General features: G+C 38.0%; 2 protein-coding genes across 2 annotated transcripts; both read right to left on the bottom strand.

Moving 5' to 3' along the window:
• Positions 1-27,584: 27,584 nt before the first annotated feature.
• On the bottom strand, positions 27,585-31,612 carry LOC134791865 (uncharacterized). Its single transcript, XM_063762991.1, has 2 exons — positions 30,277-31,612; positions 27,585-28,019 (listed from the first exon to the last, which is right to left on the bottom strand). Exons 1-2 carry the CDS (start codon positions 31,471-31,473, stop codon positions 27,981-27,983), a joined length of 1,236 nt encoding a protein of 411 aa, XP_063619061.1. The 5' UTR covers positions 31,474-31,612; the 3' UTR covers positions 27,585-27,980.
• A 36,569-nt stretch (positions 31,613-68,181) lies between these two features.
• LOC134791612 (uncharacterized) lies at positions 68,182-71,172 on the bottom strand. Its single transcript, XM_063762661.1, has one exon. The coding sequence runs from the start codon at positions 71,170-71,172 to the stop codon at positions 68,182-68,184; it is 2,991 nt and encodes a 996-aa protein (XP_063618731.1).
• Positions 71,173-72,089: the final 917 nt, after the last annotated feature.

Here is a 72,089-nt window from a genome sequence, read left to right as displayed (position 1 = left end):
TTATTTTAATGTACAACCAGAAACGTCACTTTTGACACTGATAGATAATTTCTATAACAAATATAGATCAAATTCATATCCTGTTATTACAATCAGAATACGCCTCTAGATTACCTTCTCTAATAGATGAGAGTACCGTTAGATTAGATATATGTCAGACGATGAACAAGTTTCTCCCTGGTTTGGCATCGTTATTGTACTTGTGGCCTCGTAAAGGCATATCGGCTAACGCTTTGCCTGTTATTGCGAGCGCTTTCGGACCGCAGGAAACTGTTCTCGCAAAAATCTGCTGACAGTTATGGATCTGATCTCTCAGTGTTAAAAGTGACATTCCCCCAGCTAAAAACGAGTGTAATAAAATTTGTTTACGATGGAAATTATTGTTCAAACGTGAATTTCTATAAAAATAATGCGTTGTTGCGCTTGTAAATACCGCTTTGTCGAATTTTAAGATAAGAAAAGTCTATGTATAGTTGTATAGTTATCAAGATATTATTTAAAAGGTCTTGGTTTTTCAAAGTCGAGTAGGTAAATATCTGAATGTATAGGGCTTAAGTGTGTTTTCAAATTGTGATAGTTGCTTTTATTATATCTAACTGTCACGTTTTACTGTTTTTTGAGGCGTTGTGCTCTGTCAGCAATAAGAATAACAGACCTGTGTGACTAGAGCAAACAACTGGCGCTAATAACTGTATTATGTCTCAACTTTCACCTCTTCGCCACAGTGTCAACGTTTAGATCATTGTGATTTATTAATAAAACTGTTATAATATTAGACTATAAATAAAAATAGATTAATATTTCGTCAAGTGACAAACAAAACCAAAACTCACTAATTACTAAAACATATTTAAACAAAAATGAACCTTATTTACATGGCGGTAATTAGTGAGTTTTGGTTGTTGCCTGACCATTTATGTACCTGTATATATTTAAGAGCATAAAATGTACACTAAATGCTGACATGGTCCTAGCTATCAGCTATCGTTATCATTATCATTATCATACACGTCCCGTTCTGACAGTGACTATGGACGACGAGGATTCGACATTATTATGCATACAACGACTATAGTCACACTGTTAAAATATCGCATAACATAATGACGTGACTAATATTGCCCTAGCTTGCCCTTCTTGTCTTATTTACATACTCGGTCGACGCACTTTGTACCTAATTTCTTTCCATACCTCTTTGTCATCTTATCTTCATATTATTTCTTGCCAAAGTTTCATATAAGATATTAAATTCTGTACCACATTTATGTGTAGTCGTATTTAATCGCAGTCTCCAGTTACCACGGCCCATAAAATATATCCTTCCCTTTGCGGCGTCGTAGCCGTTACCGGCGTAGCTCCGTAGCGGTATCTACGCCGTAGCACACGTAGAGCATAACCTATTTAGCCGTACCAGGTTAAGTGAGATAAGCGAATCCCGCATTTGCCAAGATAACCCAAATGAATATAATTTGGAGTCTTTCCTGAAAATAAGCTGGATAATAACGCGGTTAAGACTTTATGAAAATTAAAAATTAAAATTGTAGGATACACGTATTTGATTATATACCAATTAAAAATATATTTACTTTAGCTACAATTTAAAAATAAAATAAACCCGTTATTTAGGATTGTTGTGTGTATAAGTAAATAGGTCGTTTACCGGTTAATGTTAGCAAGAATGATAGGAAAACGCGTTGCAAAAACCATTAGACACGTGTTCGTTAGAATGAGTTCACATAATGTACTTGAGAGTTCCGCAGTGAAGCGTTTCGACGCGACGGTTTGAATACTTAATATCGGATTTCTATCACAACTAACAAAACTAAATGGAATCATAGCATCCAGCAAATCTAAATACCATCAACCTAGTAGTTTCAAATACTAGTATTGCTAAACGTATTCCATTATGTTCATTGTACCTGAATGCATTTCTAAACTCAGTTAACCTAGAGTTCATGAGTCAGCATTTTTGAACAATCTTTGTTATAGTCTTATCCCCTCAACAGTTGCATGGAAACTATTTATTCAATGTCAACAAATAACAACTGTCATTTTGCGGAGTTTTGCTCTTAAATTTTATAATTGTATTTTATAATCGCTCGTAAGGAGTAAACTCCTGTAAAGCGTCGGAACTGACACACACACACACTTTTTTGGTATTTTTACTAGTAGTAACTTTAAGTAATTTGACACATTAGGTACAATTGCACGATTACAGTGTCAGTTGTTACATACATGTGTCAAACTGACTAATAGGTCTTCTCGTAAACCCTGCAGCAACTAGCTGGAAAACCGGTATTTTTAGGTATCACAGAACCCGACCCCTACAATGGAGCAACCTTGTCCGATTTTTTATTGTTTATGCGCACTCTCTCGGCCATTACAGCACTTCGCGTGTGAATTATTTGGCAACACTCTGCCCATTAGGCGATTTATAGACTACTGTAGCGGCTAGCTACATTATAGCTAGAGCTAGCTATTTATGTAGCGGAGGTAATACAGTAAATTTCCTACCGGGTAAAAAGTGCAGCTTGGCTAATAGGACTACACAAATGAAAACAAATTTATAATGTAAATAAAGGTAGCAATAAGCGGTCTTTATCAGCATACAAAATATATAAACATATAAATTTATGATTATAATGATGAATTTGCACGCTTGCATGCAAGCTAGGTACATAATCTGTAACACTATATATTGTAACATCCCCATACTGTATCAATAAATAATTTATTTTAATAATACATTTAATTATTTAATTAATAATAAAATAATTTCTGATAAGTACCACACATATGCTACAGCAAAATACGCTATCGCGGCAAAACGCAATTGGGTGAATAGCTCCTTCTTCTTCCTCACATTATCCCGGCATTTTGCCACGGGTCATGAGAGCCTGGGGTCTGCTTGACAACTAATCCCATGATTTGATGTGGGCACTAGTTTTTACGAAAGCAACTGCCATCTGACCTTCCAACCCAGAGGGGAAACTAGGCCTTATTGGGATCAGTCCGGTTTCCTCACGATGTTTTCCTTCACCGAAAAGCGACTGGCAATTATCAAATGATACTTCGTACATAAGTTCCGAAAAACTCATTGGTACGAACCGGGGTTTGATCCCGCGACCTCCGGATTGAAAGTCGCACGCTCTTACCGCTAGGCCACCAGCGCTTTTTAATTGGGTGAATAGCTACAAGGAATTAATGATTTTGAGGTAGCTACCTACATGACTATATAACAAATCCCGCCATTCGCTTCGACGTTATTATTTTTGTTATATTCAAAAGTTTAAATAATTGTGTAAAAATGTGTTGGCATGATATCAAGAGCGAAGAGCGTGATGATGCATGTTACACTAGGCATGTACCTCTGTTAAAGCTTATGTGTAAAATTTAAGAAAATATCATTAATATGAAATGACATAAGGTAAAAGTACTAGTGCTCGACATGCTAATGCTCAAGAGATGACACCTTGCTGTCACCTCTATTGACAATGACTTAAGTTTTAAGATGACATGTACTGGGACCGCGTCGAGCACCAGTACGTTTACCTTACGAACTTTTGTTAAATGACTTGTAGACTTGCACTTGGTTTTTGTGATATGGGAAAAGGTGAAATAGTGAAATATAAGTTTATGCATTTTGACTTTTTTAATATATTTAATGTACTTACATATTTATTTGGGTCTACAATTTCAATAGTTCATTGAAATAGGGTATAAAAATTTGTAACTTATTGTTTTATGTTCAATAAAGTAAGTGAATTAGTTGATGCCACACAAGCAAAGAGTATTAAAATCGTGCTACAAATAATAACACAAACGCACATTCACGAGCAAACCACGAACGCGTTATATATGCTAACGGTGCATAACCGACCAAAATATCAGAACACCTGATTAGTCTTGCTTTTATGAGCTCTAGTTACCAGCCGTCACCCATATTACCTAGGCAATAGGGTTCAATGAAAAATATCAAGCTAGTGACTGGCTTTACCACGGTCGCCACTAACCTGGTCGAATATGATGGATAGGGGATTAAGGCTACGCTGTGACGTCACAGGACGATCAACGTGCCTTGTCATGTGACCAAAGCGCCGGTGCGATATTGCGGCTGTGTTGCTAATGCATTCTACGTACTATACGGCAGGTTACACATGTTAACTCACATTTATAAACGGGTCTATGGCGATAGATCTATAAATGTGAGTTAATATGTGTTCCAAACGCGAAAGCTTTAAATATTATATAGGTTACACATGGCCATTTTGCAGAGCGTGCAGGTGGTGCAGTGATTCTGCTGGGATGTAGCTGCGAGGCGCGTACCTTTTTTTTTTATTTTTTTGTAGGGGAGAAAATGCATTCCGTCTCTTTAATGAGGCCCCGTCTAGGTTAATGAGGCCCACGGTATACCCACTAAAAACCCCCCATATACCGCCTCGCCGCCCTATATCCGCGACCCCACCGGCGGCAGCCGCCCACGAGCGGCTCCTTCGCAAATGCCCGAAGGCCCTTCACGCTAGGCGCGCCAGATGGTTCGACGCGCCTTCCTCCTCCGCCTCCGTTCTGCACTGTAGCGGACCCCCCCGAGCCCGCCAAGGAAGCCACGGGCGCCAGAAAGTTCTCCGGCGCCCGGCGACAGATCAGGTCTATGGTTCTGTCGCAAAACCACAATTTGGCTGCAGAGGACAGGGAGAACGGCACATCGTAACACCGACACTCCTCTTCCTCCTCAGCCCCACCAACGCCGCTACAGCGGAACGGCACCGCCAAGTTCGCAGGGGATAGGGCGAGTGGCGATCGTAATACCATCACGCCTCTTCCCCTGCGATCCCACCTCGGCCGCCGAGGATAGGGAGAACGGCTCACCGCAATACCGACACTCCTCTTCCTCGACGGTCCACATCCAACGCGTCACAAGCGGGCTTAACAAGCCCACTTGGAGCGTCCTCCTCGGGCCAGCCCGACCCTCAAACAGGCCGGCCCTGGTTGCCTCTTCGCTTCACCGTGGGTGACCAAGCCACGGTTACTAAGCCCCTCCACCACGACAAGGTGAGCAACCCGCGGGGGGGGGGGGGGGGAGGCGGGTACCTAATGTATCTATGCAGCAAACTATAAGGAGGAAACTCTGAGTCCACTAGTGGGACGAATTTAATAACTCCCGCATGTGATAATGCCAAATAATACACCATCCACCACATTTAAGTAATTACTAACGAGTTTTTGTGTCAAGATCCATTATTTGTGTGTTGTATCTTTATTAAGACAGTTTCAACCAAAACAAGCGTTTACTTATAGTGCTCCTACACTGGCAATTATATAGCACAAGCGACCCGCCCCGGCTTCGCACGGGGTAGCAAATGATACACCTAAACCTTCCTCAAGAATTACTCTATTGATAGGTGAAAACCGCATGAAAATCCGTTCAGTAGTTTTTGAGTTTCGGCGCGATTCGGGAAATAAATTAGAGATTTACTAGATATGAAATAGTAAAGATATGTGACGTACCACGACAAAAGGTACCTTATGGCGGTTGGCGCTTACGCTATTACCCATTAACGCCGCTCCAATATTATTGCAGCCGCCAACTCTAATTCATTTCCCAAATCGCGCGGTTTATCGCGAACATACAAACACACAAAGAGACAGACGCGGCGGGGGACTAGGAGTCAACTATTTCAATGTTGGCGACTGTTACGTGCTGTTACTGTATATGGGCTGGCGATGGTGATGTATATGGGCTGGCGATGGTGATGTGTGTAACGGGCCTAGGTTTGCATATTAAGAGAGAATTATGCGGTATGCAACGATAAGTCGTTAGTACGGCACAGAATGCGTAGCTCCAACGAGGAATTTATAATCTATGGCATTGTATTCATGGTTCATGGTTGCAGCTTTCGGCTTGTTTATACAATACCTATTGGGATAAGGAAATCTAAAGTTATTAGTAGGGATATGATGACTGTCATGCGTCACTCTCGCACGTGCAAACATGTTAGAAAGTGGAGGAAATGATGATATGCGATAAAAGTGCAACCATATTAAGCCCACTCATCAGGATCGTAATACATTTTAAGTTATAGCTTTAATTTATAAATAATATTTAGCATGTAATTATTATTGTAATGTAATGGGTTCATACCTAAATAAATAACATTTTTATTTATTATTATTTATTTATTTATTTCATTTTCGTTCGGTATAAACAAGTTTTTTGTATTTGGCAGCAAAAAAAATAATAGCTTTTGATAACTTGCTGACAAATATGCTTTTTTTAAATTTAATGTACTTTACTAGACGTATAGAGTACGTACAATTACTAAGTTACCAATCTAATCGTGGTATCTATGTCAAAAGTATATGTGGCAATGAGGACGGACCCTACCCGCGCGAGGAACCTGAACTGAGGTGGTGGAGGTACAGTCAGCATCAAATAAATAGTGACTGCTAGGGTGGCCAAATATATCGGAACCTATGATCGGAATACATCCTTATTTCTAATAAAGGTGTGTCACGATATATTTGGCCACCTTAGCCGTCACTATTTATTTGATGCTGACTGTACCTCCACCACCTCAGCTCAGGTTCCTCGCGGGGGTAGGGTCCGTCCTCATTGCCACATATACTTTTGACATTGGTACCACCATTATGTACACCATTTGGTCGCTATTTAATGCTGAATGTACTTAAGGCACAACGTAGAAATTGTCTATTTTCTAAAAACCTGCAAACAAAACAGACGGCCTAGGTAAATGTCGATACAATGCTCTATCAAATGAGCATATCCCGTGCAGCGCTAATCACGTCACGCCTTAATCCGTTGTCCTAGATGAGCGCATAAAGCGACGCGATGCTATGCTACTTTTTGAAAAGTTCTAAGCCTAAATATGACAAGTGATAGTTTGCTTATAATTATGTATATTTTGTTGGTGTCTTACGTCGTGTCACGTTTTGCCTCAAGCATATTATGAGATTTATGAGGTTAAATTCTTGAGAATTTACGGCCTGCAAAGTCGATATTGACCCTGCCTACGAAAATCGTCCTGGGTTCTAATCCCTGTAAAGGCATTTATATTTTTTATTATCATGAATATTTGTTCCTGAGTTATGGATATTTTTATTTTTGTATATCTTCTTATCTATTTTTAACGCCGTCTAGTACCTACCTTAATATTTACTTTATATTTATTTATTTGATGGTTATTAGGGTTCCGTAGCCAAATGGCAAAAAACGGAACCCTTATGGATTCGTCATGTCTGTCTGTCTGTCTGTCCGTGTATGTCACAGCCACTTTTTTCAGAAACTATAAGAACTATACTGTTGAAACTTGGTAAGTAGATGTATTCTGTGAACCGCATTAAGATTTTCACACAAAAATTTTTGGGGTTCCCCATACTTAGAACTGAAACTCAAATTTTTTTTTCATGAAACCCATACGTGTGGGATATCTATGGATAGGTCTTCAAAAATGATATTGAGGTTTCTAATATATTTTTTTTCTAAACTGAATAGTTTGCGCGAGAGACACTTCCAAAGTGGTAAAATGTGTGTCCCCCTCCCTGTAACTTCTAAAATAAAGCTAAAAAAAATATATGATGTACATTACCATGCAAACTTCCACCGAAAATTGGTTTGAACGAGATCTAGTAAGTAGTTTTTTTTAATACGTCATAAATCGTGAACCGTAATTTTATTATGTTATTTTTCAGAGTCTTTAACCTACACATTATATCTCAAAAATAAGGCAAAATCAGGTGATAGAACTATATTACGGGAGCACCCTAGTGTTCTAATATGCCCAATAGGCCCAGGAGTCTATTGAAATACACTAGTGCGATACGTAGGTGGTCCACTGCTGGTACTGTGCACTGGGCTTACGAAGGCCATAATCCATTTTCCATTAACGCGCGACCCGCTCGCTCAAATCTGATTGCTGACGGACGCCATTGAATATCCGTTCGACTCGCCAAATAGGCAATTAGTTTGCAAATCTTTTGTCTAAGCATAGGCCTTGATTGGACAAACATAAGAAAACAACTCAAAATTTGCATTTGATTACTTTGCCTCACATGTGAATAAAATGCAACTTTGCTATCAGTTTTTGAACAATCAAGAGAGCCTTTAGCAGTTGGTGTGGTGAAAATAAATATTATTATTAGACCACCTCAGTATCGTTTGCCTTTAGCGGACTTGTGCAACATTGCAGGATTTGCATTTGAATTTGGAAACAAATTTTACTAAGTGCTCAGAACGCAGAATGCCTTGCGGTATAGGTACTCACAAATATGAGTATACTTACTTACATTATTACCGCATTATTAAATACTGTGGCAAAATTGCTCGTGAACTTATTATTTCCTAATTTACCTATAGCTACTAAATAAAATATAGAATATAGATAAAAGTAAATTCTGTCGCGAATTGGCTAAATCGCATTTTGTACAAAGTTCATCCTCTATTTTTCTGCCCTCCTAACGAAAAGTGCAATAACTCGAGTTTTGGGTCAAATTGAGTTATATACATATTCGTGTTGAGCATAACAAGTTCTATATTTTCTTCTTAGACAGTTTTAAGGTATCTGCAACGTAAACATGTTTTTATTAATCAATACTGCAATATCTGAGGCAATGACTTGTGATTTACTTATGAAGATCGCCATAACTGTAGTTATTCTTGGATTAGTAATACTTTTAAGCAACATTACTAACAATATCCGCAATAACTATAGATATTACACTTTTAGTAAGTAGGATTAATAAAATACTTCAATATCACTTACTTACAAAAACTGCAATAAGTATAGTTATTACGAATATGATTGGTAGGGTATTTTATTTTTATTAGCACGTTACTAGTAAAAAGTGTAATAAGAATAGTTATCGTTCTTATGCTTAGTAAAATTGTGATAACAAATGTTAGTCCAATAACTAATCATAAACGCAATAAGTGAAGTTGTTACACTTATGTTTAGGATTGTCGAAATTTTAATGATAAGTTTACGTTAATAACAAGGCAATACAACTAAGTTACTGCACTTATGTTTAGGACGATGGGGCACAGACAGTATAGTTTTACCAATCACGGTGCGATATGATGTCAAGTTATCGCATTTATGAGTAGTATAAAATATAGCATAATATAATAAGTAAAAAAGTTTTAAGTTAAATGGTTTTATTTTAATCAGAAAGTGTACCAAAAACTAGAAAATAAAAATTATTATACTAATCGGAGTCCTAAACGCCACTTTTCGACACTATGTCAGTGATTTAAGTATCAATCGATTTTTTTTCTCAGACTAAAATAAAAACGTGGGGCGTTAGAACGAAAATATAATACATTTATATATTTGTAAAAGAGAATCTTAGTAAACATAACTATGTAGTTAGCTAACTAAAACTCCACGTTGCATTGTATATTCTTATATTTTTAGGTCTTTCTCAACATTTTTAAATACTAACCCCACGTTTTTATTTTAGTCTGAGAAAAAAAATCGATTAATACTTAAATCACTGACATAGTGTCGAAAAGCGGCGTTTAGAATCCGACTCGAGAAGACTACATTGCTACCCGTCTTGCATGATACTGTCGAGAAAGGAGCATAGGAAGTATATAGGACTCCGATTAGTATAATAATTTTTATTTTCTAGTTTTTGGTACACTTTCTGATTAAATTAAAACCGTTTTACTTAATTTTATTCTTAAGTTTTACTTTAGTAGCATTACGAGTTAATAAACATATTAAATTGCGCCCCCGCTGCAAGATGACAATAGTTATTTATCTTACTAGGGGGCAAAATCGGATTTGATTTACAGTTAGTATTTTCTTGGCGTTGGTATGGTGGAAAAAAATGGGGTTAGGCTGTATCAGTATATATAATTATATTATATCAGTTCCGCGTAGGGTCAAAGGCCCGAAACGTCCGGGAGGTTAGTGCGCCAACACAAAAAACAATAGTACCAGTGTCTAGATGCGAAGGCTGGAGGCCGAGCTCCGCGTAGGGCCGAAGGCCCGAAGCGTCCGGAAGATGAGTGCTCAGGCACAGAACAATGGTACGTCTTAATTGCGAAGGCCGAGCTCCGCGTAGGGCCGAAGGCCCGAAGCGTCCGGAAGGTAATTACTCAAACACAGAACAATAGTACAAGTGTCTGAAGGCCGAAGCCCTGAAGCGTCCGGGAGGTGAATACTCAACACAAAACTATAGTATAAGTTAGGGTGATTCACTTTTGTATGGAGAAAAAAAAGTTGTAATATTTTTCCTGACTTTGCTCACCAATGGAGTCTCCCCCCACTAAAAACTATCTATTTCAATTTTTGAAAGAATCGAATAACGTTTAGAGGTTGCACAAGTTGAAAAGGTTATAGAGTAAGAACCCCATACATTGCATGAAAATGAACTATGTTCTAAAATAACAAAATATAATGAACTGATACTAAAATCGAATGAGAAAACTGAATTTTGCGTCTAAAATACGATGAAAGCACTTTTCCTTTGGAAACAGGTGGAAAAACTGAAAAATCTTAATTAGAACATTTATCGAGTAACCAAAATCCAAGTTTACTACTAATTTTAAAATTTATTTATATGTAGAAGGTTCAGTATCACACTACTCTCCGCTTGGATGGTATCCGCTTAAACCATTTTCTACCCTCCGATGTAGAGTCGTTGGTTATTTGAAAAATCTTTGTTGATGTTGTGCAACCTCTAAATGTTGACCGATTTTAATTTTTTTTAACGTATAATATTATTTTATCAGTTAGAACAAGAATTCGAGCAAAGTCTGATGAAAATCGAAAATTCGGAAAAATGAAACACCCTAGTATAAGTGTCTAAATGCGAAGGCCGAGGGCCGAGCTCCGTGTAGGGCCGAAGGCCCGAAGCGTCCGGGAAGTTAGTGCTCAAACAAAGAACACTGGTATAAGTGTTTTAATTGCGAAGGCCGAAGGCCGAGTTCCGCGTAGAGCCAATGGCCCGAAGCGTCCGGAAGGTAATTACTCAAACACAGAACAATAGTACAAGTGTCTGAAGGCCGAAGCCCTGAAGCGTCCGGGAGGTGAATACTCAACACAGAACTATAGTACAAGTGTCTAAATGCGAAGGCCGAAGGCCGAGCTCCGTGTAGGGCCGAAGGCCCGAAGCGTCCGGGACGTTAGTGCTCAAACAAAGAACAATGGTACAAGTGTCTTAATTGCGAAGGCCGAACGCCGACCTCCGCGTAGGGCTGAAGGCCCGAAGCGTCCGGAAGGTTAGTGCTCAAACACAGAACAATGGTACAAGTGTCTTTATTGCGAAGGCCGAAGGCCGAGTTCCGCGTAGAGCCAATGGCCCGAAGCGTCCGGAAGGTAATTACTCAAACACAGAACAATAGTACAAGTGTCTGAAGGCCGAAGCCCTGAAGCGTCCGGGAGGTGAATACTCAACACAAAACTATAGTATAAGTGTCTAAATGCGAAGGCTGAAGGCCGAGCTCCGCGTAGGGCCGAAGGCCCAATGCATCCGGGTTAGTGCTCAAACAAAGAACAATGGTACAAGTGTCTTAATTGCGAAGGCCGAACGCCGACCTCCGCGTAAGGCCGAAAGCCCGAAGCGTCCGGAAGGTTAGTGCTCAAACACAACAATGGTACAAGTGTCTTTATTGCGAAGGCCGTAGGCCGAGTTCCGCGTAGAGCCAATGGCCAGAAGCGTCCGGAAAGTCAATACTCAAATACAGAACTAAAGTATCAGTGTCTAAATGCGAAGGCTGAAGGCCGAGCTCCGCGTAGGGCCGAAGGCCCGATGCATCCGGGTTAGTGCTCAAACAAAGAACAATGGTACAAGTGTCTAAATGCGAAGGCCGAAGGCCGACCTCAGCGTAGGGCCGAAGGCCCGAAGCGTCCGGGAGGTTAATGCTCAAACACAGAACAATGGTACAAGTGTCATAAAATACACTTTTGCAACAACCTCTTCTTCTTCTTAAACCTAGCGTTTTCCCGGCCTAGCGCCAGGGTCCGCTTTCCTGCTCAGTCTTCTCCACTTTGCCCGGTCTTCGCCATCCTCAGGTGTGAGATTGTTCTCTCCCATGTCCGCTGTCACGACGCCCAGCCAGCGCTTCTTAAGCCTACCGCGGCCGCGGCCTTGGACAGTGAGATTGAGGCATCTATTTCCGACGTAGTCTACCGGTCTGCGGCGTATATGGCCATACCATCGGAGGCGACTTTCCTGCAGCTTATCCGCTACGTCACGGATTCCGAGGCTGCCACGGATGTGTTCGTTACGTATGCGATCTAGTCGCGTAACGCCACACATCCATCGCCACATCTTCATCTCCGTGAAGCTGCTGGACATGCCTTCCGAGGACAGGCCAGGTCTCGCTACCATATAGTAGGACTGGTCGGATGATGCTCTTGTACACAAGGCCCTTTAGCTTCACCGGTATCCTGGGGTCGCAGAGGACACCGGTTACTTCTCGCCATTTTGCCCAAGCAGCGCTAATTCGGGCTTGGACGTCGTGATCGATTTCACCCGATTCGTGCAGCACGGACCCAAGGTATTTGAATTTATTCGTTTTCACGAAAAATTCGTCTCCTACCTTTATGGGGTCGGGGTCCGTGCCGCCACATGCCATGTACTCGGTCTTCGCAACATTTGGTTTCAGACCGCCGTTCTCTAGCGCACCCTTCCATTGGGTCACTTTATGCTCCAGTTTCTGTTTGTCCTCATCTGTCAGTGCAATGTCGTCAGCGTAGGGTTTTGCAACAACCATAATAGAAAAAAAAATTAACCACATTGTCTTACTAATTAAAACTGCAATAAGTAAACTACTTATTGTACTTAAGATTTAAGCATACAGTACAGAAACATACTATAATTGCTTAAAATAATCGTAATATCTTGAATTACTTACGATAAGTGCGATAAGTAGACTACTTATTGCAGTTATGGCTTGTAATTATATCATGTCTGTATTGGACCATCCTAAGCATAAGTGCGTTTGCTCATTTTTATAGTATTAATAAATAAATAAATAATTATTAGGTACGTACAAATAAACTCAATAATATTATCTATTTTTTGGTCAAAGTTTCAAATCAATAGGATGTGTAATATTGGAGATATCAACTAAACAAATTTAAAATCTATTACCGCGTTTTTCTCGAAAGTAGCTTGACTCTAGTTATTGCACTTTTCGTTAGGAGGGCAGTTTTGGAGATACGATACAGCATACCTTATACTCATCCATCATCACTTAATCTAGTCATAACTTTGGTTACATATCAGAATACCGAAAATCTATTTACCTAATGTTGAATCACCTATGCTCGTTTCACCTATTTTTTTAAATACCTATTGATTAGTTAACCTAAGCTCATAACACCTAATGAATGAATTACCTATTGCACGTTTCACCTACAATTGGTTTACCTAAGCTCAGAATACCTATGCTCGATTTACCTAAAGTTGAAACACCTAATACTCGAAATACCTAAAGCTAATATACCTAATACACGAAACACCTAATGTTGGTATACCTAATGCACGAAATACCTAAACTCGGTATACCTAATGATCGAATTGCCTAAAGTTAACATACCTACTGCACGAATTACCTAAAGTCGGTATACCTAATGATCGCATTACCTAAAGTTAACATACCTAATGAACGAAATACCTAAATTTGATACACCTAATGCACGAAATACCTGAAGTCGATGCACTTAATGAACGAAATATGTACCTAAAATCAAAAATATAATTATTGTTTAGTAGAATATTATTAGGACATACAAGAAGTCGAGATAGGTGCGATGACGAGCAAAGCGAGGAGGAGCGTGTTAGGTTAACTACGACCAAACAGTGCCAAAACCGACTTTTATTCATCGTCATGATGTTAACTTTAGTTTTTGATAAGATAAGATAACATAACTAATTTTGTATTAGACTAACGAAATCATTCTACTACCTAAAAAGTAGCGTTTCAAAAAGTGTATTTTTAAATTGTTATCCAAACAAACAGTTTCTACTGTAAGGTTGGGAAATCATACGATTTATTAGGTGGAGTTGCCACTTGATCATTCGGCAAAATGATATGAATTTTGTACTAGGTATATAGACTTTAGGTATTCCGTGCATTAGGCATATCGAAATTAGGTAATTCGTTCAGGAAGTATATCAACTTTAGGTATTTCGTGCGATAGGTTTAACAGTTTTAGGTATTTCGTCCATTAGGTAAATCAAGTTTAGGTACATCGTTCATTAGGTATATCAGCTTTAGGTGTATGGTCCATTAGGTATATCAGCTATAGGTGATTCGTGCATTAGGTATAATAGCTTTAGGTGAAACGTGCAGTAGGTAAAACGTGCATTAGGTATATCGTGCATTAGGTGTTTCGTCCATTAGGTTATTTGAGCTTAGGTATTATAAACTTAGGTCAGTCAATGTTTAGGTAAAATGATCGATAGGTAATTTAAAAATAGGTGAATCAAGCATAACTTTAATACTGTTCTGTTTTATGGAGGCAAACCAAATGCATTGAAATAAGTAATCCACCCATAACATAATTGTCGTTATTTACATGTTGCCTAACTTACACGCGCTCCTTACGACGTATTTTATAATGATGATGATAGGTTAACTATTGTCACTCATGAACTCTAGGTACTATTAATTAGTGTCATGTATTTACTTATGTCGTCATGTTGTATCTCTTTTTTGTATTAGCTGTGTAAACTGTGTGAAATGTATTATTCGGCTTATTTTATGTTTCTTTTTTTTTGTCTGTTACGTTCCGTGATTATTTCTCACTTGATGGTCTCATCGGAAGATCAGCGCTGGAAGTCGCCAGCAACATGCTGAGATGGGGCCATTTCGTGACACTTTATTTTTCACTATGTTTTTTCTATGTTTTGTATGTCTATTGTCTGTGTGTTTACGAATAAAAAACTATTCTATTCTATTCTAATTGAGTTTCACACGAAAAACACCTTATCTAAACTGGGTTGTCTATCTGATGGATACCGTAATCATATTTGAGCGTGCGGAAATGGAGAACGGATTATGTCTCTGTGAACCAGGTAACGCAATTTGACACTTACCTACCATTCTCAATATTTGTATAACATAGCAATGACATCAGCATACCTGTTTGTAAATAAACTCAAGAGTTGTTGGGGAAAGCTCCCAATTCCAAAACCCCATTCGGACTAGAAAGAGGTTTTTATTATACATAACAGACAATATTTTATTAAGTAATCGGGTTTTAATACCCTAGAACGGCGGTCGGCAACCTGCGGCCCGCGGGCCGCATGCGGCTCGTGAAACTGTCACTTGCGGCCTGCGAGCCTCTCTGGCTATGTAATATTGAGAAACGACAATGTCTGATAAAGTCATAAATATTAACAAAGTGCGGCCCTCGTCAACTTACTCATCGTTAACTACGCTACTAAAACTACGCAAAAAAAGGTTGCCGACCGCTGCCCTAGAAGGATATATGTATAAATTATACAATATTATTTAAAATGAATTGGGAGTGCTTTTTGGACGACCGGGCAACCGGCAAGATACGCTTTCTGGCTGCTCTAAGCACCAGAAGATGCAATGCGGTAGGCGCGCTGACTTACTAACCCATGCCCATGTGAACCCAAATGCGGACCAGGGGGCCGATTTTTGAAATTCGGGCGCTCGATTTCGTCACTCGAAAATCGGTGGAAAACAGCGAAATGCTAATTTTTGAAATACGAGCGATAGAATTGGGAATCGAGTGGTATTGACCACTCGTTTTTAATTCTATTAGTAGAATTTAAATGCCGGGTACTGGAGATATTATTGAACGAAATACACGAAATCGAGTGGTCGAAATTCAAAAATCGGGTATCGTCTAGGGTCGTCCCATACGTTTTTTGCCAAGTTCTTAAATAGTCCAATTCTGCTTTCGTCACCCATTCTACATTGGTCACGTTCGTCGGTGGGCTTTATCATCTTTGGTCATATTTGTTGTTTGCCTTTTTCTTATTCCGACCCATTCCGGTATTCGTCATTATCTTGTTTGGGCATGTTCGATGTTAGTCTATCTCGTTTTCAGTCTCATTCATTATTCGTAATTTTTTCATCGACACGTTCGTTGTTGGTCCCATTCGGTTATTGACAAGTTCTTAATTTGTCTTATTCTGTATTCTGTCATATTCTTCATTCGTCACTTTCGCTGGTAGTCTTTGTCATCTTTGGCCATATTTGTTGATTGTCTTTTTCCCAGTGTGGTTATCAATTTCATTATCCCTTCCCTCCCGTGAGTGTCATAGAAGTCGCCCTGAAGAAGGTTGACAGCAGTTACCAAAGCTTTGGTCAGTCTGAAACTATCCAAGTAGCCATACTACCGTGCCCTGGTTTAAGACCAGGCACGGCACGACGGAGTAAGCCCCGTGTCCCCGTTTTGGACTAATCTCCCCTACATGTGTATTGTTTAGGATAAATTTAATTAATATTTAAGTATAAGGATTATTGTTTATGGAATCAAAACAAAAAACGAGACAAATAGTGAATGGGACGAATATCGAATAGGACGAATATCGAACGGGACGAATATTTAACGGGACAAATAGACAATGTGTCCAAATTTCAAAAGAGCCTAAATAAGAAAAATACGAAATTAGAATAAGTCCAAAGACGATAGGACGAATAACGAATGAGACTAAAAAAAGAAATTGACTAACATCGAACATGCCCAAAGAAGATGATGACGAATACCGGAATAAGCCGAAATAAGAAAAAGGCAAACAACCAAACATAACCAAATATGAAAAAGACCACCGATGAACTTGACGAATGTAGAATGGGTGACGAAAGCAGAATGGGACTAATTTAAGAACTTGACAAAAAACGAATGGGACGACCTTAGACGATACCAAAAATCGGCCCCCAGACGCTGTCAATAAGAAAGGCATAACTTTTAATCAATAACAATAGGTACGGCTAGCCAAATATTGTTGACAGATATTTCCATGTTGTATCACCAATTGTCTATGATTTTAAAAAAAAGCTAAAAGGCTGTTGGCAATTTATGTCATTTACTCAAATTGTTCGCGGTTTATAAGGGGTTTATTTTAAATAATATTAATAATGACTATACCGAGTGAGGTCCGCAAACTATTAATTAAGCCCGTAAATAATTACGACAATGTACGAAGCCGACGTGAAACGTTGTATAACGAAAAACTGCAATGTTTACATTGTTTACAAGTCGTTAACAATTTAGCAGGTTGGTGCTCTATTAATATTTTGATACTTTAAGTACTAGTTCTGACATTTGCCTACAATTTTGATTAAGTACGTGAATTTATTAATTCCTGAATGTCATAAACAGGACAAGTGTGTAAAGAAACGGATAAACTAGAAGTTCTGAAAAATATCAATAAAATTAAAACATTGGAACGTAAACATAATTATGTGTTTGTCGTTGACTGTACTTTACATAGTGGTAGAAATTATGTGAGCAGACTTTGAGTGCACGTCAACGTATATTTAACTTATGTCTTTACGTACCTTACGTGTGCACAGAAAATCATAAATATATTCTAGAAATAGAAATAGAAATAGAAATGGTTTATTTGGTGTTGAAATACATGCTTAACCTATAATACATCTTATTCTAGTACAAGACACCAAAATGGATGCCACTCAGCATATGCCGATGACTAATGTCCTTAGCCATGGCGCTGGTTTTCAGGGCAACCAATTTAAATACACATATTACAAATATAAAATAAAGCAAAACAAAACTTAATGCAACATATGGGAGAAGAGATGACAGTTGAGTTAATTAAATGACAACAGTACATAATTCCGTGCTTGAACAATTTGGAAGTAGAAGTATGTGTTTGTAAACATGAAACGAGCTTAATAGCTAAAAAAAAAATAACAATAATAATAATATCTAGCGCAGTACGTCAGCTTATATGTTGGAAGTTTGAACATCGGTTAAATACTCTTTTATCTTAATTTTAAAGGTTGCTATTGACGTACAATTTCTAATTGGAGGTGGCAGATTGTTCCAACACTTCGTGGCGGCGTAACGAAAGCTGCCACGAAAAGCAGACGTACTGTGCTTCGGGCCAACAAGTCGCTGCGCACCCCGCACTTCACGCTTCGAGTAATTTAACTTATTAAATAAATATGAAGGTTTTTTGGTATGCATGACTCCAAAAATCAACAAAGAGAAGTGTAAAGTTCGCCTAGCAGACATATTCAGAAGTTTATTGTTGTTTAAAAATGGAGTGATATGGGAACGGCGTGGTACATTAAAACAATATCGAGCGCAAGCATTTTGTATACGCTGTACCAAAGTAGAAGTACGCGCCAGCAAGCAACTACCATATACACCATCGGCATAACCCAACTTAGACAAAATTAAGGAGTCACAGAGATTTATTCGTAAGTCTACTTTAATAAAGTCTCGAAAACGATACAACACATTCAGCCTGTAGAAACAATTTCGCACTAGTTCCGTGACGTGTTCTTCAAAGCGCAGCTTATCATCCATAATAAGGCCTAAGTTACGGGCTACGTAAACACGCTCTAAGATATCACCCATGATAACTACTTGTGGCACGTAAGTCTCAAGATCACTTAGTCGCTTATTTGAACCAAATATCATTAATTTAGACTTATTTGCATTCAGGACAAGATTATTCGACATGCACCACTTTGCTATGCGTCCTAAATCAGAATTTAATTTGTCAACTGCAGAGTCAGTTTTATTTGGCTTAAATGAAATATACAATTGAATATCGTCAGCGTACAAGTGATAATTACAGTAATTTATATTATTTATAACATCTGCACTATACAAAATAAATAGGAGTGGGCCCAAAATAGAGCCTTGCGGAACACCCCGTGTAACAGTTAGGGGATTAGATGCAGATACTACACCATTAACATCACGTACCTCAACACATTGTGCGTCCTGTAAGATAACTCGCAAACCATTCAAGAGATCGTGTGTCCACTCCATAGAAGGCCAACTTAGATAGTAGCAGCGTAGTATTTATAGTGTCAAAAGCACGTGAGAAATCTAGCAACACAAGCATTACATTTTCGCCATTGTCTCTGGCACCCAGAATGTCATCGACTACATCTATTAATGCTGTTGTTGTGCTACGTGATTTTCTAAAACCCGACTGCTTCCGCGGCAGGATGTCATTGACTTCTACATATTCTGTTAATTGTAGGTACACTGCCCTTTCCAGGATTTTTGATAAAAAGGGGAGAATACTTATCGGGCGAAAATCTTTGAAACTTGTTGGATTCGATATTTTTGGAATAGGTCTAACAACAGAAGACTTCCATGCCTGAGGAAATATGCCTTTTTCTAATGACTTATTAATTATATCAGTAACTAGGGTAAGTGTATAGGGAAGCGTCAGCAAAATCATGTTTAGGGTAATTCCGTCGGCACCTTGTGCGTTAGTGGAAAAGGACTTTATAATGTTGAGTATATTTGTTTCCGTTACAGGTCTGAGAGAAAATATAGAATTACTAAATCTACTAAACTCGTATTTAGTTAAAAGAGAGATGTCAACGCAGTTATCTCCAGGCAGCGATAGAAAATGCTCATTTAATTTTGACGGGTTGTTTAAATGTGCTGGTAATTCAAAACTTTTGCGTTTAAAGTCTGCCACGTTGTTTTTAACGTTTTTCCACAGAGTTCGAGGTTTTTTTAGATTATTATTAATGTGAAGGTTGAAGTAAGCAGTTTTTTCGTTGTAAATCGCTGTATTAACCATATGTTTTAAGTCTTTATAGTACTTAACGTGGGAATCTAACTTTGTCAATTTACTCCGAGCATGAGCCTCATCTCGAAGCTTCATCATCTTTTTGACAGTGTACGTTATCCACGGGTAAGATTTATTTTTTATTAGAACTGATTTTACTGGAGCAAATTCATTAAACAACTGTATCAAAGAAGAATTAAACGAATCTACCATATAGTTAACATCGTCTGACATAAGGTTGTCCCATGTCCCATTCTAGTATCAAAACTATATAATAACTATATATAATTCCTACTACGCAAAGTGTGACCGGCCCAAGATTTTTTTTTAATTTCCCGCCAAAACTTAGTGTAATATTTCAGTAGCCAGACTCTATTGATTATGTTGCGTCATGTAGTGATTGAAGTTCAATGAAATATGAAAAATGGTATGAAATGAATTAATGACAATTACTACATTTAAAGTTATTTTTACTGTTAGTGTCTGCTCTGCACGGCTTCCACGATTTGGCATTTGACATTGATAGTGCATTGATATTTACGGATTTGAGGAGCTATAGGTAGGTATACTAAGTATTAGGGTTCTTCTTGGTATAAGTACACCGTTTTCGTCGTAGCTACCAGGGCCGGATTAAGCATGTCGGGGCCCCTAGGCAGTGCGAGGCTCGGGGCCCCCTACAGTCAATTCTCCACACAGCATATTCAGTACAGGGAAATAAGTTTGTGTTTTTAATTTCAATCTTCAGGCGTCGGCCGAGCCGATCCGAATCGAACGATGTCTTTTTCGCTCTTATCGCGTTGTCATAAAGCTTTATTCTATCGGTTTTTGCCGATTCCGCGTCTCGTCAAGTATGGGGAGAGCCCTTAGGCTTAAGGCCAATTCCCAGTGGCATATCAAAGATGTGAGCTTCAGCGTCACTTTCCTATCTACCTCTAATGGCAAATTTTAAGCGAGGTTAAAGGCTAAGCTCAACTAGTGCCATAAACTTGATTTTATCAATAGTTAATATTTTTCGAGACTGAACAGCGATTGTCCGACTATAAGACCAAACGCCGAGCCACATGATTAGAATCAACCTAATAATAAAGAATTTCCATATGTTAAAATTACTTAAATAGGGAATATTAGGCAAAGCTCTGCGTAGGTGGCACCTTTGTGGCACATACAGTAAACAAACCACATTGACACATCACACGTCACGTCAATCACATGGCCTACCGCGAAACAAGAAAATCGAAATTTCGTTATCTAATCTCTCTATCACTCTTACATATTCGAGCGATAAAGAGGCAGATAACTAAATTTCGATTTCCGCGTTTACCGGTAGGCCCTTGTTAACAAACCGCCTTGATGCATCAATGTCATATTTTATTGTCTGTGAAAACTTGTCAAAATCAGTTTAAGGCACAGTATGTATAAGTTAGTCTATGAATTTACTGAGTCGGTAGTGCTGCACTCTGGCGGCAGAACATTGCAGTAATATCCCCTATTATTAAGTACTAGAGTTAGACCAAAATAAACCTGCAACAGTTTTGATAGCACTCGCAAAACGTCAAAACGTCTATGAAATTATGACGTATAACTAACATTTGCACTGCGTATGCTATCAAGATAATTGCAGACTTTTCTTGGTCTAACTCTATTCATTCACCAGTCAAGCTAAATACGAAAATAAACGCGAGCGCAGCGAGCGCGAAATTTTTTGTTAACAAAAGCGTGTTAAAAGGCCGGGTACCGATCTTCATCTGGACCTAAAAGTCCGATGTGCCCCAGTAAGGCGAGCTTTCATGCGAAGTCAAAGCCGTGCTTCATCAGGCTTCAGGATAAATAGTTGAGCACAGACACGAACCAATGTCCATTGTATTAAAAAGCGAGACCGCAGGCCGAGCTTTACGCAGCGAGGTCAAAGGCTAAGCTGAAGTTGAGATGTGGAACACAAACCAATGGTAAATTGAGGTAAAAAGTGAGGCTGAAGGTCGAGCATTCCTATTAAAAAACTGGGGACACTTTCACAACTTTATATAACAGGAGAACTTTATACAACGCAGAATACGCGCCGTATACTGTAACGTACCTATTGCTTCAATTTTATTACAGTATTTCATTAATTTAAAGTTAAAGAATGGATCGAAAAAAAAAAACAATAACAAAGCTCAATAATACAGGCAATAATACTCATTATTAGGTATAAGAATAAAAAATATACTCATGAATTTTGACCCTAATGGAACCCTAACAAAATTTTATTTGGTGTGCGCTGAGCCGCCGGGGCCCCCTAGCCGAGGCGGGGCCCCTAGGCAGTTGCCTACTTTGACTTAGGGTTAATCCGGCCCTGGTAGCTACCATTAATAATACTTACCATTACCATACCAATAAATACTGTTGAATTCATTGATGATCAAACTCAAAGCACACACTATTTATATGTACCTATACCCATTGTCTAGGATTGTTAAACTAACTCCAAATCAAAGGCTCTTAAACTAACTACGTTCACAAATGTTCAGCTTGTACTCAAAGATCTTTGATAAAGCGTCCTTCTGAACGCGAATACTAGTAATAATAATCTCGGCTCTCGCTCGGCGTGATTTGACGCAATTTTGGTCAATCTCGCAATTTCCTCGGTGATCTCCGAGGCCCACTTTCCGAGACCCATCTAATCGTTATCTAGAACTGTTTCAGTTCGGCGAAGTAACGAGGAAACTTTCAAATCATACTTTGGCGTACGTGTAAGTAAAATTGGCATTGAACCTTGGAATAATTGGTATAGAATTAGCATTGAAATATATTTTTATACTAGACGGGCCCGCAGCTCCGCTCGCGTAAATGAAATAAAGAGTGTGTCAACCCTGCCAGGGTTCATAACGGTGATAGGGATTTCTTATTTGTACCCGTTATTTGGATAACTTAATACGCAAAATATCTGAAAAAAATTATGTGATTTGATAAAAGGCAAAATTATACTTTTTCATCTACGTAGTTATTTATTTAAAACTCGTTTCAACATAAAAGTATTATTTATTTTTATAAGCCTAATTGCAAAAACGTTCATTACATTAATATCCGCCTTAAGACGAATATGGACGACCACCGCCCATAAATCGCCTTTTGGTACAAACGTCCGTACTCCCCATTTCCCTTTCTGAATACTAACATTACTTACTACGGTTATGTGAATCCTGGCCTCCGAGAAAAGACAAAACAAAACACACCATGTTTCTCGGTCTTGCGATAGCTCCCGCCAGTCCCCATGGCCGAGGATAAGCAGATCTCGAGCAACTACGTCGTTCCAGCGGTAGGTACCTATGACGTCCAATTGGGCGTCTCCCATTTCGTTGTCCCAAGTACGCTCTCGTCACGGCACGATCCTCTCCCATTCTCTCTAAATGTCCGAGCCAATGTAAGCTTAGCCACTTTTGTCTCTCAGTATTCCGCCAGTATATCGGAACACATCCTTATTTCTATAGCAACAGAGTTATATTACGATATTTGGCCGACTGCTGACTGTACGTTTGCTTATTTTCACCAGGTCGTTTCGCTCAAAAATATCTGAACATGCACTTAAATTTTATCTACCTACATTATATTACGAAGCTGTGAAAGTAAATCTGAATAACATAACTCAAAAAGAAATTTAAAACAACAAAATACAAATTACTATTGATATTGATAAGTCATTATCAGTCATTATATGGCATGTCACTCGTATGGGCATAAACTAAGGTAAAAGGTTGAGGTTGACAGCACTTTTTATTTTACTTCGAGTAAAAAAGGCCGAAATCACTGCATACCAACATAACAAACATAATTTTGGTTATTTGAAGTTCGAAACGAAACCAACCGAGAGTTTCCGAAAATAGCCGATAGTCGTAAAATGAAGAATGTTATGAAAATTTCTTTTGCTTATTGTAAATTAAATACGCATCGAAAGCGATAGTTTTTATGCTCTTAGTTATATTCTCATACTTAGATAATAGATTAGAACAGTTTTTTCTTATCATACGTGCGTCGTATTTGAGAAACGTGTCAAAAACTTTTTTAGAAATTTGTAAGGCGCCATCTCGCTTCTTCCCTCGTTTTTTATCCCGTTCTGGTTTTTCAATTTTATATATATGATAAATTGCTATTTGACGAATAACTGAGTTTTGGTCCAATTATGTTGAAATAATCTAATAAGATAACATTTTTGAGCTTGACTGCTTGTTAAGTCCCCTCAAGTATTTTTTTAAATATTTATTTAATTTGTTTATAGCTTACCTGATATGCATCACAAAGTAGGTACGTAAAATAATGTAAGATAAAAAAGAATTCCATTTGTAAGCAGCTAAGAGCATTAGGTAATCCCTGTCGTAGAAACTGTGAAACCATTTTCTCATTCCACCAGTTCACGACAGCTGTAGTTATTTTACGAAATGAAAAATACATGTTTTACTTCAAACAAAAATGTAGACAAGTAAAATGACTATTCATTTTATTTTCCAGTCTCCCTCATTCGGGTTATCATTTTTTGTTCATCAAAAGTAAGATTGGATATGATTTCCATTTCTGATTAAAATATGCAGTGAAAATAATATTTTTAAATGAGTTTGTTTCACCCAATTACACATTTATACTTTTATATAAGGCAGGTTTTCCATTTGTACAGTGATTGACCTTGGTTGTTGACGAAATATTACCAGGTAATACTGAGAGGAAAAAATTATATTTTACATTATCAGGTTCCACTTTTCAAAATTCAGCAAAAATCTTATTTCAGTTCTTAATTTGAATATTCGTTTTATTCGGTATACTTACCCTCTTTACAATGTTTTAACTCTCATTAGGAAAAGTCCCTTAAAATAACCTTTTTAAGTGGGATGCTTAATCATCTATTCACCGTGTTAAGCGGAATTAAAAAGGAAAAGAACAAATGCAACATCTACCTTTATAATTCCCTTACTTTTGCGAGGGGAGGCGGCGAGGGGCCGGCTCGATGTCGATTTGATATGCCCAATGGCTTGGAACTCGCTGCGTATTGTTCCATTTACACATGGAAATGTACGACCATGTGAACACTGTGGCCGAATCGACAGTGGACAGGTTGTCGGCAGTATACATGACAAAAAGTTTTATTGAATGTTTTTATATTAATTTTCTATATAAGTTAAATAAGGATAAGCATAAACAAGCAGATCATAGGTACATCAATCTGAAATAAAGCCAAGCCATATCTAAGTTTTACCGCAATTGACGCAAACTATCGAAATGATGTTCTGTAAGAACGCTTTTCTTTAGTTTTCTTTGCAATTAAGTTTTATAGGAGTTATAAGTACAGAGCATTCGGGGTCGCCTCTCTGTAGTCGCCACTTACATTTGCTCCTGACTGTATATTATCAATATTATCATATATCTAAGTGTTTATTTACTATGTAGCAATCTGTGTGCTATGTCATAACCGCACATCCTTCCGTGTCACATTTGTATCTGAATTGCAAAATGCATTCGAGATCCCCTAATTTCAATACCTGCGATTTACCTGACATACAATTGAAGATTGAATAGCACTGATTATTTAACCCATTTAACAATGGGCACGAACGTTATGGAGTACGAATCTACTCATTTTATAATTGGTATAAATATATTAAATATTCGTACATATCTACTTCAGACAAACCATTTTTAACCGACTTCCAAATCTCAAAGAAGGAGGTTGTCAATTCAACTGTATGTTTTTTTATATTTTTTTTTTATATTTGTTACTCCATATATCTGTCATTACTGGACCGATTTTGAAAATTATTTTTTTAATTGTATCTATATGCATACAGATTGGTCCCGTTTTTGTCAGAACGCAGTTCTGATGATGGGATCCATGAGGAATCGAGGAAAATCCTCAAATCTTAAAGGCATACATAAAGTGATTGTTGTGTTTTTATCAACAAATCAAGCATATACATTAAAAAAATGACATTTGAGGAAGTGGAACTGCTGATGATGACCAGAACGAAACTCTTTAACGACGCATAGCTCGCGTTTGGCGATTTTTCCTCTTCGTTATGTTTGTCAAGCATGTTAGGTTTTTAAGCCATATTTATGTCAAGCTCAAGTTCTGAACATGGGATCCATAAGGAATCAAGGGAACTCCTCAAATATTAAAAGCATACGTATAGAATTTTCTGTATTTTCATCATAAAATCAAGCATTTACATTAAAAACTGTCGCATTTGATGAAGTGGAACTGCTGACGATGATCAGAACAGAACTCTTCAACGACTCATAGTACACGTTTGGTGATTTCGAATTTATATTTTGACTTGGACTGGGACCCGGACTCGTACCCGGACCTGGACTCGGCGCGGACTCGGATTCGGACTCGGACTCGGACTCGGACTCGGACTCGGACCCGGACCCGGACCCGGACTCGGACTCGGACTCGGACTCGGACCCGGACTCGGACTCGGACTCAGACCCGGACCTTGACCCGGAAAACCACTATGATACCTAAATTAAATAAACCACTATGATTACCTACCATAAAATGTAGGTATAAAGTATGACGATGCCAAACCCCTCCCGCTCAAACCCCCGTACACCGCACCGCATGCGGTTTAGGTTAGGTTTGAACTGCGATCCTCACAGAACCGAACAAAAGTGGGTTAGGTTAGGTTAGAACTGCGAGCCTTATAGAAACGAAATGCTACTAGAAAAGTGGGTTTGATTAGGTTCGAACTGCGATCCTCACAGAACCGAACTGCTATCAGAGAAGTGGGTAGGCTAGAACTACGACCCTTACAGAAACGAAATGCTACTAGAAAAGTGGGTGGTTTTACCTCCTTTTCTACATAGTGCACCATAATCTTTCACCGGGCCCCTCAGAAGTCGGTTTTTTTTTCTTTAAAATTATTTTTACATCAATTCAATTCAATCATTTATTAATAAAATCACAATTTTACACCGGTTAATACTGTATTATTCCTACCTATTTACTTGTTTGTGCAATAAAGAGTTGAGTTTAGTACTTAAGAACTTAATATAATGCTAATTACATCGTCAGTAGAAAAAGGTGGTGTTATGTCCTCTTATTTAATATTATGTAGGTGAGGATTTGGAATGAAAATCAAATTATTTAGCCAGCCGGTGCGCTTCCAACAGTACGGCTCTCTCGCGTAATGGCGGACCTCGTCAGTGTTGCCAACGCAACCGCGCTCGTTTATTCCAAGACACCACATCTCTCCCTTTTTAACAAATTGAAAGATAATTAAAACTCTAAATGTATTACAAATATTTCACAGCCAATAACCAAGAAATATAATCTACACAAGAACATATGTTTCACAATTAGTAAAACAAGGAATATAATTCACAAACTATATGCTTCACAGCCAAGACATGAAATATAATCTACACTAGAACATATGTTTCACAATTAGTAAAACAAGGAATATAATTCACAAACCATATGCTTCACAGCCGAGACATGAAATACAATCCACACAAGAACATATGTTTTACAGCCAGTAAAAACAAGAAACTTAATCTACACAAGAAAATATGTTTTACAGACTTGGATACACACATATCAGAATAGCCTTATACACATTATAAAAATCTCATAGACATATTTAAAGTACCATATGTTTTTCAATATATCCTACTTTGTCTTACTCTCAGACCCTTGACCAATTATATACTTATATTAATAATACCCATAGGCACACAACAATCAATAATGCACTATCTCAGTCTTAATCATGACTAATGACAAACACATGTTCAAATTACAAATCTTAAATATCAATATCTCTTAACCAATACAAATAACCATGTGTACCACATCACTCACAATATAAAAGCATGGACTTGTTTAATAGACTACCCCTGAATTACAATAAATTCCACTAAGCATTTATTCAAAATCAGAATCATCAGTGAGAGACGCAGACTGTTCTTTATCCTTTTCCCATACTCTCCATTCTCCTTCAACTTTTTTTAAATGAACTATGTTTCTTTTATACTCTTGCCCAGTTAGATCATTTCGAACATTGATGTCGCCTCTATTAGCACTAGTAACAGTATGAGGTGTAGAATTGTAATTTGATGTTAATTTGTTCTCTTTAAGCATGTTTTTTACATATACCTTCTCTCCTACCTCTAACCGGTGTTCCTTTGCTCCTCTTTTGCGATCTTCCTTTAATTTTCCTTTTTCCTTCATTTCGGCGTCCTTGTCCCTTACTTCTAGATCTGTCTGCATGTGCTCAATATCTAAAAGATGAGGGATTTTGTCCCGGAACAGCCTGTTGAAAAAAAGTTCACACGGTGACTTTCCAGTAGTATTGTGAGGGGTACCGTTGTACATCATAAGGTAGTACACCAAATCATCTTTCCAATTGGTTTTGAGGCTTTGACTAATCTTAAGGCGTTTGACAATGTCGCGATTTTGACGTTCCACTTCCCCGTTCATTTGAGGCCAGTAAGGAATTGTGTTGTAAATATGAATACCTAATTCACTACAAAACGATTTAAATAGTCCACTTGTAAACTGTCTCCCATTGTCAACCGTGATGCTGACAGGAGACCCTAGTCTTGAGAATATCTCTTTCAAAACATTAATTGTATCTTGTGATGTTATGGATTTCATAATTTTAATTTCTTTATATCGACTATAATAGTCTATGACTACCAGTAAATAGTCTCCACTTGGTAGTGGCCCTAAAAAATCTGCTGCTATGCTATATCCACCCAAGCCTGCGATGGTAACTGCCGTCTTTTCATAGGTACAGGTTGGCTAGGTCCAGAAACTAATGTGCATCCTTTACAGCTTTTGACCATGGCTTCCGCATCTCGATCGATTTTTGGCCACCATACCTTTGAGCGTAACCTTCCTTTCATAGCTACGATTCCAGGGTGTCCTTCGTGAGCTGCTTCGAGAATTTGGTGACGCAGTTTAAAAGGAATAACTAACTTGTTTCCCCGCAGTAGCATTTCATCATGTATCCATAGTTCTGACTCAAATATTTTGTAGAGATTTACTTTGTTATCCCAGTCATTATACAGAATACCTTTTTTTACTAATTCAAGATCCGTATCGGAATGTAAAGCATCTTTAATTTCTTGAAAAGAGACAGCTACTGGTCGAGCAAACTGTACTATTTGGTTTATATGAAATTCCTCATCAAATGAATTTGTATTTGTGGGAGCACATAGTCGAGAAAAAGGATCTGCTATGTTTTGCTTGCCCGGACGATATATTACTTTATAGTTATATGATTGTAAACGTAAAACCCATCTTTCAATGCGAGGGCAAGGTTTTGATCTAGTACCAAATATAACCTCTAATGGTTTGTGATCAGTTATAAGATCAAATTCCTTTAGGCCATATAAATACATTCGGAAATGCTCTACTGACCACACCAGTGCAAGGGCTTCCCTTTCAGTTTGACAGTACCGTTTCTCAACATCAGTCAGCGTTTTATTTCCATATGCTATAACTCTAGACCCTTTACTGTCCCATTGAATAAGTACTGCTCCAAGACCAAAAGGACTAGCGTCTGCCATTACTTGTGTTTTATCACCAGGATCAAAATATCCCAAAGAAGAAATGTTACTCAAACTATTTTTCAGATGACTAAATGCCAGACTTTGTTCTTGTTTCCAGTAACTGGTGATATCAGTGTTTTTATGCAGTTTTAATCTCAAAATCTCACGAAATGGCTCAGTAAGAGTTGCTAGATTAGGGATCCATTTACCAATGTAATTGACTAGACCCAAAAAGCTCTGTATCTCCTCAATAGTCTTCGGTTCCCTGAATGTTTCAATACCTTTGATATATTTGTCTAGGGGTTTAACCCCATCAGATGTCAGTTCATGTCCAATAAATTCAATCTTACAGGAGTTGAAAATACATTTACCCTCATTTAAAAGCACATTGTTCTGTTTCAAAACTTCTAATACATGATTTAATCTTGCGTTATGCTCAACCTCATTTCTGCCAAAAACAATGATATCATCAATGAAATTGACAACACCATCACATGGCAAAAGCATCCTTTCAAGGATTTTTTGAAAATGTTCTGGTGCACATGAAATGCCAAACATTAATCGTTTGTACCGAAAGAGCCCTTTGCCTGTGATGAATGTTGTCACATCCCTAGAGTCTTCGCTAATTTCTACCTGATGAAATGCTTCTTTGATGTCCAGTTTTGAGAAAACAGTAGCCTTTTTGAACTTAGGAATTAATTGTGCCATTGTAGGCAAAGGATGATTTTCCCTAATGATAGCCTTATTAGCACATCGCATATCTACGCAGATCCTGAGGTCCCCGTTACTTTTTAATATTGGCACTATGGGGGACACCCAGGAGGCTGGTTTATCTACTGGTTCAATAATGTCCTTAGCAATTAGTTCATCTATTTTAGAATTGATTTTGTTTTCTAATGGAATAGGTACTCTTCTATATGGTTGACTTACAGGAGTGACTGCCTCATTTATAGCTATTTTTAATTGAACATCTTTAAATTTAGGGAAAGCTTCTGAGATATTATTTACACTTACCCCAATTTTGAGAACCTTTAGCAAAATAGCAGTGTCTTTGCCTAGTAAATCTCTAGGCCCATCCTTGATAACGTAGAATGTAGCTTCTTGTTCTTCCGAACCAATCCTAATGTTGGCTTCAAAACGTCCTAGCACCGTCAATGGTTCTTTGCTGCCATATGCCATAAATACTCTATCCACAGATTTGTCTTGACTGGTTATTTGAATCGCATTTGCTTTTAAATGATTGCATGTTGTGTCAGTGATAATGTTGCATTTGCTCCCAGAGTCGATCAGTATGTCTGCATCAACGCCACCTATTTCACATTTTACTGTCTCACCTTCATCCATGTTGAATATATAATCGATTGTTGTATTCTTCTCTATTTTACCCTTCTTCTCAACCGGCTCAGGGTCTTTTCTTGCTTTTGTTTCAGAAATGGCATTAAGCTTACGTTTGTATGGTCTTGTCTTACACATCTTAAAGAAATGCCCCTTGAACCCACATTTCTTACATATCTGGTCTTTGGCTGGACAAGTCATACTGTCAGCATTATGTCTTCTATTGCCACATCTGGTACACTCTGTTGTAGATTTAAACTTGTTGCCTTGAAACTTCTTCTGCTTAGCTTCAATTTTGTTTATAGAGTTATTTGGTGCCTCCTTTTGAAAACCTGTGAGTTGTCGCTCTACAGTTTCTAGAGTATTTGCCTCCGTTATGATTTTGTCAACTGTGGCGGCATCACCTAGTGTTAATATTTTCTTCCGTAGCTCTGTTGATCTACATTTCTCTGTGATTTGATCAATCAGGTTGTTGTCATCTTTGAATTTGCATTTTGAGCTTTGATTACGAAGTCTTACCAAAAACTTATCAAATTTTTCCCCTTCTTCTTGCTTTATCAGCCTGAATGTGTGTCTTTCATACACATAGCTTTGTTTGGGAGAAAAATATTCATCCAACTTCTTAACAGCTATCTCGAAAACATCAACTGCTTTTCCTTCCTTGTCCTTTGTTTCTGCATTTGCACCAGGAATGTTGTAATAAATTTCCTGTAGACTCAGGCCACCAGTGTGTAATAATGTGGCCCTCTTTTTTTCTGGTGTCTCTACTGCAGAAGCTAGAAGGTAGAGCTGTAGTCCTCTCTTCCACTTCTCCCATCTAGACCCCAGGGAGTGTGGATCTCCCTCACAGTCAAATGCCTCCGGTCCATCAAGCATTTCCTGGAAACAAAAGTGAACATCCCACTATTCAAATTTTTACAATATAGCTGTCCACTCTTTCCTTCAATGTATTCACCTCTAGTTGCCCACAAACTAAAACTTACTAAGATAATTGTATTTTTGATCTGTCAAAATTAAGATTCAAAATACCAATCATGTATGTATAATGTATAATGCTTTTATACAATTCTGAGCAACTAAGGTATATAATTTATTTATTTATTGTCTTTTATGTGGAACTACCACTGAGCATTTTACTTTTTCTTTAAATTACCCTGTACATGCAGGTCATATTTCAGTTTCCATAATGAAACTACCCTTTCTTCTTTTTATTTTATTTTATAAGTACTCAAGGTACATTGTTTTACGAACAACTAAAAAGTACAATCAAATCCATGTTCATTTTTTTTTTATTAATTTCTTAATTGTCCCACCATTTTGTAGGGTTTATGATGTTATTATTTACAACTCGGACGTACGAGTTGAACATCATTTTCGGCCTCAGCCAGTAGTCATTAGACATTTTTCGTTACCAACGATTTGTTCCCATCATTTTATGGGGTTTATGGTGATATTTCTTTACAACTCGGCCGTACGAGTCGTTACATATACCCCATACATACGGCATAAGCCTAAACCAACTTGTTGGTATTTTCATTTATTTCACTTGTTTGTCTATCACAACACAAGATTTAATTTAATTGTACTTATTTAGTTAAAATACAAACATCTCAATACCATTTTACAATCATGAGACGCCGCTGCAATTGTTGGTAAACAATGGCGGCTTATTTTTTCCTGCACGCTTATTATTGCTAATTTCTGCATATTTCGATTTTACTTACAGTTTTTCTGATTTACCTCGTCGTCACTTGTTATGTCCTCTTATTTAATATTATGTAGGTGAGGATTTGGAATGAAAATCAAATTATTTAGCCAGCCGGTGCGCTTCCAACAGTACGGCTCTCTCGCGTAATGGCGGACCTCGTCAGTGTTGCCAACGCAACCGCGCTCGTTTATTCCAAGACACCACAGGTGGCAAACTAGAAAAATTTGGACGCGAAGGATCAATGTTGCGTTCAACTTTTGAGTTCAGCGCTTTTTCTACGGGCAGTTTGTGAATGGTATAAAATACTTACTTAAAATGTGTCTAAAAGTTCCTCTAGAATAGATCGACCTTATTTTTTTTATCAAACAAAAACGTCACTTTTTACACTAACATATAGCAAATTTTTGACGTACCTATCTTAAAGTTCGAAGGGTAGGTAAGGAGAAAACTCTTTCATGGGAGAATATTTGCGAAAGTATCCAGCTGTCAGCTACATATAAATAAGAGTTCCAAATTTCTCCAGAGTAGCGCTAGAGTAGCTAAGAACGTAGGCATTATTGACGGAGTGAAGGGCGCTGCCATTGATTTGAAATTTTTATCAAATATTCGATAGTAGTAGTAGTAGTAGTAGCGCCACCTATTTCAGGTATTTTGACGGAGATTGTTTTCCTTACCTCTACCTTTCATAGGTACATTATTAAATACGTGCTTGTAAAGGTTGGCTTTCCAAAGATTAATGGCTTTAAAACAAGTTTAGTTTACTACATAGAGTCGTCGCATAGCTGCTGTCATCGAACAGTGACAGGGAGAGCTATTACGGACATCAAAGAGCGCGAACTATGGGCACAAAGCGAGCCGCTACAAAAGCGGCAACCTACAAAGTTCCGCTATCCCGCAATAATTATCTAAATGCGACTGCGAGGTGTCTGCGCAGATTATGTGCGTAGACAGACCATGGCTTTAAAATTATAAATAATCAACCGTAGTTTTTCGAAAGGGCACTAGGGTAAGCTTTATTAATTTTAGTTTTATAATTATACACGTTGACCTTAGCCACTGGACAAACCCAGAAAACCCACGTAGGGTTACTTCTCAGAAATGCTCTAACGGTAATATTTTTTTAATCGGAACCATGGTCTAATAAAACATGGTCTTCCATTCCCAGAGTGACACGCGATTACGTCACAATAACATTGCCACTTTATTTCAACATAACATGTTACATGGGTACATTATACCTATGGTTAATAAGTTAAAATATTTATTTATAATTTTATAATTTTCATTTATATGTATTTTAGCTTAAATTTTACAATAACACGTCATTTTTAATTACTCGTTAGCAATATCTTCCGATTCACGAAAGAAATTTCAGACTTTCGGGTAATTCTGTTTATACTACTGGCAATACAGGATAGCGCTGTGGACATTTGACAATTCGGATCTAGATAACTTCATGCCCTGACCGTCATCCTTGTCGAACGCGTGTTAATTGTTATTTCCTTCTCGCTCAGTGTCAGCAGTCGCAGTGTTTTCCAAACTTTTCACGTCGTAAGCTTGGTAATTAATGTGTAACTGTGAATTAGTTTTTCAAACGTTTGTCATGTATAGATAAATAAAGTTTAATATAATACATTAGATTTGTTTTATTTTACTATGTTTCTGTTTCTACATGAATAACTTAAAATTAATGCCGTTAAAATAATTTTCACCGTTGGTTAAAATTCTCCCACATTTCAAAGTTTGAGAACCTGTAAACAGCATGATGACGTAGGCGCGTGTCAGTTAGGTCATACGCGAATCTCGGAATGGAGTACCAGGCGGAGTATATTATTATACCATGATTGGAACAAAAGATAGTAAAATAAATTATCAAACAAAAGTTATTTCTAATAATCGACAGTAAAAAGAAACATACTGTATTAATCATTGGCAGTGCTTTTGACAATGTGTTTGATAATGTGCGGCAATGATGACATTTGTCAAAAGTCAGAATCTTATTAATGTCCTAAATAAAAAAGAAAATCAAAACGGCCGAAGAAGGTTTCATACTATTTATTACCTCAGGATCTACTAACACATACAGGTTGCTCCAAAGTAAAAAAATCGTAATTTGTTAATTTCTTCGTAACCGCTACACCGATTGTTATGATACTTTGTATACTGGTTCTAAATACCCTAATGCATATGTACATTTCGGCTTTGTCCAATGGCTAGGGACACACTGTATTTCAAAATCTGTGTATATGATCTTAAAAAGGCAATACAAATCTTCCGTCTTAATAACTAAATAAATGCAAAAAAATATTTTTGGCGATTAACTACGGCTTAAATCGATGTATTTTTGGGGTCCAAAATATTTAATGGAATTCAACCATTAATCGTGAAGTAGTTTTAAAATAATAATGCCGAAAGCGTGTGGCTTTCAAAACCAGAGATCGTAGGTTCAAACTCGGGCTCGTACGGTGAAGGAATTTAATTTATTTTAGTACTGTTCCGAATTTTGTCATAGTGACAATAATATGAGACCCTTATCAGGAAATGACTATACCAATGAATTTCTTGGAACTGATAAATATCATTTAATGTTTATCATTTGGTCTTTGATGAAGAAAGCTGTGAGGAAACAAGCGTTACCTACGGATTCGTCCCCAACATATTTAAGTAGATAGTACAAAAACTGTTCGTTTACCATGAATAATGTAAACGACATTATACTCCTAGTTTAATGGAATATGCATAAAGTGTCGCAACTGTCATCCGCGCTAATTATATCCGAGGTGGGAAATTATTCAACGCCCTTTTAAAATATGCTTTTAGCACCTCCTTTAATGCGGAGTCATTTGCGAAAATTGTAATGGCTTCGTCGGGATTATATAAATTTATGACACTTCTCTAAGTGTGAATGCGTTAAATACGTCTTCAATTGATATGGCGTCAGGAAAATGGTACCATTTATTTATTTATTTTGGTACTTGTTAATTGGGACAGACTCTAAATGCATCTGTAAGTGATACTGATAAATGATAAGTTGATAACCGACAAGTGGTAGGTATCATTTTCTTGTGAGCGACACAACTGACGAGGAGACTTAATAACATCAGAACAGTTTTGAGCCAATTCTGGGTAGTGAATTCCGGCTATTACTTTAGCAGCCAATTCAACATTTATAGTGTAAATGTTATATGATCACATATTTCACAGTATAAATTGATGATATACGAAGCAAAAATATGCGTATCGGTCCTTTGACCGTATAACTTCTCAGGTAAGTTTAGTAGAGCGGATACTGAGGTAAGTGGAAAAAGGTGTAGTGCCTAGTGAAGTTTTCCAAACTTACTTTTGTGAAACTTGTACTTTCAACTCCACCTAAATATTGCTTCTTCACGCTCAATTTATTACTCGTTAGCGCTGAAAGTTGCACTTTGGAACTTGACTAATTAGGTTAAAATCACTGTTAACAGTAATTGAAAGTGTTATATTATAAACAGACGTCCTTATGAATAAGTTTTTCAACCAGTATGCATTGTAAATAATACAATACATTTATTGTTTATAATTATTAACTTTTTGAAACTTCTGCAAGACTCGTAACATTTATTTTTGCATAGACAAGTAAGTACATACAAATAAACATGCAGTGATTATACTTACGCGGGTATCCCGGAGCTCCGCCAACTCCCAGCGGGCTATGCAGGAATCCACCAGATTAAACCTTCATTACTGATGTTCGCTAACTTGGCAGGAATGCCGGGCTCAAAGCGAGATTTAGAGCTCTTGTGCATTGCGTGCGATTCTGATCGAAAGCAGTTGCACAAAAGATCCTGCTAGATCAAAGCGTACGGGGAAGGGGATTATAGGTACACGGTAAAATTATTATAATAAAGCAAAAAAAATGAAAGACGGAAATAAATAGTTTCTTTAGATTTAGATGGCACCTACAAATGAATATCATAAAGTAAAAAGATTTTCTGTATTGATAAACTAATTAAATAAATAATTACTACAAATTAAATTGATAGGTATCTCTCTCATTCAGTAACAGTTGGCAAATATCATTTGAATTCGTATTAAGACATTAATGTTTACGATTATAGACAGAGTATTACTATTTACTAAACAATTATCCTTCTACAAAAGGGGATGTCACGTGATCGCGCAATATTTATGAACATTTAACTGTTGAATTAGGGCGAACAAAACAACCGTAAACTTCTTCAATATTTCCTACCATGCCAAACATTGATACTCTACCAAACCGCTAGGTAGCGGCACTTAGGGCCAGTTGCACCAACCACATTTGACAGACTGATCAAAGTCAGCCGGCGCGCCCCGGCGCTTTACTATGAAACTTTCCATACATAAAAATTTTGCGAACTCTTTAACGATACGAACAGTTTGGTGCAACCGACCCTTAGACGTACTTTAGATAGGTACATGGGAAAATGGTGACCGTTAAGAGGAATACACAAATTCAAATTAAATTCGTTTAATACGGTGTAAACGTACATGTCAATAAAATACAAAAAATAAAAACACACACACACACACACACATCTAAAACTAATTAAACCTAATCGTAAACACGTCAATTAATTCAAAGAAAAAATATTACACAATATTAATACCCACAAAATAAATATTAATACCCACAGCAGCACGGGTATTGGATGCTCAATTGGCGGTACCATTGTTAACAATATCAGCTATGCAGATGATATGGTGCTGCTGTGCCCGGCGATCAGCGCTCTTGTCAAACTGTTAAAGATCTGTGAGGAGTATGCGGTGGCCCATGGCCTGATGTACAACACCAAGAAGAGCGAACTACTCGTTTTCAAGGCAGGCAAAAAGGAGTTTACGTCAGTTCCTGCTGTATATTTATGTGGTGTTCCTCTAAATAGAGTTTCACGGTTCAAGTACCTCGGGCACTGGGTCACCGAGGACCTCCAGGATGATGCTGACATAGAAAGGGAGCGCAGGGCATTGTCAGTAAGGTGCAACATGCTGTCACGTAGGTTTGCACGGTGTGACAGGGATGTCAAAAAGACCCTTTTTAAAGCTTTTTGCCAGTCCTTTTACGCGTGCAGCCTATGGACAAATTACACGAAAAAGACCCTCAATGCCCTGCGTGTCCAATACAATAATGGTTTCCGCATGCTGATGGGACTGCCACGTTACTGTAGCGCCTCGGGGATGTTTGCGGAGGCTAGAGTGGACGCGTTTATTGCGATAATCCGTAAACGCACTGCATCCCTCATGCGCCGAGTATGTGACAGTTCCAACAGTCTGCTTCAGCTCATTCCTGGAAATCCCGCTGGTACACTCTGGAGGCACTGGAATGACCTACATATGGGATCTAGAGGCACGGTATATAATTTAATGTAAATAGTTATTGTGATTTTAATGTTAATTTAATTTATTTTTGATTTAATTTCAATTTAATTTCAATTTAATTTCAATTTAATTTCAATTTAATTTCAATTTAATTTCAATTTAATTTCAATTTAATTTCAATTTAATTTCAATTTAATTTCAATTTAATTTCAATTTAATTTCAATTTAATTTCAATTTAATTTAATTTTAATTTAATTTTAATGTAATTGTGTTGACATGTATTTTTAAGTTTATTTTTAATTTTATTATGATGTTATTATTGTTTGTAATTATGTATGGGTATATTTTTTGCCTGAAATAAAGAATTTGATTGATTGATTGATTGATTGATAAATTCTTAAAATAATTATATTATCAATGTCCATAAAATTCATTAATACTATAAAAGGCTTTGTCAATTAAATCGTTTTTGAGTTTACTGACAAACATCTCATAAGAAGTTGCCTTGTTGATTTCCGGGCTCAAGCTATTGAATATTTTTACGCCAACTACCCTCAATGAGTTCCAACTCATTGAGGGTAGTTGGTAGTTGCTTTCGCTAATCGCGCAAATACCACTTTAACATCTCTTCCCGTTTTTCTTTGTTCTGGGCGTCGCATTTTAAATTCACCCTTGTGCTTCCACATATATTTCGCAACTTCCAGAATGAATAAACTACGCAACGCAATAAACACATACGAGTAAACTGTTATTTGATAGAGGAGGAGAGGGTTATCATGGTTTTTGTTGAAGTTCAGATGCGCTATATTTCAAAGAAAAGAATAGGTATGCCGTGTCGTGGCATAGATTCGTCCGAAAATCTTGACAAATACGAATAGAGAGTGATCCCTGGCACCCGTGCTTTTATAGTATTTTTCAAGCTAGGGTACGATGATAGATGTCATCTCCATACAATTGCCATAAAATGCCAAATGACGCAAACTTGTATTGAATTGACATCTACCCTTCCAGTTTGAAAAATACTATATGTAGTTTACCACTAAGTACTGACTGTGTTGTCGATTGTCGAAGTCTATAAATCAGACATTTTACGCATTATGGCGCAGCATTGGAAATTATCGTTCATTAAAATTTCACCCCTGCTTAACATTAAGCTGCCCAGTATATTATTGAACCTGCCCTAGTTTAATTGGCAATTACTGGTTAACGCGGTTAGTGGCACGTTAATTATCAATCAGGAATTTGTAATATTTGTTGTATGGTATTACAGAATAGATATTGAGAACAATATGAAATGTTAAATAAGTAATAAGTATATTAATTTTAATAATACTTACGTCTAATTTAATAATACTCGTCGAGTAGGTACCAAGCCCCCGGCTTATTTCGCCATTTTGTCATCTATACTACGAGGTGACACTTGACGTTTACGTTAGCGATGCGTAAACTCGATCGCAGTCCATCTCACTCGCACAGATGTAGCTATTGGTGCGATAGAATCAAGTCAAATGCCAACTCGTGGTAGCCTTGCTGTCACTAAAAGAAAAGAAACCGACGGTCGCTTATAAGCTTTCCAAATGTCTAGTTAATACCTAAAGCCGACCACTGACTAACAGTCCGCCGGACGATATCGGCCGGTCAGTTGTTCGGAACTGTCAAATTTTTGTTCTAACTGACAGGCCGATATCCGTCCGGCGGCCTGTTAGTCAGTGGTCGGCTTAAGTTTTACAATTAAAACAACTATTAATAATGGGGTATTTACCGTGTATTGGTTTTAGTGGCTTCCCCATATCTCGGCACAGTTGCAGTTATTAAGTGGCATGTGTAGTGAGTCTGACAATCAATACCGGTGTAACTAAAATTAGAGAATGTTGAATTCACATGCTGCAGACCCGTATCTAATTTCGTCAAGCGTGCCCGGAATCTAATCAGTGAATCTATTTTAGTCTGTACAATGAAATACATATAATGTAAATATTACATTTTGATTAGCTACTATCCTTGACGTAGCGGTAAGGCAATTGTGTTGGAGTTGTTTCCCAGTAGGTTTCCCTTCCGTAATACACATAATATGTATATACAAAGCAAGCAACTAACCTAGTAGTACCCATTGAGTAGGTAGTTAGTTAGTTACTTAAGGTATTTAAGCAGGCAGTACCCTACAAGTGGTTAAGTATTCATAAAACATGACTATGGGACAATTTCATTTATTCAAAATTAGAGTTTTTTTTTAATTTGAAAAATAAAACACAATTGACAACTCGACTAATAATGACTAAATATTTCTTTTGGCAACAAGTGTGCGGATAACGAAGGTGTCCCAGACGTAAAGTGACAAATTTATGTCTAAAATATTGAATGTAAATTAAACATTATAAAAGTAATAATTTAGGTTCAAAGACAAAATAAATAAAATTTTCAGATTAATATAAAATTTGCGCCCACGACAACTTAAAAAGCAATTTTTCTTTGATTTTTCGCGGCCCGCTTCCGCATTACGGCTGTTCTAGATTTTGTAACCACTTATTTGGTCATACTAAGAATAAGAAATATTGCGTGAAAAATTGGCTTTTGGTCCAAGGTATAAAAATATCAAAACGGAAATCTTGACAGATAAGAAAAACAGACGTCATGATAGCTAATAAACTTTTATTTTCTTTTAAGAAAAATGTCAGTCTTACTGGCAGACTTTCAAAATTGTCTCTTAACTTCTGGGACACCCTTTTATCATTTTAAATGTGTTTTTAATAGGGATGTACCGACTAGTCGCCGACTAGTCGGGAAAGCCGACTATCCGGCCACATTTGTAGTCGGCAATTAGTCGGCGACTAGTCGGCAAAAATGGCCGATTAGTCGGCACTTTATTAGTGCAAGAAAAACAGAAAAAAGAAATCAACAGTCAATATTTACCATATGTTTTATGTCTATTTTACTAAAATATATATAAATATTTACCTATTCAGGGTGCATACGAAAACTTTTGTTCATATAATTGACCGTTTGATCGTTATCGTATGTTGGTGGGATGGTGTTTTCCTCTACAGGTCGATCTCTACTGATTCTCGTGTAATTCCATGGGCAAGTTCGATAATTAAATAATTTTATTATTATTCAGTACTAGCTTTAGCCCGTGACTTTGTCTGCGTGGAATTAGTGACAAAAGCCAAAGTACTCGTAGGTATAGCGCCTGGATGATGCTAATAGCAATCATTCAATTCGCGCATTGCTTAATTCAATTATTAGGCGTTTCATTAACTCTTTCAATTCCACCCCCCTTTGCACTCTTCAGGGATGATTTCCGACATAAAAACTATCTCTATACTAAATTTCAACTAAACCGGTTTAGCGGCTTAAGCGTGAAGAGGTAACAGACAGACAGACACACTTTCGCCTTCATAATATTAGTATGGATAGTATGGATTTGTTTTTTTTTTATGGTGGAGCTATGTCGAACTATTAATGTTATTGCAAAATTTAGAGACTTAGACAGGGCACGTTGATCGTAAAGACGCTGACCACAGGGGATAGGTTCTTAACTGGCGACTACGTACGGGAAATAGAGCCTTGGAAATACCTCCTACAAGCTGTACTGACGATCTGCTCAGGATCGCAAAATAAAAGAAAGACAGGAATTGAACGAGAATTCTTGTGATAGGTCCTTGAAGCTGTAGAGAACACCAAGCTAATATGATGAAATAGCGCAACCAAAGGAGTAAAACTATTGTTTTTCACCTGAACGATACGAAACCAATGATCTGGCCGACTAGCCGACTAGTCGGCCGACTAATCGGCCATTCGAGCGCCGATTAGTCGGCTAGTCGGCTAGTCGGCCAAATCAATAGTCGGCACATCACTAGTTTTTAACTAAAACAATTTTTAAGCATAAAAATATCAACTGAATATTTCGTTGCACATAAAATGTATTACGTTTTATAGACATCTATATATTGTGAATGCTTTAATGATAAGTACCTTTTAGCACCCTACAATAACGCTTGCACACATGGATTCACATATGTATAATTATATTTTCACTTCTCATGCTCAAAAAGTGCACCTTTATGTCGTGCGTAGACGACATAAAATCGCATTTTATGCTCTAGGTCTAGAGCATAAAAGTAAAATTTTCTTCTAAGACTAAGGTAATCGGTCTCAACAGCCAAACAGTTAAAACATATTGCACAATTTTACTGAGCAATAAAATTGTGTAGATGACAAAACTTGTTATATTATTTTATTTTTGCTACAATTTATTAGAAATCCGTATTTTCTGTCTTTAAATTTAGTAAATCACATAAAATAGGAGTCGATTATCGTTCAAAAATGCTCCGAAATGTTTGACTTGGCAGAAAACCAAGCGTTTGAAACTCTGATCACATGTTGAAAATTAAAAAAAAAAATTAAAAGTTAGTTGGCGGGAATTGGTTACGTTATGTAAGGTGTATTCGGGTATTACCGAATGTCGGATAATTCCGAAATTCAGATGAAAATCACCCTTAATTCCATCATAATAAAAGTCTCTTTCGGAATTATCCGACAGTTTTCGACATTCGGAATTACCCGAGTAAACCTCGACCTTTGACGACCGGTCTGGCCTAGTGGGTAGTGACCCTGCCTATGAAGCCGATGGTCCCGGGTTCGAATCCTGGTAAGGACATTTATTTGTATGATGATACAGATATTTGTTCCTGAGTCATGGTTGTTTTCTCTATGTATTTAAGTATTTATATATTATATATATCGTTGTCTGAGTACCCACAACACAAGCCTTCTTGAGCTTACCGTGGGGCTTAGTCAATTTGTGTAAGAATGTCCCTATGATATTTATTTATTTATTATTATTATTTCTCCTTAGATATCACGGGCCTATAAATCCCGGTCTTTTGATAGGCTTGCGTGGGGATATAGATCCAACACGTAGAGGCCCTTTGGAGAGCTTTAATGTCATGTAGAACGCCTGCTGGAACCCGTTCACAGGCGCAACAATAGACACCCATGAACCGGTCTCAGCAGGCATTGGGACTATTGTAGAAAAAGTGAACAGTATGCCGGTCTATGGATTGATGTTTGGGTGGACAATGAGATTGGGCTATTGTAAAAGAGGTCCGGACACCTGCCATAACAATGTTAACACTGTCATCGAGGCAGGCGGTGACTCGCCGCTGACTAGATGGGCCCCTGAAACTGCCGTCGTAAAGACGACCAGGAGCAACATCGGTGTGAGCGGCTCAGGGGTGTCGAGAGGTGTGCGCCGCTTTCTACCCAGTGGCTGTTACCAGCCACTGTGCCAACTCGCGTCTTATGCATCTTTCACTTCCACCCCTGGAGCATATAGCTCTAGCGACTCCTCTCTGGACGGCCAATGAAGGCAAGCCAGAGCTGAGAGTCCTGCGGGTCCCCTTGGGGTCCACTCCGACCGACGAAGACACGCCGGAGACGGAGACCCTGACCGACTCTCGGGAGCACTCGGGTCCGTGGGGTCGTTACTCCCCAACAGCTCGCCACAAGCTGCCCTGCCCTTATTATTATTATTATTAACCTTATTATGTTCTTTCGCGTTACGACAATTTCGTGGTGTAAATTGCCGTGAAAAATGTGTTTTATTTTCCTCGCAATCGAAGTGAAAAGCAGAGTGTACAACAAGGGCATAAATGTCTATTTTTACCCTCGTCTACTATTTTGGTTCGCTCAGACCAAAAAATTGCCTCGGGTTAAAATGGGTCACTTTATGCTCTTGTTGTACAATCTACTATTGTCCCTTTACCCGGATCGATCTATTACTGACAATGTTAATAAATAACACTGTCTAATTTTATCCGGTCTCATTGTACGTACGAGTGGTGGTACCAAGACCTAAATACCTACCTATTGAGCGCTACGGCGCTACCACGATAGTCTTTAGGCGGAAGCTCGTGAGGATAACGGGCCGGAACGAGCCCGGGCCCGACTAGCTGCTGGTTCCGGTGATCGGCTACCTAGCGCACTGCTTTAATAAGACTTTAAACTCTCGCGTTTTGTACACATATTTAATTACACAAACGGGTCTACCGCTATATAATTTCATTGTTTTTACCTTTAATTCCGACGTTTCAGCTGAGTTGCACCAGCTGTGGTCACGGAAAGACGGAATTAAAGGTAAAAACAATGAAATTATATCGCGGTAGACCCGTTTGTGTAATTAAATATGCTTTAATAAGCTTGAATAAATACCACAAGTTGGCTCTGAGTACATAACCTTTTTGCCAATTTATATTATCGTTTCCGCCCTATTGTCCATTTGTGTGAGGGTTTATACCTATGCTAATAAAAAAAAACCTCTCGCTTTTTTTCACTACGTCATAAACACTGGGCGTATATGATCTGTGCTAGGTGTCATCAGTATGCCAACAATGATATGGCGCGGTGTTGGCTAACTATATCCGGCCGCTATGTATCCATCCGCCATCGTGCTATGTACCACGATGTACCCGGACGCTCTGATAGCCGTTAGGCCGGCCGGCCGGAAGCGCGCGAGGATAACGGGCCGGAACGTGTCCGGGCCCGGCTAGCTGCCGGTTCCGGTGTCCGGCTAGAGCACTGCTTTAATAAGCTTCAATTGCAACGACAAATTTGTACATTGGTAATGCGAATGGAAAATTATACATTTTATAATTATTATTTTATTGAATCATTGTTTGTTCATGATATAACTCGAGAAAACTTGCAGTGCATTTCTTTTCTTTTTTGTTATCATCTGATGTCAATGCCATGTATATTGTGGGTATGAATAAATACTTATCTATATATCTAAAAATAACCCTTTAAGCACCTATTCAGAACCGTCTAGTTGAATTTTATCTCATTCATTGGTTACGAGTATTATACCTAGATATTAATAATAAGTACCCCCTTATTCATAAACGTTTACTAAAGTTGACAAGCCGATAATAATCGTTTGTCCCTTTCCGACGTATTGGTATGATGGAAAGCGACAAACGATTATTATCGGCTTGTTATCTTTAGTAAACGTTTATGAATAAGGGGGTTAGTATCTCAGTAAGAAATAGCGGTCAAAAAGACACGACAGAGTTATCCTTGAAAACATAACTTTTATTATTAGAGGTTTCTCTTTTAGGATAGGTGTATGCATATGGCAGGACATAATTATGTAACTACCGTAAAAGTTAAGTAGTACCTACATTAAAGAACAAGTTCTGTAGTTTGGCCGTTGTAGCAGATCCCCTTGGCAATGTGAAACAAAACTAAGCTAAGTTAGGTACTTATCATCAAAGTTTTCTTACGTCTTTTAAAACTTTGTTGAAGAATTTTAGCAAGTACCGGCTCTCCATGTGGCGCGTTTTTCTCGTTTCTTCGTTAAAGGAAAGACTAAAAATTAGTTGTGCGAGTATGTATTTACCGCACATAGTTGTTGAAACGCTCATTTAGACGGTGATGCGAGAACTCGCATGCGAGTTTCATTACATTGCGGTATTTGATTGGTCGGCTCAATTGGACGTAACCAATAGTCCTCAATGTAACTAAAATCGCATACCAGTTCGCGCGCCGTCTAAATCAGCCCTTATATTGACTTAATTTAGTCTAGTCAGTTGGCATATATTTTCGTCTACTTCGTTATGCTATTCATGTAACGGGTGTGTTTAAACCGTTACAAAGAATATTTGAAATTCCTGGGGTTAATTTGCTCTAAGAAAATAATTTCCATTTCTATTCTAACTTCTCTCGACATTAAATTTGAATTCACCAAACCTTTCATGAAATTCATAAAACATGTGGCACATTATTTAATTCAATCAAAAAATTTAGTCCTGCAGTCATTAGTCCAGTCGCAATTTTAAATCTGACTATTATTTCAACTAAGCGACGGTTGTATAAAATCATGGTCTAATAAAACATGGTCTTCCATTCCCAGAGTGACACGGGCCTACGTCACAATAACATTGCCACTTTATTTCAACATAACATGTTACATGGGTACATTATACCTATGGTTAATAAGTTAAAATATTTCTTTATAATTTTATAATTTTCATTTATATGTATTTTAGCTTAAATTTTACAATAACACGTCATTTTTAATTACTCGTTAGCAATATCTTCCGATTCACGAAAGAAATTTCAGACTTTCAGGTAATTCTGTTTATACTACTGGCAACACAGGATAGCGCTGTGCACATTTGACAATTCGGATCTAGATAACTTCATGCCCTGACCGTCATCCTTGTCGAACGCGTGTTAATTGTTATTTCCTTCTTGCTCAGTGTCAGCAGTCGCAGTGTTTTCCAAACTTTTCACGTCGTAAGCTTGGTAATTAATGTGTAACTGTGAATTAGTTTTTTAAACGTTTGTCTTGTATATATAAATAAAGTTTAATTTAATACATTCGATTTGTTTTATTTTACTATGTTTCTACATGAATAACTTAAAATTAATGCCGTTAAAATAATTTTCACCGTTGGTTAAAATTCTCCCACATTTCAAAGTTTGAGAACCTGTAAACAGCATGATGACGTAGGCGCGTGTCAGTTAGGTCATACGCGAATCTCGGAATGGAGTACCAGGCGGAGTATATTATTATACCATGTATAAAATAAGGTGGGCCATGATATAAATTAACCTTCTTTAATTGCTTCCAAAATGACCCTCAGCTCTCCTAATTTAATCTCCAACATTAATGAGCACTTGTCAGACTTCGCTTGCAGTTTCCCTAGCTTGCTAACTGTCACTCAGGATTACGACAATTAGCGTTAAATGATTAATCACCAGCTTACTCGAACAAGCATGAAGTAGGTACTTCTAGTGGCATCTTACTCGTTCGAGAAGGGAACTCCATGTAGCGTGATGAACCATATTAAATTTAATGTTCTACATTACTAACCATTAGTAATTGTATCATTAACATTATAAATCAAGGAGGTAATACAAGGTACAACGATTGTTAACTACTTATATATAAATATATAACCCCTTATTCATAAAACTTTACGCGGCTGATTTAGTTAAATTATGTTTTATCCCTTTTTTGCTGAATCATAAATGAGATTCATCATACTCTGAAATTTGACACACTGATCTCGAGGTCACACGTTACCGGGCCAATATTGTACGTGCTCACAGGCTTCGGTCCGGTCACATTCCATTAAATAAGTTTGCTCATCTGATGAGGAAAGCAGAGTCGCCCAACTGCGATATCTGCGACTCTGTGGAGGATGTACAGCACTTCCTAATGGAATGTGTTCGGACTCGAGACAAGAGGGCACAACTATTTGAAGCTGGGGTCTATACAGTAACTGATGTTGGGGTTTTTCAGTCGATATTGGCGGAACCCCTGTCTAAAGCTGCGAAATTCGTGTACCATTTTTTTGATATCTAGTAACACTTATTGAAACTCATTTAATGTAGAGGCCCAACGGAGCCGACAAGTCACATAGATAAAGGCTCCTTTTAAATACGTAGATTAAAAAAAATCCCTTTCTTACAAATACATAAGTCAAAATGACAGATAAGGACAAACGATTATTAGCTAATTGAGGTTTGTAGCGCGTTTATGAATAAGAGGGATAGTATATATCTTATTTTTAAAGTAAAAATTGGGAGTTTATAATATTTCTGCCACTTATTTATTATGATTGTGTAAAGATTTTTGTTGTTTTATTATTACATATTTGCATAGTTATTTGGCTTTAGGTATTACGAAAAGTGAGTAGAAATACATTTTTTATGTTTTTGATCTCCACATTTCTACAAAACGCCTCCCTCTGGAATGAGCGCGCTATAAAAAGGTGTTTAAATTATGGTTGTAGTCCCCATTTTAGCTGATTGCAGGGGAGTGTGACCTGCTGAGTGTGGCTGTCATTAGCATTGACTGACGGGCACTCGCCTGTGGCCAACCAGTACACGTGTGACCTCCAGATCAGTGTGTCAGATGTCAGAGTATACTGAATCTCATTTATGATGAAGCAAAAAAAATCTTTAATAATGATTAGTCCCACTTTTTTATATATACGACGGTCAGATCCAGAAAGTTTGAGATTTCTTGCGGTACAGATCGCTCCGTGCAGCCCTCTGAGAAGTGGAAATATTTTAATAGGTATTCGCTAGTTTGAGGAACAAACTTGAAGGCCAACCGCTCACATCAACAAACATACGGGTCAAACTGAGAAGCTACTTTATTTTTGAAGGTGGTTAAAAAATCAAAAATCGTTATCTGCCTCTATATAGTTAGTTCTTGCGCATTCGAACGACAGAGAGGCAAATACCGTTTTCCGATATTTGAATGTTGATGCTAGGCTCTCTGATAAGATAAGTGATGTAACTGAGCGCTAGCTCCCACGTGCGTTGAGATTTCAAATCCCGACAGGACAAAAATACATGCACGTATATTTTCCACTATATAAACTTGTTAGGTTTATACTGGCTTATCTTCTGGACTCTTGTGGCGATTGCTCGGTAAGTGGTGTCATCTACGTCTGCCCTGCTGTAATCTTTTGTTTAGCGAACACTCGGCGCGCCGTTGTCGCTCGTGTCTTGACGGGTAGTTCGCAAATTATACGTCTAGTTCCTACGTAAATTCTGTCGTTTTTATTGTTGACCCGTTTAAAGAAATTTTAACGATCTATGCATTTTATTATTTTTTGTGCCACGGCGGTAGCTAACAAGCGTGCGGGTATTTAGCACAAAAGCAAAACCATGTAGCCGAAGAGTCGGCAACAAACGGTAACTGCTTATGTAGTTGTCTCGTTGAAATTTGCATCAGATTGATCGCTTGCTATGTGTTCAAAAGTAAAACACTAGGTCTGCAAATGTTATTACCGAAATTCGGTATTCACTGTATTAAAGTATGTAATAATTTTATATGTGCTTTTCACTCAGTTAAATGTTGGTATTAAACTAAACAGTAGGTACCGTCTAGTTTCCTAAAAGCCAGGAGTTGAAGTAATTTCTATTACGGTCCAAAGCCGAAGTTAGCGCCAATTTGGCAATAACTCAGGCGCGTATAATTCCAGTTCACCCTGTACGCAAATTTTCGAACCATGTGTGAAGTTATATAACTAATGCATATGCGTAACATTTATTTTATTAAAACTGGGCAGCGGCAACTTCCGAAGCGGATTTTCTACGGTAGATCACCTGCACGCGGTAAAACAGTTGATGGAGAAATGTCACGAATACAACCGGCCCTTGTGCATGGCCTTCGTCGATTATGAGAAGGCCTTTGACAGTGTCGAGCATTGGGCCGTGTTTGACGCTCTTCATCGCTGTTCTATAGATGCCCGCTATGTTGATTTGCTTCGGGAGCTGTACGGCTCGGCAACCATGCAAGTTCGTCTTCACAAGACAAGTGACCCGATTTCCATCAAAAGGGGCGTGCGACAAGGAGATACCATTTCACCCAAGCTTTTTACGGCGGTACTAGAAGACGTCATAAAAACGCTTGCATGGGACAAGACCGGTATTACCATCCATGGTATCTTTCAAAGCATGATTCAAGGACTATAGCATGCTTCTCTTGGTAGGTCTTAAGATGAATATGTCCAAGACCAAAGTTATGACGAACATCACTAGAAATTCGAATCTCACCATAACGATGGGAGCCGAAGAGCTGGAGGTGGTCGAGCAATACGTGTATCTTGGACATATTCTATCTTTCGACAAAAAACAACAGGAAAAGGAGATCTCCAGAAGAATCCAGTTGGGTTGGGCAGCATTCAACAAATTTGCGGACATCCTTAAATCTGAAAACTTTCCACAATGCCTGAAAACTCGCCTCTTTAATCAATGTGTCCTGCCCACCATGACATACGGTGCCGAGACATGGACGCTCACTAAGGGGGCTGTGCATAAAATACGAGTAGCACAAAGAGCCATGGAGCGCAACATGCTCGGCATTAAACTGCAAGACCGAGTGAGGAATGTCGAAATCCGACGCCGCACCAAGGTACGAGACGTGGGTGACGTCATCACCAAGCTTAAATGGAGTTGGGCGGGACATGTTGCTAGGCAGAGTGATGGCAGGTGGACCAAAATGTTGACAGATTGGTGGCCGCTTTCGGATGAAAGAAACGCCTGGCGTCCATTGGCTCGTTGGGTGGATGACGTTCGGAAAATCGCGGGGCACTTTTGGATGAGACTAGCCCAGGACCAGGATAATTGGCGTACACAAAGAGAGGCCTATGCTCAGCAGTGGGCGACTGAAGGCTAGAATGATGATGATGATGATGAAAACTGGGCATGATTACAAAGACTTACGCGGTACCGTGAAATGGGGTACCGTACCGCGGTACCGTAGTAGGGATTACGAGGGCAGTTGGGTTATGAATGGGGTGAGGAGGGATGGCAGCGGGGGTGAGATGGTAGTTTTAGACCAGAGTTATCACATTGTTACGTAAATACCTACTTTATTCTCTTGAGAAGTCAAGCTATTGTAATATTGTGTCAATTCTAGCAGTTGTCCCATTTCACTCAATTCCTATTCCCCCCTAACCCCGTGAGCTGGGATTTCCTACTATTTTGTGTTTATCGTTGAATCTATAAAATTAAACGACAGATTATCATTGAAAAACTAAATTTCATACTACCGGAACACTTTTCAAGTACTTATATAAATCAACGTGCCACATATAAAAATAAACTTTTATAGAGGTTTGAACTTCGGATTTGTCCCAATTCACCCCATTTTACGGTGACATTTAAATAGTGCGTGAGCAAGAAAAACTTACTTTATAAGTCGATGTAGATATAATTATGAAGTAATGCCAACGTTATGGAATTCTAATATATTTCACACACTTTCACAATGATCTGAGTCGACTATCATATTCGAGACATGACCCAGTGTAAACGCGCCTTGCCCTAAGGTAGGTATGTAACAATTAGGTACTTACCTACTTACAAAATATAAATGTTATTTTCTTCTATTAAACAAATACCAATATTACCTACCCTTTACGTACAAAGATTAACATCGTGACATTTGCAACTTACTAAAACCATGTAAGTTAAGCTTACCCTCTTTCCGGTTCTCTCAACGCCAACAAAGCGAGCCTGACCTGCAAAACAAGTTTCATTCTTATTAGCCATCTATATCTTCAAAACAACTACAATAACAATGCACTTGAACGTTTCGTCCCAAGAGCAGAAAATAAAATAAAAGTATCGTTTGAAGCAGACGGTTAGACGTACAATAGTACAGTTCTACATATCGATAAGTTTTGAACACAGACATATAGGTAGGTATAACTTTTTAAAATATTTCTCACATACCTTCGTGCTTTTGTAATTATGAATTCGTATCGAAGATATTTTAGTGTTGAGCACCAGCTCATCGCTAGCTCTCAACTAGCTCAAGTGCAGAACTAATCAAAATTTATCACTATTTTGATTAGTTCTGCGGTTCTCATGAATAAACATTTAAATATTGATTTATATGAATGTGAAGTTTAACAAATGTATAGGTTTATTTTAAGGCTTACAAAAACAGATTTGGACTCTACCATGTACGAGATGCGCTCTGCATATTATGGTCGCTAAAGAGACTCAGCCTGCGCCTCAGTATGCGAAACAGTGCGTGGTCTACTGTACAGTATGTCCTCGATTTTAACACACTGCTCTTTCCCACGACAATGCACTATTCAGATATCGATGTCGCGGAGTTTGCACGGCTCGGGAGCGCGTTTTTATTTCGCTTTATTTTATTCCCTCAGATAGCAGTCACCACTTAGGGGAAGCGCGGTTTTAAGCTGCCTTTCTATGAAAGGAATTTCTTGTCAGTTGAGGCTTCCATGAATTTTGCTGCCCGCGTTTAATCTCATATCTTTTTTTTTATAAGGATTCATTTAATCCTGACTTCCGTGTTAGTTGGTAGAAGAGAAGGCTTACTGGCAGTTGTTATTAGATATATGTACCTAATTTTGTTTATGGTTCGGTTACTTAACGTACTTTCTAGTGGAAAATATAACCTAGGATGGAAAATGAACCTAAAATCAATAACAGTGTAAATTTTTTTCTAATAGTTAGAAGACACATGTTATGGTTAACACATAATTTGACATCTTCATAGAAATGCAAAAAATCCAGGCACCACATAAATCCATAGTGATCAGAAAATTTAAAGCAGACTTTAGTTACTAGAGTCTGGCTATTGAAATATTACACAAATGTTTGGCGGGAAATTAAAAAAATCTTGGTCTGGTCACACTTTGTGTAGTAGGAATTATAGTTTTGATACTAGAAAATATTTTTTATTTTCTCTGCACACGTAAGGTACCTAAGGATATAAGTTAAATATACGTTGACGTGCACTCAAAGTCAGCTCACATAATTTCTACCACTATGTGAAGTATAGTCAACGATAAACACATATGTTAACACTTTCTCACCATATGCCATTGTAACAAGACGAAAAATGAAATGTAGTGTAAATAAGACCTAGCTCGATAATACCTTAATATTAATCTATCACCAAAAAATACATAAGTACTATGCCAAATATGCTAAATGCTAAATATCAAAATATTTATAGAGCACCAACCTCCTAATTTGTTTACATTTGTTTAGGAGTTGTAAACATTGCAGTTTTTCGTTATACAACGCTACACGCCGACTTCGCACATTGTCGTAATTATTTACGAGCTTAAATAATAGTTTGCAAACCTCACTCAGTATAGACATTATTAATATTATTTAATATAAACCCCTTATTAACCGCAAACAATTTGAATGAATGACATAAATTGACAACTGACTTTTACCTTTTTTTTTAAATCATAGACAATTGGTGATACAACAACGAAATATCTGTCAACAATTTTTGGCTAGCCAGACTCTAACAACGAGCACATGATGCTACATATTTACTAAGATCGATCAGATAGTGTGTATGGCCATTAAACTGCACTCGAAACGCGGTCTCACGGCTCGAGGGCTCTACAGTCAAGTGGCGCCCTCTAAATGTCACGTCGCTTCACCTTGTATGTCATGTGTTGTGCAAGGGTACACGACGTTTTACACAGCCATTGTTATGATGACATGTGATAAAGAACTGCTCGTGACTTCGTATATACTTTATACTTGTCATGTAAGTTTAATGTCATAGCCTACTTAATTGAAAGTTTTTCTACTACTTGTACTTCAAATTGAGTAAAAAGTCTGATAAGAATAAGATAAGCTCTTCGTTTTTCTTTAATATGTCACAAGTCTTGAAATATTGTTTGGTATTTTTATAATAACCTAAGTCATCTAAACATAATATATTAAAGCTGATCTTGCCCCTGCAGGTCCTTTAATATTATCGTTGTAAAGCCTTATCCACAAAGTAATTTTCTATGCGTTACAATAACATAAAATGTTCTATGAAATTTGTACCTATCTATTGAATCGCACGAACCCAACGCATCATCAAAATAAAGTAGTGTTAGGTATTTATTATTTTACATATTGTACACTAACCTAGATATAGGTATAGGTAGCTAAATTATATTTTTTGTACTAACACTATATGGGATTTTTGCCTGAAATAAATAATTTAAATTTCAAAGGCGTCAGAGAAGGTAGGGAGTAATAACTAGTTAGATCATCATGATGACTCTGCAACGATTTTCATAGCTTAGAGTGTGCAAGTGTTTTTTATACTTTAGACGTCATAATTTCATAGAAGGTTAACGTTTAAAATAACACTTGCACAGTCTGGGCTATCAAAGATATCAAAATCGCTGCAGACTTATCTTGATCTAACTCTAATTTGTTAAGCAAACTGTATCATTATTAAGGCAAGCACACCTACATGTCATTTTGTGCAACTTGAAGATGGCATGTGCAACTGTGCCGAAATCTCCGGAACTCGCCTAAATACTTACGTATAGGTATATATGTAATAATTATACTTACATGGTCCCATCCCCATACTCGTACCCCGTACCCCGGTTACAATAATATTTATAATGCAAATGATCATGTTAGCTTAAACTCCTAGGTATACTCGTACCATATCATTTTGTGTTGTTATCATTAGTAAAGGACTAATTCGGGATAGCACTGCGAGTTTGGAGTGTTTCCACTGATGAAAGCGGGCGAACGCGTGAATGAGCTTGTATGGCCACTAAAAGCCCCCCTTATTACAACTTCCACTTTCCCTAATAACTCCCACATATGCTCCCACCTGCATATTACATAATTTTGCATATTTTTGCGGTTAAGTACTCTTCAAAAGTAATTTATGCGCATTAAGTATGAGCTGGAAAAACGCTGAACGGTTGGAACTGTACTTTTCTGCGTTGAGTTGAGAGTTTATTACGCAGTTATGGTACGCAGAAAACTGAACAAGTTGTTACTTGTTTTCGATGCAAATGTTCGGCCTCAATTTTAAATTTTTGCTTAATTTTAGTGAGTTGTGATAAATTTTATACCTATGTATGTACACGTTGGCCAAAAAATAACTGCATTCCCGTTGCCAGGGATGTTTTGAGATTATACTGAGCAACATTTACTTTGGGACCAACACCGAAATCGCGAAAAAAAGTTTACCCTCCCATAGAAAATGGACCAGTCAAAATGTATGAATCAGCCAAATTTTTTTTTCGTGGTTTCGGGGTTGGTCCCATAGTAAAAGTTGCTCAGTATAATCCCACAACCTCCCTGGCAACGGGAATGTAGTTATTTTTTAGCCACCCTGTATACAAATTACATAGATGACACTTTGGATACACCCATCGCAATTGATGTACTGGTGGGTGCAACTTTATTTCCACATTTGTCTCTGCTGCAAATTGTTAGAAGCGATGTGGACTATATGCCACCGGCTATTCAGACGGTATTGGGGTATATTTTAATGGGTTCGATCCTTGCTTTACAGGCACCGCGTAAATATACTTTGGCATGTTGACCATCCGGTTCGAAGGAACAGAAATGGGGGCGCGACGAAGGACCAGCGGGAAGCGCAGTCCGAGAAGTATAAATTGACTATGGCGATGAGTAACTAAATTGATAATAAAACACTAGATAAACCGGCGGCCGCCGCACACGCATTGGAATTACATCCAGGTAAAGTCGGCCCATTAACTACATACATTTATGGTTTTATTTTCAATTTAGTTACACCCATAGTCCTTTTATTATTCTCCGACTTTATAAAAAAATAATACATTTCATTAGGTAGGTAAATCTATTTTTAGTTACATTCTTCATGACACAGTACGTAATTAAGCAAGGAAGTTCTCTGACACCGATAATCCCTTGTGTCTTTTTCTAAGTACCTTTAAGATATGAGCTCTTCTAAAATCACAATAAAATGATTCTCCTGTTTATTCTACAAGGGACGCACAAAGATCGCAATGTTGTGTGCATCATTAAAATTGTTTTATTTTAATTGGCATCAGCGGCGCCACGAAGAGGCGCGATGTAGATACGGCACGGTACGTTTCAATAGACTGCGCTTCGCTTTGCACCTAACCAATTTCTCGACACAAGGCGCCGCTGTGTCAAGCAAAATGGCACGATTGCTTAGGTAGGTATTGTCTAAAGCTAATAAATTGCATTTAGAATTTCCTTTAAAATCAAATACTGCGAAATCGTCTATCTCTACCCTAGAGGGTAAATGTTTATATCTATTAAAATATCTATGAAGAGCACAATGAGACTAGCATTTTCAAAATGACACTCACGGTCTCACGGGTTCGAACCCTGGCTCATAGCAAGTTGGGGACTTTTGATCGAAATATCAGTTGATATTCATTTTCATTTCATTCCATGTATTTTTTTCTTAAACAATACAATCATTGTGTCAGAAATCACAAAATTTATTTGATGTGACCGGGAAAATGATAAGATTAGGAGGATACTCCATAACAACAAATATCTAATAAAAACTGGTCAAGTGTAACTTGGTCTTAAGCAAAAGAATGAAATATTGCCAAAAAATGCTTGATTTTACGGAACCATAAGCCGCGAGTCCAGAAAAATGGCCGGTTTTTTAACTAATTGCTCATTCCAAAAACAGTATAATCACTTAGCCAACGAGGAAAACCAGACTAATTGCTACCAAAATAGAACATCGTGGTAAAAACTGGCACGGCGGCAACGGCAAATTCATCTAATTATGAAATTTAAACGGAATTAGAGCAAATGTAATTATTTCACCGACCGGGACACGGGAGCAAGCATCGGGATGCAAGCGGAAAATGAATCCGGTGGGTAATTGCCACTCCCTTGTTACTGTAAGTCCTTGTTGAGTTCTCAGCCTGGCATAAATGTAGTATTGTGCTCGTGTATAATATAGTGTATAGGTACCTACTATACAGGCTTTGTATACTACCACTCGGTATTCGTGTTCTTTAGCTTATTGTGTCAATCAAAATCATAGATAGAAGCATAATTGGCAATAAAGTTGTTCTGCTGTCTGCTTTGGTTAGAATAGTATGAGTACATATCCTGTTTATCGTCACAAAATCCACGTAGGTACCACTTTGCGGTACCATGGTACCAGAGATGTTGAGCCAACAGGATTGGCAATTGAAATTGAAATTGAAAATATTTCTTTCAGATTTACATCCATATTTGTTAGTATAACCAAAGACATATCTAACTTCGTATAAGACGAATAAAGTCTAAGGAAAAAACGTGCCTCGGAATTGAAGCAAAAGTCATTCTCGAATAGATGGCGCACACACCTTTAGCCTATCCTCGGCTAGATGGCGTGACGACACCGTTTCATATTTAACAATTTTAACACATAGATATTAGTGAATGAACATGGATCAAAATGATATAAAAATAATAAAATCATTTATCCATATATATACATTTTTTGATAACTTTATACGTTTTCATTTTGAGTTTTAGTCGTGTGTCGATAGATGGCAGTAAATTTACAGTGACTACAAAATTTACAATGACAGGACCCCTCTATACTATCTATTCTTTTTGGTATAACTTAGGAACTAATGTTAATTTTTGTGCATAATATAATATTAATATACCAATAGCACGTATAATATCAATAGCACGTTATAGATAAATCGGATTTAAGATGTTTAATTATAACTAAGTTGGCCTATTTGTATATTTAGGTATAGGTACATAAATAATTGTTACAACAATCTACATTTACAGCGTCAATGTTTATCCGTGTTAATGTTAGATAACGATATTTCCGTCAATGTTAATCGACATAGGTATTAATGTTAGATTATTAATAGTTTATTTAAGGCTTCGAAGTGTACCTTTAACTAAGTACGTCAGTCAATATTAGCGAGATTTATTAAACTATAATACATAGTTCCTTCGTGTTATAATATTTATGTATGTATGCTAGTTTTACTGTAAAAGGTACATATAGTTAGGTAGATTCTATTTATTTCAAGGTAAAACTTTGGTTAGTTACGGGCAAAGTTGGAAACATTAGGAGTTGTGTATTAGGTATTTCTTTATGGCTACAAATATAATGACCACCAAAAAATACTTTGGTACCCTAAATAAAAAAATCATGCTTACCAAAACAAATTACTGACACCAAAAAAATAAGGCCTAAAAATACAAAAGTACCACCATTTTAATTACGACTGCACTTCAAATTGTATTCAAATACCAAATATATTGAATGATCACCAAAAATCATTAATGATCACCAAATCTTGAAGACCAAATTAATGCGATATTTTCACCTAAATAAACCACTATGATTACCAAAAAATTTATACATATTACCAAATAAAGTAAACTGATGCCAAAATTACTAGCCCCACCCGCTCAACCCCCCGCACCCCGCACCGCATAGGTATCCGCATAGGTAGGTACCTTACCTAATCTACTTTTCTAGTAGCATTTCGTTATGCTACTAGAAAAGTAAGTCAAACTGCTATCAGTTAAGTGGGTTAGGTTAGCACTGCGACCCTTACAGAAACGAAATGCTACTATAAAAGTGGGTAAGGTTAGGTTAGAACTGCGATCCCCACAAAACCGAAATGCTACTAAAAAGTGGGCTAGGTTAAGTTTCAACTGCTACCCATACAGATACGAAATGCTACTAGAAAAGTGGGTTAGGTTAGATTTGAACTGCGACCCATACAGAAACGAAATGCTATCAGAAAAGTAGGTTAGGTTAGGTTTGAACTGCGACCCTTACAGAAACCAAATGCTACTAGAAAAATTGGTTAGGTTAGGTTTGAACTGCGACCCTTACAGAAAAGAAATGCTACTAGAAAAGTGGCTTAGGTTAGGTTTGAACTGCGACCCTTACAGAAAAGAAATGCTACTAGAAAAGTGGGATAGGTTAGGTTTGAACTGCGACCCTTACAGAAAAGAAATGCTACTAGAAAAGTGGGTTAGGTTAGGTTTGAACTGCGACCCTTGCAGAAAAGAAATCCTACTAGAAAAGTGGGTTAGGTTAGGTTTGAACTGCGACCCTTACAAAAAAGAAATGCTACTAGAAAAGTGGGTTAGGTTAGGTTTGAACTGCGACCCTTACAGAAAAAAAAATGCTACTAGAGAAGTGGGTTAGGTTAGGTTTGAACTGCGACCCATACAGAAACGAAATGATACTAGAATAGTGGGTTAGGTTAGGTTTGAACTGCGAACCTTGCAGAAAAGAAATGCTACTAGAAGAGTGGGTTAGGTTAGGTTTGAACTGCGACCCTTGCAGAAAAGAAATGCTACTAGAAAAGTGGGTTAGGTTAGGTTAGGTTTGAACTGCGACCCTTACAGAAACGAAATGCTACTAGAAAAGTGGGTTAGGTTAGGTTTGAACTGCGACCCTTACAGAAAAGAAATGCTACTAGAAAAGTGGGTTAGGTTAGGTTAGACCTGCGACTGTTAAAGAAATAAAATGCTACTAGAAAAAGGTGACGAAGTGGATTCATTAATTTAATATGATAACGGTAATTATATTAAATATTTGCACATTTAAATTAAAATGTGGTTACAATTTTGGTGGTCATTTACTATTTTTGGGTTTTCAATGATTATTTTGGAGTCATTTGCTTTAATATGATATCAAGATTTAAAAATTTGGTTATAATTTTACATTAAAATGGAGTTCTAATGTTGGTGGTCATTTACTATTTTTGGGGTTACAATGATTATTTTGGTGTCATTTTCTTTAATAGGATAGCAAGATGTAAAAATTTGGTTATCATTTCACATTAAAATGGGGTTTGAAATTTGGTAATCATTTAGTATTTTTGGGTTAATAATGATTAGTTTGGTGTAATAAAATTGGTAATCATTTCACATTAAAATGGTGTTATAATTTTGGTGATCATTCATTATTTTAGGGTGGTAAAATAGATTTTTTTGGTATTAAGTTTTACTAAATCTGATGATCAGTTAAATAGCAGCCTTTCTTTATTTTTGACTTAATCTATTTCCATAAAAGTACATACTTACTTAGGTATACGGATAGATTTTTGATTAAGTGATTTTATTTGGTATGGGTTGCTTTGATTGAACTCACATTTTTGCAGGTACAATCTCAGCTAGAAATTGTAGAAGTAGAAAAACGGTCATAAATAGCATTCAGTTTCTATTAAGGTTACTTTTAAATTTGCACATATTGTTTCCTAAAAACAATTAAACTTCGATTAGTCTGCGAGTGGCTGCGAGCATCGCTACTTGATCGAGTACCTATTTTGTGTTCTCGAAATCGCGCTCAACACTCAATTCAATCAAAATAGGATATTGTTTTTGAATTGGAATATCAATCAAATCAATTTTTGTTGTTTGATTTGAAGAGACACTACGCACAAATATTGCTCTTTTGTTTACTTCCTCCGACGTCCGAAATTCAAATCCGAATATTGTAGGAACACAGACAAGATATCCTCCAGACTGAGCATAGTAGCTCTATCCCCTCTGCCACGCATACGGTAGTTTTAAGCCCTTGCTACACGGTCGCCGACAAGCCTTCTAACCGTCTGACCTTGGTCTGTCCTTGGTATGCGGGTCCGTCTGAGTTGTCTGGCTAGACGGTGGCAGACCACAGTGTGTTCAGAACTCGCGGACGGACAACATGTATTGCAAGCGCACAAAATGGCCCCTAACCTTTCAGAAAGTTGGCGTGGCATTAGCACCTACTCAGTGGCGTATGGCCCTAAGGGCGGCGTATGCCACCCCTGGCGGATTGCATTTAGTTTTTCTTCCTTGACTTCTGGGGCGGCAAAACTTATTGGCTGAGGCGCCAAATTTCATAACCTACTCACACTAGTGCAATGACAAAAAAATAAGTTTTTAGCAAAAAAATCATTTTTAGTACAAGTTTTTATCGCTGACTGTACTTTTCTTTCCACAGGCAACTAATACTCGTCGAGACAATTCTAAAAACCCCAAACACAATTAGGTCGCGTTGTTCTATCACAGGGTTCCTATGGCCACCTCCTGTCTCCATCGTCAGATCAGCTCTATGGTACCATAATAATGCATTGTCACCCGACTTATATATGTATGCAAATTTTCAGCTCCATCGGAAACTAGAAAGTGGGTCTAATTTAAATTGCAAGATTTGACCCGTAATACAAACATATTTACATACATTAGGTATATTGCAAGTTAATAAAAAGCTTGTAAATAAAGAAAAGGGTATATTAATGAAACGCTGGCTCAAAAAACGACATTTGTTGAGTCATTTCAACTTAATGAATTTGCTGGACTACGCTACGGGGACATACATAACTTTCTGAGAATGAAGAGGATAGTATTTGATGAATTATTAGAAATGCTACTGAGTACCCATGGCATGGCTATTAACCACACGAGCGCACACGGCGCGTCCTCCAAGCGAAATGGCCGTATGCGGTCGGCGATGGGCGGCTCCGGACCGACCGCTCAGACCGCGGTCGCTGGCGCGCGCTCGCATGCCAAGGGCGTCCGGAGGTCAAACGAAATTTTGTTGGAAACAACTGTCTACACGGTCCGGGACGGACCAAGGCCATGCGGTCTGGGGGCTTGTCGGCGACCGTGTAGCAAGGGCTTTACTCCATTTTCGAGTCGAAAGTGTCTTTTTGTGACGCCCGTGTCTTTGAACGGACCAATCACGGCACGGGACCTCGCTCACCTCGTCCCTCGCACCCCCGTATTTTTGGCAGCATCGGTTTCATGAAATAATTGCTCTAAACTCGGTCTAGAGGATTCCTAGTCTATGTGTAGGAATAAGAAATTCATTAAATTCGATGGATGTAATTTAGAATTTATAGAATTGCTGCTAATTTCAGAGATAGTAACATTCTAATCTGAATCTTCGTTTAGATTAACGATATCTATTTGTTTATTCTGAATTCAGTAGCTGAAGGAAAACAATTTTCGAAGAAGCTTGTTCACAAATCATTGTGTTGAAGTCTAGTCAAAGGTCCCACTTTGTTGCTTACCATAAGGACGAGATCTTTATACGAATAACCTGTCAAAGTGTCCTTATGGCAAGCGATAAAGTGGGACTTTGTGCTTGGAAACGACACAATTCTTGATAAAATCCCAATACGTGTTAATAAACAATTACCCCGGGATCAAATAAATGTGTCCTTTAAACAATGTAAAACAATAGTTGCTAATCAGGCCTGGAAACAGGTCACAATAATGTTGAGGATTACCCAAGTACCTACGTGGCAGATTGCCGCGACAAAGGCGAGTGGCACTCGACTCGAGGCACGGCAGCAACTCAGGGTAAGCACCCCCTACCATTTTATTATAAAATAGCAGTAGCGGAATCATCTTGTAGACTGTAATTTTGTTGGAAGTTGACCAAGCCTAGTATGAATCATTAGGCATACCTACATTCATAGTCATCACACGTAATGTGTATAACGTGTGATGTGTATTACTATTAACAAAAAAACTTACGTATCTATCCTCTAGCCGCCTACACATCAAGAATTGCCAAGAAAATGCATTTGTCAAAATAAAGATTTAAAATATTGACATTATGAATAATATTTTTACATAACTTGATGTATATGTTAACCAGAGCTATATAGCTATGCTCCTTCGTATTTATTACCTCATAGAGTACCTATCTGTGTAAGCTATGAATCGAGCATGTATTGTATCGAACCGGAGGTGTAAACCCGGGCATCAATAACGGATATCAGCGTAATCTCGACTGAAAAACAATCACTACTTTTAGCCGGCGAATACAGCGAGCATTGAATTGCCATGGGCGTATCGCTCCTTAAAAACAAAAGACTACCCATGTTTGTGTTATTTATCAATTTTATATTTAAGCTAGACGTGATAGGTGTGAAATTGGCTCGTACGCTGTGGTGCCGATAATGCGCTGTGGTTTGGGAGGTGCGATATGGCTGCAAGCGATGCATTCGAATCATTCAGTCGATTGAATCGATTCATCTGCGGTGCTCAAACAGGCTCGAACACGCCCGAGCACCTCTATGTAGCTTGTTGTGTGCTAGGTGTTAGTGCCATTGAGAAATGTATAAAGCTCGTCGCACATGGAGCTATTGGACATGTGCAAGCTCCGAGGTGGAGATAGAGTAAGATTGCAGTGTGAGCTGTGCCGTGGTAGAAATGTAAAAAATGTAGGGAATAAGTTGATGTAAAAACTGTTTACTATTTAGAGAATTGTTTACTATATAGACAGCCGTATTCGAACAATGAGATACGTCAAATACTAGATATTGCAACGATATGGATTGGATATGTCAGTGTCAAAGAAGTGTTAAAATTGACGTTTCTTCAAACAAAAACGTCACTTTTGACACTGACATATCCAATCCATATCGTTTCAATATCTAGTATTTGACGTATCTCATTGTTCAAATACGGCTGAGAGTCTTATTTCGCAATGTTTTTAATTATTGATTTTTTGTGTTGATAAAGGAAAAATAATGAGAAAAAAGCCACAAGACTATACTGGTTGTTGGTGAGTCTTACTGGTTAATTCAACCATAGGATTCCAAGGTAACTGCCAAGCTATACGGGGCCTTTAAATTGTGATACAAATTGATATTTATTGTCATGCATTAGAAAAGGTTCGTCAGTACTTAAGCGTTTACAAAATAGGTATTTGGCTGAACATCTTTAGTATATTAAGCCAGCTGTGGCAGGTTTACTAGAACTTGGCATCGTTCTCTACTCCGTGGCGACTATGACTCCTAGAGGTTATTATCAATAGATATGACAAAACTTTCAATGCTTAAAGGTGGCCACTGACGAGCCTTCCAACAGTCCAAATAGCGTGGCTGCAATCCAAAATCGGTCAGTGAATGTCAAAAACGTACAATGTTTAATATTAGGATGCCGTCCATTTGGATGAATCCATTGTAACGGCATCCATTTGGAAGGCTCGTCAGTGGCCTGCTTAAGTCTTTCGTTGCACAGGTGTCCTACTCGGTAGCATCTTTAGAACAACAGATAAACACGTGCAAAGGTTCACTTTTCTTTACAAGGAAGCCCTAAAAGCTTAAACAATGAGTAATGATAACTAGCCAACTTCTGAGAAAGGGGTTTTTGCCGCTGTGTAAACGCATATGTAGGAATATGTCAGAATACTCCGTTAATGACCTATAAGGGCCTATATAGAAGTTACATAAATGAAACTGTTGGTGAGTAATTTGCTCGGTGATTTTTTCATACAAAGTTTCAGTTTCAGATTTAATGTAGGTACCTAAGTTTAACTATTAAATTTTTAGTAACTGAGCGTTACACAATCCATTCACAGTCAGCCAATCTTATACTTACTCGTAATCACTTCGCAATAAACCAAAATGACTTATCAATCACTACACATCTATACAAGTTAAGTGGTAAAACTATAGTGGGTCTAAAATGTCTAAATATGGAACAGTTGACAGCAGCAACTACGAGTACCATAGTTAGGTAAGTACTTAAATGGTACAGGCTTTTTTATCGTAGATGATAATGATATGAACAAGTATTTTTAATTTTATTTCATAATAGCGATAATTTTATTTATTTAAAATTTAAATAAGGAATGACTTTTCAACTGGATGCAGACGCTTGAGAATGAATAACAAAAATTATTAAAACAAAACACAGTTCGAATCCTTGTGCTTGGTCTGCGTGGTTCTGCTAATATGATGATGACAATACTGCCCTCCTAAGCTAAAAAGCCGTATTTGCAGTCAATTTGTATGAAAACTGAATGCAAATACGGCTTTTTAGCTTAAGAGGGCAGAATAAGTGTCGTATTATTTAAGGTTTCTGATTACGCCTACTGATGTATATCAACATTTCGTAACAGTATATATATATACTATGTACTATGTGTGTGTGGAGAGGATTAGACTGAACAGCAGAAAAGTAGACATTTACATAGTTATAATAGCCATGTACGTTAAAAACCTGTACACTTTTTTTTGTACAACCCCAAACTGATGTAGTCCCTCGAATTAACTGCCTAAAATTATGTTTAAGGATTTCTAATGCTTAGTTACTCAACAGGGATTGTGGATCGCATTATTAGATAAGTATTAGATAAAATTTTAATGTAGGTAATAAATTGTAATCGAGTCGTATAATTCTTCGACATTGGTGAAACAACTAACCGGAAAAGAGTGTACCTAGTCTAAAACATTCCCTTTTTTTGAGAAAAGAAAACGTGAATGATAACGACTCCTGTCCTGGCCGCGTAGCCAAGATGCCAATCGCTTACGCTCCGTAGCGATCGAAATGCAACTGTCACTGTCGCACTAATATGGAAGAGTGATAGAGAGACATAAAGCTTTTCGTTGTCGAAGCGATAGCGATTGTAACCTTGGCTAGGCCGGTTGATATTTCAACAATATGTAATTAATATTAAAATATGCAATTTATTCGTGGCTCTGCTCTTGTTTATAATATGCAACTGCGCTCTAAAAAGAGTGCCTATAGCATCATAATATAACTGGATATCAATGTCATTTTCTATAAACACTTCACAGACACATTCACTTAACGACAATGCCTGGCATCGTTACGGGAACGGGTATAAACTGCGAAATTTAGTTTGTGAAAACAGGTTGTTTGCGAAAGTTCGGGGTATATTCCATTGTCTCTATATCCGCTGCGACGACAATATGAATTTCAAATGAGCCTCTTGAGCCAACTGCAGGCGGAACGAGAATCACACACTCAGCCATTCATGCATTCCTTATAAATTAACTATTATTGCGATCCCGCTTATTCATAACAGCGAGGCTATGTAGGTTTATTCTATAACTGTGTGTCGTCAGGGTTAGAATGGAGTGCTCGATCTTAATTAATACATTGTGGGTGTTTGACAAATAGAGAACATAGTGGGTAGAGCGACTTGGGATATTAACATTAGGGATCGAGGAATAGTGTATAATTAAATCATGCATTTAAACTGGTGCCTATTAAGAATAGGAAGAGGAATAAATTGTTAATTAGATATATTAATGTTTAAATTTTTTATAACAGACACAATGATACACTTGCCGTAATGCCACTTGGTATTATGTATATCATTACATGATATGTGTAGGTATGATGTATTTCAAAATCGATGTTTTTGATATTATTATTATTTAATCTAAATCGTAATGGATTGCTTATTTAAATATAATTATTGAGTACTTTAAAAACATAAATAAATAACTTCTACTTATGCAGTCGCCGTCTTAAATACGCGTTTTTGATATTTGGTAAAAAAGTTCATAAGTGAATAGGCCGATTTAAGTAAGTGTTCACTGACTACACTTGCACTGCACTTCCTACCTTTTGTAATGAAACACTTTCTTGACAACTTAATACTCATTTATTCCGAAACCAAATTGACTATATACGTGGCTGTGGAAAAATCTTAATAGCGTGAAGTAGCCGACAGAACAGCGACATCTACTGTGAAATTGGGCAACTATAAAAACTAAACATTACTACATTCAACATTATCGGCCCCCAAGGACGACTAGTCCTTCATAAAGATCCATGTAAACAAAACAAAACAAGAATAGTGAAGTGAAAATCTACACGAATCAATAGTAAAAGGTTAAATTACACAGTGAAACTCAAATAGAGCTATTCCTCTAAACTAAAAACACATTAAACTTCTTAACAGATAGTTAAGAATCCAGAGGTAGAGGGCAAATTTTAGCAATGGGCCTACGAAAAGTACCATTCTTTAATTTCAACGTAACCACTCGTGTTAAACCATCTCTACCAGGATGCTTATCTATTATACGACCTAACAACCACTTTCCGGGAGGGAGTCTTTCATCCTTGACCAAAACTACTGTTCCAATATCAGGATCAGGATTAGTAGCGGTCCATTTATACCGGTTTTGTAATGTTGTTAAATACTCAGAACTCCAACGAGTCCAAAGCGATTGCAACATCCTTTGGAGCAATTGCCAACGATCCAAACGGGATACTGGCACAGTTGTGAGACTTTCTTCCGGAACAGTGATAGGAGCTTCGCCTATAAGAAAATGTCCCGGTGTAATTGGAGAAGCATCATCAACCGAGTTACTGATGGGAGTTAACGGTCGAGAATTTACACAAGACTCCACTTGCGTCAAAAGTGTGGAATACTCTTCGAACGTGAGAAGAGTCTGTCCGATTACACGCTTAAGGTGAGACTTGATCGATTTCACACCGGCTTCCCAGAGTCCACCAAAATGTGGTGAGCCAGGAGGAATAAAGTGCCATGTAGTTTGGTCATTTGCCAAAATCTCAGATATTTCTCCAACTACTTCTGAGTTCCTATTCCTAAACATAGTGTCAAGCTCTTTAGAGGCTCCAACGAAGTTGGTACCACAGTCGCTCCACAGATCACTACAATGACCGCGTCTAGAAGTGAAACGACGAAAAGCGGCAATAAAAGCAGCCGTGGACAAGTCACTCACAAGTTCTAGATGAATGGCCTTGGTCACGGTGCACACAAACAAAGCAATATAGGCTTTACAAGTGCGTTGACATCTACCAGGGTACAATTTTAACTGGACTGGACCAGCGAAATCCACTCCACTTTTACGGAAGGGCTTATCTGGCGTTACACGACAAGCAGGTAACTGACCCATCAATTGATTGATCGGTGTTGCAGACTGTTTGAAACAAGGGATGCATTTATGAACAACTTTCCTAACTAAATTCTTAGCACCGATTATCCAATATTTGCAACGAATTCCATTCAGAGTCAGTTGAGGACCTCCGTGCAAACAATGAATATGAGCATCATTCACAATCAAAACAGCTAAATGACATTTCGAGGTTAAAACGACAGGTGATTTTGTGTCAAAGTGTACATTTGCATTACGTATACGTCCTGTAACTCGAATAATGCCATTTTCATCTATAAACGGGGTAAGTGGGGTCAAAACATCAGATTTCGGAAGCCTTTGGCCTTTTCTCAGCATTTGTAACTCTTCCTGAAACCAAAACTCCTGAGAGAGTCGAATGCAAACCTTTGTGGCATATCTCAATTCGGTAACTGTAAGATGCTGAGGAAAAGTCTCAGGAACTGTCTGATTAAGTTTTGCATCAATGTGTGCTTTACACAGCTTTACAAATCGCAATATGTACGCTGTAACGCGAATCAATTTTGTCAGAGTAGAGTATCTAGCCAAATAGGTAAGTCGATCATCACTCTCATTCGATACACCAGCTTTAAGTGCTACTATCTTACTATCATTTCCTTTCGAATTTTCTTTGGCTTCTAGTTGTGTTGTTGGTATGTCGAGAGAGAGCGAGCGACATCTATCAAAATCATTCGTTTGGTGAAGTAAAGTTGGTCCGCGCCACCACAACTCGCAGTCTTTAAACAGATCGGGACGAATGCCACGCGACGCAACGTCTGCAGGGTTTTCTGCCGATTTAATGTGGTGCCACCGGCCACTACTTACATTATTAACAATCTCAGTGACTCTATTAGCTACGTACGTTTTCCAAGTGCTAGGGTTTCTTCGAAGCCACGCTAAAACAATCATTGAATCTGTCCACGCAAAGACAGATTCCTCAGGCAAACGAAGACTGTGCTGAACATCTTTGAGTAACTTCGAGAGCAGTACCGCGCCACACAGTTCCAATCGTGGAACGGAAACTTGTTTTACAGGTGCCACTTTTGTTTTGGCAATGACTAGTGACACGTGGATTCCGTGGGGCGTGATAACTCGCAAATAAACAACAGCAGCGTAAGCTAAACAAGAGGCATCACTGAACCCGTGAATTTCCACTCTTTCCTTGCCGTCGCATTGTGTGTGAACCCAACGATCTAAATACAAGGTCGGCATGTGACAGAGCTGGTCTCTGTAGCTTGACCACTCTGTGGCAAGTTCGAGAGGAAGTTCATCAGTCCAACCAATACCACTCACATATTTAATTACACAAACGGGTCTACCGCGATATAATTTCATTGTTTTTACCTTTAATTCCGACGTTTCAGCTGAGTTGCACCAGCTGTGGTCACGGAAAGACTGACGTCCCAACAAATGTCAACGGAGATATTAATAAAACACCACTAAACTACCCGAAATTAGTTTATAAAAATGTACAATGTATGTAAAATGTAATGTATGTTTATGTAAATGTGTTTGTAAAAGTGTATGTAATGTATGTGTCGTTTGTGTAATTAAATATGTGTACAAAACGCGAGAGTTTAAAGTGTTACAATACCACTCAACCAAAGTTTTTGCAAAAACATTTTTGCAGTAATAATCACTGGCCCTAAAAAACCTAAAGGGTCATATGATTTCGCAATGTCCGACAGTACTGACGTTTTGGTGAAGCGTTCTGTGGGTTCTAAAATATCTACCTTAAGTTCGAAGACATCGTGATGTGAGTTCCATTTGATACCTAAAGCTTTGATGGTATCATCAAGCTTGATCTCGACACTTGGTTGATTTGTTTTTTGTGCGCTAGGTATATTCTTCAAGACGTCAGGACTGTTGGATGCCCATTTGTGCATTTCAAATTTACCATTAGCCATAGCTTGTGTGATACGACTCTGTAACTTAGTAGCTTGTTCCATGTCATTCGCACCTGTGAGTAAGTCATCCATATAAAAGTCATTACTTATGACTTCAACTAAGTCTGGGAATCCCTCTTTTTCATCTTGTGCAAGCTGCTTCAGAGTGCGAATAGCGAGGAACGGAGCACATGACGTACCATATGTCACAGTTAACAAACGTTTCTCGACGATTTCATCTTGTGGAGATGAGCGCCACAGTATGCGCTGATAGTCAACATCTTCTTTAGCGACGAGTATTTGGCGATACATTTGCTTTACGTCAGCAAGCAGACAAATCTTGTGAGTACGCCAACGAATAATGAGATCTCGTAAGTCTTGCAATAGTGATGGTCCGATGAGTAATTCGTCGTTCAGAGATGAGCCATTTGACGGCTGTGCAGTGCCATCAAAGACCACACGAAGCTTTGTTGTGCTGCTGGATTCTCTTATCACAGCGTGGTGAGGGAGATGGTAGACTTTGTGAGTTGGCTTGTGTTGTGGGTCTACATCTTCCAAGTGATTCAGCTTCTGATATTGATCTATGAAGTCTGCATAATCTTTCTGAAATTTAGGCTTATTCGCGAATCTCTTCTCCATGTGCATTAGTCTCTGTTGTGCGATTTGTCGAGAATCGCCTAAGTTCTTTTCGTGGTCATCTTTAAACGGTAAGCGTACGACGTAACGACCATCTTCTTGTCTGGTGTGAGTTTCTTTATAGTGCTCTTCACATTGTGTCTCAAGATGTGTCATCGGTTTCTCATGAGGCTTGTACTCTTCGGTCTCCCAGAATTTGCGTAAGAGTTGATCTACCTCGATAAGTGCGTGGTGTGCTACGATATTGTGAGGTGGCAGATCACTTCGTGATTTAGACGCTCCAGAGACGAACCATCCGAGTTTCGAGTTTTGTGCTATAAGCTTGTCATCGTTATATTTGTGAAGTCCGTCTAGCAAAATAAATGCATAGACCTCGGCGCCCAGTAGAACATCAATAGGTCCCGGCGATTGCATGTGAGGGTCTGCTAGTTGCAATTGGGACAGGGCAGGCCATTGTGAGATGTCAAACTCCTTTGAGGGTAACCAACTATTAATCTTCGAGAGTACGTGAGCGTCAACTTGCATTACATAGTGAGTGTCTATCGGTGAGTAAATATCTAAGTTAACGACGTGTCGTGGCAGTGAAGCTTGATTTTCAAGACCGGTGATATTAGCTGGCTGGAAAGTCTTCTTCAGTCGCAGCAATTGCACTGCAGACTCCGTAATGAAGGTGCCTTCTGAGCCTTGGTCAATAAGGGCTCTAAGTTGTACAAGAGAACCACTGCTATCCTTCAAATATATCTGTGCCGTGGCCAATATCACTTTCTTGCCTTTTTGTGAAACCTTCAGACTTGTGAGTTCCTTAATTTGTGTGTCTTCAGGTTCTGTGGGTGTCTCCATAGTGACTGTATTCGCAGCTATACTCTGGTAGTGCAAAAGCGTATGGTGTTTGCGATTACAGGTTTTACATGTTGTGGCTTGTCTACAATTCCGTATGGAATGTCCTTTGACAAGGCAATTGAAGCATAAGTTGTTGTTCTTTACAAATTCTTTACGTTCATCTATGTTGAGTTGTGTAAATTCAGTGCAGTGACAGATGTAGTGACTTTTCTTACAATATGTGCATTCCGTATCAACTTCAGCGGTGAAAGATCTCACATTCTTTATTTTAGGTGCAGTAGCTAGTTGTAATGTGGTCTCTTTCTTATCTTTCTTCTGTGTCGCTTGTACCATTTCCATCGCTCTGAATCGTCCCTCTAAGTATGATGTGAGCTTCTTATAAGTGGGTAACTCTATAGAAGAACCAAGTGATTGCTCCCAAGCTTTGTGAGTTTCACTATCTAACTTGGATACTACAATATGCACGATGATCGAATCCCAAGTAGTTGTGTCAATCTTCAAATTCGCTAGACTACTGAGACACTGGTTTGTAGTATCAAGAAGATCCTTGAGGCCTTTAGAGCATTCGTACGTGAGTTTCTTCTGATTGAGCAGGCGATTCAGTATGGTATTCGCTATCACTCTATCATTGCTGTAGCGGCAGACTAAGGCGTTCCAAGCCTTTGCATAGTTGGCAACTGTGAGTTCGAAATGACGGACGACTTGTTCTGCTTCACCCTTCAAGCTTGACCTCAAATAATGATGCTTGTGTATGTCACTCAGACCCGGCTCATTGTGTACCATAGAGATAAACAAATCCTTGAAGTGCATCCATTCTTGGTAATCACCGGAAAACGAAGGAAGGTTTATCGGCGGGAGTTTACTCTTTGTGACAACTTGAGGTTGTGATGCATGAGGCACTTGAGGTGAGGCACCTTCTTGAATTGTGACAGATTCCGTCAGTTCTAACAAACTAGTCTTGAACTCCATATAGAAATCTTCGACATCATTGTAGAGCGCTTTCAGTTCCTTTTTCTCATCTACGCTTACTGAAGACTTTAAAATTTCTCGGTGCTCAGTAAGGAATTGATTCCAGTATTCTTCAAGCGACTCTATGCGTATTTTCAAGTAACTTGCTGTGTAACGCGTTGACGAAGTTTTCTTGTGATTGGTGAGAAGTCTTTTAATCTGACTAAAAAGTTCTTCTTGTGATGCTATGTTAGCCATTTTGTTTAAAATTTGCTAAGTGAGTGACAGATTTCAGTCTATTTTTATTCTGTTTATTTTTGAACACAATTTTTCAGAGTCATTTTTCAACCGAAATTACGCTATGTCCAAGAATTCACAAAATCGACTAAGTCCAAATTTAAGCAAATTATTCTAAGTGTTTTTTCAGCGGTTTTTTTCTAAGTCCTAAATTCACTCGAAATTGCACTATGTCTTTTTTCACGTGAAATATTCTAAGTGTTTGTTACCGCGAAAATTCACAAAGTCTTTGACACTTCACATTTCCACTGTCACTGTACTCACGATTATCCTGTTCCGAAGGACCAATGTTCACTGACTACACTTGCACTGCACTTCCTACCTTTTGTAATGAAACACTTTCTTGACAACTTAATACTCATTTATTCCTTTTTTTTTTTTTTTTTTTTTTTTTTTTATAACATAGTAATCTGAGTCGGCCGGAAAAATCCGGCCCTATTACTCATTACCCTAAAGACTCATTTATTCCGAAACCAAATTGACTATATACGTGGCTGTGGAAAAATCTTAATAGCGTGAAGTAGCCGACAGAACAGCGACATCTACTGTGAAATTGGGCAACTATAAAAACTAAACATTACTACATTCAACAGTAAGTATATAAATTTACTTCATGAAATAAACTTTGCTTACTGTTTCATTTTTATTATTGATGCAAATACTAAACTAATTACTTAACTAGCAAAAAGCAGAGCTTTGTAAGGGCTCGCGGAGTTTTTCTACCTAAACGTACCAGACCGCGACTTTGATCCAATCCGATGCTTGTTCCGTGTTCGATCGAGTGGGTAATAAGTAATAATAAGTCAGTTAAGAACACAGCTATAAGTGAGAGCAAGAAAGAAATATACTAACCGGACCCCGGTTGCTGTCCGGTACGC

This window comes from Cydia splendana, chromosome 6 (genome assembly GCF_910591565.1).
Source record: "Cydia splendana chromosome 6, ilCydSple1.2, whole genome shotgun sequence".
Lineage (NCBI taxonomy): Eukaryota > Metazoa > Arthropoda > Insecta > Lepidoptera > Tortricidae > Cydia > Cydia splendana.
The sequence above is the reverse complement of the archived record's forward strand: the minus strand, read 5'-3'. Positions and strand labels throughout refer to the sequence as shown.

Bases quoted from the DNA above. Each gene is read 5' to 3' on its own strand.
- LOC134791612 (XM_063762661.1), bottom strand. From the start codon at position 71,172: ATGGCTAACATAGCATCACAAGAAGAACTTTTTAGTCAGATTAAAAGA.
- LOC134791865 (XM_063762991.1), bottom strand. From the start codon at position 31,473: ATGCTTGATGGACCGGAGGCATTTGACTGTGAGGGAGATCCACACTCC. The intron at 28,020-30,276 runs GTAAGTGTAAAT...TTTTTTCAACAG, and splicing joins TAAAGGTTCTCAAAATTGGG to GCTGTTCCGGGACAAAATCC.